The following is a 72,089-nucleotide window of genomic DNA, read 5'->3' on the forward strand; positions in this document are numbered from 1 at the left end:
TAACGCATTGTTCCATTTTCTTCCTCAATTATTTTATTGTTTATACATTTTATTTTTTTCTTTTAGTGTTTACCATAGCTATTATAAAATATACACTTTATTTAATCAAGGCTAATATAAATTGGTCATTTATCCACTTTTCAAAAGCAAGAACCCTGGAAATATTTTAACTTTTGTATCCCTCTTCTGCCCAGTCTTTCATTATCACCATGTATTTTAATGCTATATATGATTACTACTCCATAATAAATAATAATTGTTTTTATTGTCAGTATTATAACAGATATACCCACATGGATACCCTTTTCCCCAATCTGGATCCACTTTGCATCTCTAATTTTATTTCCAGGAGTCATCTACTTTCTGCTTGAAATATACTTTAGGTAGGGGTGTGTGTGTGTGTGTGTGTGTGTGTGTGTGTGTGTGTGTGTAGCTCATCATGAAAATTGCATAGTTATTATTTCTCTAAAATATTTATGTTAACTTCATTTAAAATAATTTATTTTCAGAATAAATAATTCCTTTGGCTTTCATATTTGTGTTGAAAATTCAGTACACTTATTCTTTAGAATATTATACTTTTCCTTTATTTGCTTTAAAATTTTATCTTGTTTATGTTACACTTCTTGAATTTATGGCTTGATATATTTTCTAAGTTTTGGAAAAATATATTTTATTATTTAGTCTATCATCTACCTTGTGCTCACTGTCCTATTCTTCTGGGATTCTATTTTTATAAACTAGTATGTATTATACCTTTTACTCTCTTCCTATAGCTTTCCTATTTTTTTTTTAATTTTCATTATTTTTACTGGCATTCTTCAGTCAGCATAGTTTCTTCTTTTATGCCATTCAATTCACTAATTCTCTTCAACTGTTTTTAATCTGCTGTGAAGCCCATCTGTTGAGGCAATTTCAGTCTTTTTTTTTTTTTTTTGGTATTAGAATGTTCAACTGTTTATTTTTTATCTGGTTCTTTGCAATAATCTTGTATTTATTTAATATCTGATTTTAAAATTTCTGTAATATTTGACTCAGTTTTTTATAATGAAGAACTTTTATCTTTAAAGCAAAGAGGCTATTTGTATCCAGTATAAAAGCAGGCCTTCACAAGGTAATTCTTAACCTTTGAAAATTGGGAACATTTTTATTTTTATTTTTTAATTGTTTTTATTAATTTTAGAGACAGAAGGGAGAGGAGAGAGGGAGAGAGAAACATCAGTGAGAGAGAAACATTGATCTGCTGCCTCCTGCCCATTCCCCACTGGGGACCAAGCCTGAAACCCGGCCATGTGCCCTGACCAGGAATTGAGCTGGCAAACTCTCCTTGGTGCATGGGATGAAGCTCAACTAACTGAACCACACTGGCTGGACTGGAACCTTTTTAAATGAGAGGAACATAGCAACTTTACTGGATATTGTAGAGTTACAGAAGCATAAAATAGTCACATTCTTGTAGGCCAGCCTCTTATTTGATAGATAAAGCAAACTCAAAGAGAGGATGATTTGCCCACATTTACAGTGCTAGAAAGTGGCTTTGATTACTCTCTGCGGCAGGGGGCCAGATATGGCGGGGATCTCCCTTTTCCGTGTCCAGCACGGAAAGAGAGATGAACCAGTTCTGAGTGGAGGCGGCTGGGGATTGAGAAATGAAAGAAAGAAAGAAAGAAAGAAAGAAAGAAAGAAAGAAAGGAAGGAAGGAAGGAAGGAAGGAAGGAAGGAAGGAAGGAAGGAAGGAAGGAAGGAAGGAAGGAAGGAAGGAAGGAAGGAAGAGAGAGAGAGAAAGAAAGAAAAGAAAAGAGAGAGAGAGAGAGAGAAGAGGAGAGGAGAGGAGAGGAGAGGAGAGGAGAGGAGAGGAGAGGAGAGGAGAGGAGAGAGAGAGAGAAAGAAGAAAAGAAAAGAAAAGAAAAAAGAAAAGAAAAGAAAAGAGAAGAGAAAAGAAAAGAAAAGAAAAGAAAAGAAAAGAAAAGAAAAGAAAAGAAAAGAAAAGAAAAGAAAAGAAAAGAAAAGAAAAGAAAGATGCAGAAATAGAAACAAAGCTGGGACCGGGTGGGACCACTGTCCTCTCTGATGGAGGGACAGGGACCCAGAGCCCATGCAGCATGTTTATTTATATTCCCAAATACCAGGAAGTATCACCAAAAGTTAGGATCAAAGGAGATTATTTGCATTCTTGAGTAGGCCCAAGCATTCCTGGTGCTTGACTGGATTCACATATCAAAGTCACACTCCCCAACACCTGGGCTGAAATGAAGGCCAAGCTGATAACACTCTTGCCTTTTTGGCAAAGCATGTTCCCAGGGCGCAGCTCTGCCTGTGGCCCTGAGTTCAGCTGACAATAATTAAAGAAATGCCCATGTGCCTTCCCAGGCGCTGTCTACACTCTCTTGTCTAGGATTCTCAATTCATTGTTCAACTGGCCGATATATAGAATATGCATGAGGAAATCACAGGCTTCTACTTCATGGATGGCCCCTCGCCATGACTGTCACCTTATAGATTAGGCCTTTCACAATCGGGCCCTAGGCCTCCAATGGTAGTTTAGTAATAGAATGGGGAGTGTCAGAAAGATTTTTAACAGCTTTATCAGACCCTCTTTTAGATTCATTTATTTTGACTAAGCAGTTACTTACTAAAGTGGTTTATACCCTAAAGTTACTTTTCAGATCAGTGCCAAGTTTCAAGTGCCATAGACCACAAGAAAAATTAGTTTTTCATGTGATTCCCCAAATATGAACTCAATAATACTTTTATCAGCCACGTTTCTAATCCATTAGCGATATTGACTTTGCCATGAAATGAGAGTAATTCAATTTCAGATTATATTATAAAAGTGGAATTATTATAGCTTTTTCCTGCTTGTTTTACAGTAGTTAAGGCTGTGTCAGGGTTTTCATGCTGAAGCTTTATATTTCAAAGTTTTATCATCAGACATTAAAAAGGAAGGAAAAAAAGAAAAGCCAAATGGCTTTTGAGATGACATTGGCATCTGTGAAAAATCCAGGTCAGACTTTTTATTCAGAGATCCATGTATGTGGACAAATCCCTCTGCTTAATAACTTTTATTATTAGATTGGCTCTGAGTACCATTGATACATTTTCCAAATGCCAAGTGAAATATAGTAGCAACCATACTTAGGTAAAAACTGCTGTTTAAATTTTAACCCTGCTATTCTGGCTTCTGCACTCACTTACTTGCTTAAACAATAGGGTAGTTACCTCAGCTCCAGATTGAGACCTGGAAACTCACAAAGGTAATTTTCCTGTGCCTGTGGACCAGAACCACAGGAGATTGATTCACACTGACTCAGTGGCTCCAGGAGTTGACTACCTTTAGAGATTATTAACCCTGCTCAGTCCTGCTTTTGTACAATTTGCTTTCGCAAGATAAGTCTGCATTCCAATGTCTAGAATTTAGAATTTAGCATTTAGAACAAAGGAAAATTCTTGTGGTTTAGACCTTTAAAAGGACTGCCTACACCTGGGACTGCGCGGTTGTGAGGGTGGCCACCTGAGTGTGGTGCCCTCGCGGCCATCCTGGCCAGTTCAATAAATCCTTGCCTGCTTTTTTAAATCAATTAGCAGCCTCCGGTGGTCTTATTTTTGACTCCAGGGTTCGACCCCACAACACCAAGGAGGGGTCCGTTCTGGGGTTTGTTCACTCTTGGCATCCGGGACAGAGCTCTATATGGCACTACAAACAGAAGGCAGAAGACGCGGTGATACAAGTCTCCCAGGCCCTAGCTTCCTCTCTGACTATGAGCAGGTTACTTAATGTGGTTGAGATTCATGTTATATAAAATAAAAAATGGGGGGAAATTTATTCTATCTTCCTGAAAGCAGAAGACTGGGCCTCTTAAAATCATGTCCAATGCTCCTAATATTTGAGTTTAAGTTAAAATGAGGAGGCAGCTGATATATGGGATCTTTAGGAGCAGGAGAGAGATCGCTGCTTCCATCTTATATTTGATATACATTACAAAAAAGATCATTCCCCAAAATACCCAATATAAGGCAGGTATCTGACGTAGGCCCCATTTAAATAAGTGAGAATTTAGCTTGAAAAAGGTGAAGACATCATATATATATATATATATATATATATATATATATATATATATATATATATATATATATTTACGGGAAGAGCAGTCCAGGTAAAGGAGGAAACTTGAGAACTCGCTATAAGGTGTGAGCATGGTTACTGTCTGGAGGACAGTAAGGAAGCCTGTAGGAGTGGAATAGAGGGAACCATGCAGGGATATTCAACTTTGATTTACAACATTAATCAAAGTTATAATGGTTGACACGATCAAATGGACTTTAATGTACTTCTGCTTTTATTTAGTAGAATTAAGGTCCATTGGTGGAGTTTAAAAAGAGAATCTAAGTAGTCTTGTGTTTAAATAAACTCATTATTTATTTAATTTGTAGTAGACAATAGAAAGTAGTCAAGGGTGGGGACAGGATAATGCGTTATGTGGCTATCAAAACAATTCAAATGAGAGATGATGATAGCTAGAACCACAGTGGCTGCAGAGAAGCTAGAGGGAAATGAACAGATACTGTACACAACTAGTTAGGTTTTCTTTTTCTTTCTTTTTTTACAGATCAGATGTAGAATATAAACTAAGGAGAATAATTAAGAATGACTCCAGGTTTTAATTGACCTGAGCAACTGGATGAAGTTCCTGACAAAATTGGATAAAACTGTTAGGTGCAAGACAGAAGTGAGCTCAGGAGTTCATTGGAAAGCATATTGCTAAGTGACATTTAGAATGGAAAATAGCTGTGTGGTTTAAAAAAAAAAACACAAAAATGTGGTATATATGGCTAAAATATGGATACTATTACACTTCTCGGGCAATTCTATTAATCATGTTCCCTAATAGCAGCACAGCTATTTCATGGCTCAACCATTTTATAATCACTAACCATGTAAAAGGTGCCATGAAAAATAAGTAGGAATTGAAAATGTTTGATCAATTAATGGATTGACAAAGCATATAAGGCAAGAACTGATATATTCCATTATATGCATTTGCCATTATACACAATATAAAGAATGGTCTAGGCATGACCCATGAGGATACATTTTTAATGGTAGAATTTATAATGTCATAAGAGATACACTAAAGGCACATATCTCCTCCATCTATAATTAAGATAATCAGCAAACTTCTGAAACAAGAGTTGTGAAATGACAGGTTTACTATATATACCAGGAAGAATGTAAAGGTTTATTTATTTTATTTTATTTTATTTATTTTTTTAGAATTGTTTTTAGATTCTTTTTTTAGCCTACCGTCTGGTAAATACTATTATTTTTGTCAATTTCCGGAATGGGAAACTGTGGACCAAGGAAATTAAGTAAATCCCCAGTTCACACAACTACCAATTGGTAGAGCTATAATTTGTATGTGAATTTGAACCTGTGGTCTTGGCCACCAGGAAATAATACCTTTAACTGGAGACCTCCAAAATATAATGGGAGCTTTGAAACTTCAGATTTTGGTAAACTGCCCTGTTGTAATCATACCCCATTCACTGCTGTTGAGAAATAGCTCTCTTAGCTGAAATATCTTTTCTCCCTTTCAGAACACTTAAATTATGGCCAATTACAATCCCACTTCTGGAATAAAGCTTTCCTCTTTGACCTCCTCTAACACTTACTGTGTGAAGTAAACCATTTAGCTCTAAATTACCTACTGTTCTACCCTGCATGTTACTGGTTTTTAAATTATTTCTTTCATATACTGACACTAACTCAGACTTTAATAAATTGACTATTGAAAAATAACTCTGGGATAAGCTAAAATTAAGAATAATAGTTATTTAAAATATTAAATAACTACAGAATATTCTCAAGGTCCCCTCCACAGGTAGGCCAGCTCATAATTTAAATAAAAAGAATTCAAATGCTGAAAGAGCTGGGCTTAATATTCCATGGTAGAAAGCAATCGCATATAATTTGTATGAGATTACTATATGGGTCTTTTTCTAATTTGAATTTACATGATCTCAATCCCAGAATTTATGGGACATCAAAAATCTCAACAGATTTCAATATCCATTTGAATTTAGTTTTTCAGACGACATGATTTACTGTAATTGCAATCTTTCCAAATTAAACAGATAGAATGAGCAAACTTGCCAGGAAGAAAGCCTGAAATGGTTAAGAATGAAACTGTATTAACCCTGAATGTATTATTCCATTCTCAGATTCATGAATGGAATAATACATTCATTCATAAAACATAAAAAACATTTTTAAAATTTTTAATATCACTCTAAGCCCTCAGTCTCTATCTTCTCACATCCTCTTTTATAGATAAATAATGGACTATAAGTATGCAGCAGTATTTAGAGCTAAATTTCCCATGCAACTGAATTTTCTATTTTATTAACATGTTTTCCTAAGTGCCAATATTCTAACATTTTAATAATTTTTATGAAATGTATCATATATTTATTTGTGTATAAGGTAAAATGAACATAATTTTATATACCACTTTAGTTTAAAATCAAAGAAAATGCTATGACACTATGTATAGCTTGCAGTTGTTCAATATGAATTGACAATTACCCAATCATAGCATTCATAGCTGAAAGACCTGGGCTTCATATTCCATCTGGTACTTCTTTGAGTCATGCAACTCTCATGATATTCTTTGGTTTGATGTTCAAAGTAAAAAAATGTACTCCAAGAGTTTTAATGGAGTCTCATTATCTATAGATAAGTAGTTACTATATAGATAAACAAACAAACAAACAAAAAACAACACTCTGAATCTTTTCAGTTATGCAGTTATGGTACTTAGCTCACAGGTTGAAATCCCAAGATCATAGAATATAGGAGAGGAAGATTTAATGTTATGGTGGGAGAAGAAGCTGTAAATAATTGATGTGTCCAGGGTTAGATGTGCATGGACTGAGGCTTGGAGATGGACTTGTGTAGCCAAAGGGCTCCTGAAGGTCTCTGTGAACATAGGGGTTGGGGAACCTGACAGTAGACAGAGAAGAACATCATATTCAAATATTCTTAGTTTTCAGGGATGCAGAAGGTTTTTCCTGTGCATAGTTCCTTGTGTGCTCAAGTTCAGCCTCTGCACTGTGTTTCCCATTATGTTGGGGCTCCAGAAATAGTTATTTAGGCTGTGGTTTTGCCCAAATCATAAAGTGGCAGCTCAAATTCACAGCTGCAACATACAGATGCCTGCACCATATGCTACCATTCTAACGATCTTCTCAATATAAGCTGGGATGCCATTTCTTAAGGAAGAGAGGGGCTAAATTATTAGGCAAATTGATCGGAATTAATATTAGCATGATTAAGTCTGAACTTAATCTGCTTTCAACATTCTCATTTTGGTTCTTTTCAAAATCCAATTAATTTATACAGCTGATTAGCATTTGTGAGTTCTGATTTTACAGCCTGCAAATTTCTCTCACCATTGCCTTCTCTTTCATTTTCATGACTTTAATCCAAATATTACAAAGAGGTTTGACAAAGTGTTTGAACATTAGCCAATCTCAAGTCTGAAAATGGTATGTACAGCTATCATTAGTTAGGTTTACTGAAGCCAAACAACATCTTTAAAACACAGACAGGTAGGAGGAACCATAAAAGCTAACACAGGTGCCAAACCCGATGACATAAAGTGTGTAAAAATAGCATGTTTACCACATCTGAATGCTCCCTTCTTTATTTTCTGATAACAAGCAAATAAAAAAAACAACATTACAACATAATTATATTTCTCCCTGGAGAGAATAAAGAAAGTAAGTCTTTCCATTTATTAGGAACTTGACTTTATTTTTTTGAAAACACTTATAATATTAAATGATATATATTTTTATTTAACAATTCCAAACACATGCCAATCTCGTAGTATTGACAAGAACAAATGAAAGAATAAATGACAATGCCATGCACTTTCTGTAAAACTACTATGTGATCATACCATTCTTTCCAAAAGGTAAATAAAATGGTTGCCAATTTAAAGTTGATTCCCGGGCAAACTGAAGAGCTTCTAAACTTTTTAAGTGTAGGGAATTCAGTTCTCAGCTTTGAGTTTTGGGGATCTTGAGCTTAGGCTTTCTTTACTGGATGAGGCATGAGGAAAAAGAGATATGTCCCAAATTTGTCAAAGTGGAAACATTAGGGAAGACTCCAAAGAATACTTCCCTTTTCTGAGAAATATTGATTCTCTTAACCCTTGTACTCAGTGGAAGGAAGGAATAGTTTTTGCTGAGAATTTCTGTCAGCGGCAAAATGGCACCAGGTGTCAGAATAGACCTCAGTTCAGCAACCTTGGTATTTGAGTTCTGGCTAAGAACGAATTCAGATCCAAGACTCAAACTATAAGAGGAAGTTTAATTAGAGAGCCACAGAGGTAGAAGAAGTGAGCCGTAGAAAACATGGGCTCAGGAAACAAGCTACAGAGGCAAAAGAAAAGCCCTTGGAGCTTAGGAGAAAGAAAGAGGCAAGGAAAACACCCCTGGGGGCAAGAGAGTGGAAAAAGATAGTGGGTGCTCCTTAGAGAGAGCTGCCTGAGAAGAGGGTGGGGAAAGTGTGCTCAAGAGAGAGCCTCACTGGGTCCTCCATCCTGAGAGTTTTTATCTCCTCTCTTAAGGCAGGAATCTTAAAGGAGGTCCCAGGGGAGGATCTCAATAGAATATTCATCATCTTTTCCAAGTCTGATTGGTCTGTACAGATTGGTTGGTACTAGAGGCAGGTGGGAGTGGGGGTGGGGAGGATGGTCAATAGTCATTGCATCTGGTCCTGTTGTCAGCCATAGTGTCACTTCATCTGGTTTTGCTGCTTTTTGGTTCTGGAGCTGAAACAAAACTGAGGCCTAGATGTTATCTCTAGGGCTTACTACTTAAGGGTGTGGTTGTGCAAAGACTTGTTTGGGAGTTTTATGAGGCTGTTCTCAGGCTTTCTTTTCCTACTCTAAGGGGGTCTACCACAGGATTAACAACATGCCAGGAAAGGAAAGATCAGGGGAGGACATGGAACGGAATGATCAGCAATACGGTAGGGGAGGTAAGGTCATTCTGGCGATGAGGTCCTTGTTTTCCTAGGTACCTCGGGCTCTCTGAACTGGCAACATTTCACACCTGGACTTTTGTTCATAATGTGCTTATGCCTGTCTAACTGCATACTACATTTCTACTCACAAACATGTCTTCACATGTGTTTTTAGTCGAAATCCTTGCTACTTTGTTGCCTAAGAAACTTTGTTATTTCAGGATTTGTCCTTGACACAAAATACAAATGTATGCAATTCAAGGAAAAAAAAATAGCACTTTATAAATAGTGTCACAGGGCTATAGAAGATATTAACCTGTTATTCAATTTGTTTTTATGTTATCAGCTCATATAGCCCCTAACCATTGAATGATGGAAGGTCCAGATCACAATTGCTTAGACCAAGGCTGGACATCTGATTCAGAAAACATTGTCTCAATTTTACCTTTACCCAAAACTGGCACACACACACACACACACACACACACACACACACACAAAATAAATAAATAAATAAATAAATAATAATAAATATATATATATATATATATATATATATATATATATATATATATATATATGTATGTATGTATTATCTAGCCAATTTGGCTCAGTGGATAGAGCATGGGCCTGAGGACTGAAGGGTCCCAGGTTCGATTCTGGTCAAGGGCACATGCCCATTTGCAGGCTCAATCCCCAGTGGGGGGTGTGCGGGAGGCAGCCGATCAATTCTTCTAATCATTGATGTTTCTATCTCCCTCTCCCTTCCTCTCTGAAATCAATAAAAAATATATTAAATTTTTTTACTTATGTTTTCTTTTTCACTTCAGTATACATTAATTGAGAACATATTCCATATCAGACAATGCTTGAGAGATTTGAGAAACATCAATAAACAAAACAGAGATCCTGGTTCTCTTGGAGCATAAACTGAGCAGACTATGTAACCCGTTTGCTTAATATCTGCCTTGGGTTTGTATCACACCTAAAATAAAGTCTAAGTCCCTTAGCATGGAATATAGATCTGAGGCGATCTGACCTTTGCCTATTGTTTCCTCACCAAATTCAGTGGCACTGCCCTTGGTGTTCCTGAGATGAGCTCAGCCTTTCCTGTTTCCTTTGGACCTAACTTTCTTGTGCCTGAAACATGGCTGGCTCACATCTTTGAAGGGCTAATTATCCTGGTCTTACAGGTCTCAGCTTAAATGTCACCACTTCAAAGATTACATTTTTCATCACACCCCTAAAAACCAACCAAACTAAAAACAGAAGAACACCACCCACTGCCAAGTCTTCAGACCATGCTATTACGTCTTTCCTTAATCAGCCCAAATTAGCATGCTTGTTGAATTATTTGCTTGTTTATCTTATCTCTTCTCTTTTTATGATTGTAAGCTCTATAAGAGCAAGTGTATACTTTCCTATTCACTGTCTCATTTCCAGCCATTAAATTAGTGTTTGAAATTTATTAAGCAGGCATAAAATGTATTGTAGAATGAACAAATAAATAAATAAGTGAATTCATATGAATTTGAGCTTTTCTTAATGTAAAAAAGTCAAACTAATTTTGCAAAAGAATTACCCATCCAATATTAATGCACTGCTAAAAGTGAAACATGATGAGAATATACCTAATTTCTCTAATTGAAAGACTGATAAAGAAGTGAAAAACAAGAAAAAAACTCATTTCTGAGTAATTTGAGGTCATGTAATCCTTTTATTTTTTTGCTTATAAATTGCATGATTATTAGAATTATGCCTACACATAAATAGACTTTTCTTGCACCCTGGGTATTTTGAGAAATATTTAATTCAGGACTATAAATCACAAAGGAAAATGATTTATGTAAATTTAGAATTCATTAGCATGTATTAAATTATTTTTCCTACAATAGAAATGAATAGAAAAAGTCAAATAGATCAGGTTGGTGAAAAAAATTAAAAAGAAGAAAGAAAAGCAATTTGCTAATAATCACTTTGCTATGTTGATAAATAATGAAAAATGGATAAGTTCCAGGCTGTAGGAGTCTTTTACCTTCATTGTAATTCAAATTGAGTACAAGGGATCATTCTTTTCCTGTTTACAATAAATAGTTGACTTTATGGCTCAGTTTATAGGTATTTTGCACATGACAATGCATTTGATCATGAAAACAACTTTCATTAACTACTTGTAAAAGCTCTACTGCCATTGTTACTGGACTGAAGGTGTCCACTTGCCTACATGCATCAAAGCCCAATAGCAGCCGAGATAGTCTTGCTTTATTAGTTGAAGAAAGTTTGTTAATTATGGCAACTAAAGGAGTTAGGGTTGCCTGGCTGGTGTGGTTCAGTGGTTGAGCATTGACCTATGAACCAGGAGATCACATTTTAAAAATATATATATTATTGTTGATTTCAGAGAGAAAGGGAGAGGAAGAGGGAGATAGAAACATTGATGAGAGAGAATCACTGATCCGCTGCTTCATGCCTACCCCCCACTGGAGATAGAGCCAGCAACCTGGGCATATAATCTGACCTGGAATTGAACCTTAACCTCCTGGTTCAGAGGTCAATGCCTATCCACAAAGCCACACAGGCTGGGTGAGGTCACGGTTTGATTCCCAGTCAGGGCACATGCCTGGTTTATAGGCTCGATTCCGAGTAGAGGGTGTGCATGAGACAGCTGATCAGTGATTCTCTTATCATTGATGTTTCTATCTCTTTCTCCCTCTCTCTTCCTCTCTCAGAAATCACTAAATACATATTTTTTTTAAAAGTAGAAGAAAAAAATAACAGAGGAACATAGTTAAAAGAGTAAAATTGCAACAATTATGCACCCATCAATAAACACTTTAAATGTAAATGGCTTAAATTCACCAATCAAGACATAAGGTAGTTGAATGGATAAGAAAGCGAGACTCATATATATGCTGTGTACAAAAGACCCACCTTAGAACAAAAGATACATAGAGACTAAAAGTTAAAGGATGGAAAAAAATATTTTATGCAAATGAAAATGAAAAATAAGAAGCTGGGATAGCAATACTTATATCTGACCAAATAGACTTGAAAACAAAGAATATATAATAGGACACAAAAAAAGGATACTACATAATGATGAAGGGAGCAATCCAACAAGAAAATATATCACATTTGTAAACATTTATGCACCAAACATAGGAGCACCTAAATTTGGAAAGCATATGTTGATGGACATAAAGGGAGAGAGTGAAAGTAATACATTAATATTAGAAAATATTAACATGTAATTTAAATCAAAGGATAGCTCTTCTAGACAGAAAATCTGCAAGGAAATAGCAGCCTGAAATGATACACTAGATTAGATGGATTTAATTGATATCTTTGAAGAATTTTACCCCTAAGCAGCAGAATATGCATTCTTTTCATGTGCACATGGAACATTTTCCCAGGATATACCATATGTTAGGACACACAAAAAAATCTCAATAAATTTAAGAAGATTGAAATCATATCAAACATCCTTTCTAACCATAATAATATGAAATTAGAAATTAATCACAAGAAAAAAACTTAAAGACAAAGAAGGCATGGAGGCTTAATGACATGTTATAAACAATGACTGGGCTGAAAATGAGATCAAGGAAGAAAGTAAAAAAAAACAAAACAAAACAAAAAACTGAAACAAATGAAAATAAGAACACAAGAACCCAAAATCTATGGGACACAGCAAAAGCAGTCCTAAGAGGGAAATTCATAGCCTTATAGGCCTACCTCAACAAAGAAGAAAAATCCCCAATAAACAATCTAACTTTACATTTAAAAGGGACTGGAAAAAGAACAACAAATGAAGCCCAACATGAGCAGAAGGCTGGAAATAATAAACATGAGAGCAGAAATAAATGAAATTGAGTGTTTGAAAAAATACAAAAGATCAATGAAACCAAGAGCTTTTCCTTTGAAAAGATAAATAAGAATCACAAACTTTTAACCAGGCTCATCAAGAAGAAAAGAGAGAGGACCCAAATAAATAAAATCAGAAATGAAAGAATAAAAATCATAACTGACAGCAAGAAATGCAAAGGATTATTTAAAAAAATCTGAACAACTATATGCTAACAAATTGGGTAATCTGGAAGAAATTGATAAATTTCTAGAAAACATATAATTTTCCAAAACTAAATCAGGAAGAATTAGAGAATCTGGATAGACAAATTACAACTAGTGAAATTAAAGCACTAATTAAAAAAACTCTCAACAAACAAAAGTCCTGAACAAGATGGACTCACAGGTGGATTGTACCAAACATTCAGAGAAGAACTAACACCTTTTCTTCTCAAACTAATCCAAAAAAATTAAGAGTAGGGAGGAGTCCTAAGCTTATTTTATGAGGCCACCATTCCAAAAACAGTAAAGACCCTTCAAAGAAAGAAAATTATAGGCCAATAACCTCAGTGAACATAGATGCTAAAATCCTCAACAAAATATTAGCAAACTGGGATCCAGCAATACATTAAAAAGATTAATCACCATGATCAAGTTGGATTTATTTTGTAGATGCAAGTTTAGTACAATATCCGCAAATCAATAAACATAATACACCCATAAACAAAATGAAGGATTAAAATCACATGACATATTGATAAGATGCAGAAAACCTTTTGATAAAATCCAACATTCATTTAGATAAAAACTCTCAGTAAAGTGGGAATAGAAGGAACATACCTCAACTTAATAAAGGCCATATATGACAAACTCACAGCTAATATACTCAGTGGGTAAAGACTAAAAGAATTGCTGTTAAGATTGGAACGAGATAGGGATGTCAGCTTTCACCACTCTTTTTCAACATAGTATTAGAAATCATAGCTACAGCAATCAGACAAGAAGAAGAAATAAAAGGCATCCAAATTGGAAAGAAATAAATAAAACTGTCCTTATTTGCAGATGACATGTCACTGTATATAGAAAGCCCTAAAGATTCTACCAAAAAAGTACTAGAACTGATACATAAATTCAGTAAAGTATCAGGATAAAAAATAAATACCCAGAAATCATTTGTTTTATATAGACCAATAATGAACTATCAGAAAGGGAAACTAAGAAAACAATCCCATTCACAATTGCATAAAAAAATTTAAAAAACACATAGTAATAAAATTAACCAAGAATATAAAAGACCTGTACTCAGAAAATTATATGACACTGAAGAAAGAAGTTGAAAATAGAAACAAATAAGTGGAAGTGATGATAACAGGAACGGTGAGCTGAGGTTTTTTCCCCCTGGAGTCATGTGATGCCAAAGAATGAGTTCCGTGACCAGAAGATTTAAGCAAAAGTGTGGAAAATTTATTACAAGCAGATTCAGACTCCCCAATGGGGACGGGGCCCAAATAACAGGTTTCCCCCATTAGCCTTGTAGTCCAGGAGTATATATTTGCTACAAGTCTGCTCTGTGTCTACCGGTGTCACCACCTGATTGATTTCCTAATTGTTTTTGCCCAGCAACGGACCTGAACTTTCTCTGTTTCTATGTGCAAGTACACCTTGTTGCTGCAGGCCTTCCCTTGTTTTCCCATGCCTACAACTCTGTGTCCAAAAAACATTTTATTATTTCTGCTTGGTTGGTTTCTGTGATAAGGTTTTCTCAAACTGCTGTGTCTGCCCCTGCCTATGTGCCACCTGCCTTTGTTTTCTACTGGACCCCTGCCCTATCTGCCTGCGTTTCAAGTTAACCCTCTCAGAAGGATATACTGTGTTCTTAAATAGAGATAATTAACATCATTGAAATGTCCCTACTACCCAAAGCAATCAATAAATTCAATGCAATTCCTATCAAGATACCAATGGCACCCTAGCCAGTGTGGCTTAGTTAGTTAGACCATGGGCCTGTGCACTGAAGGGTCATGGGTTTCATTCCAGGTCAGGGCACATGACCTGGTTGTGGGTTCATTTCCCAGTTGGGTTCCCATGAAGGGACTCTCAAGATTGTGAATTTCTATATCATACATGTCTGTATAAAACAGATTCTGGACATACGGAGATGAAGCAGAAACAGTGCCAAGGAAAGACACTTTGCAAAGGTACCAAGGAAGGAATCTAAGGCAAATTTGACCTATTTGACAAATTGCTCTAACCAGGCTTTGAACATAAAAAAACATTACTTATCTTTTCAGTGGGTTCTCAATGTAAGCAGAAATCACAGTTACTTAATTGACACAATCATTGTAACTTTGCAGCTTTTACTACTTTTGGTCTTATAAATTCTATAATGAGATTCTGGTCCTTTTTTGTTAGTACAGCAAAGTTAGCCAATTCATTTATCTACTCGCAGAGAAAATGTATTATTCTCAAAATATTCCTTAACACTTTTAGTGTTTTAAATATTTACTTAAATAATATTTATTTAAATAATGTCCTCCTCCTTTTTAAGTATAATTGTGTAGATGACCTTTTCACACATATAGTTAGATGCTTTGTGTTAGCAAAAATTCCTCTCCAGATGATGCTATTCAGAGCAACCAGAAAGCAAAGCTGTGCAAATGCCATGTCACTCACAGTGCTCCTTCCTATCAATGAGGGTATGGAGGGGAAACGGACACGTGTTATAACAATAGAATTTTGCATAAGTATAAAAGGGAATGTGTATATGGTCATAAATCTGAACAAAATTTGAAGTTACATATGAAAGGGAGATTGAAAGACAAAATCTATCAAGGCAAATCATGTTATGTAAACCTTTTTCCATAGCTCACCTGTTAACACGATAGCATATTTTAAAAGATATGAAAGGTTGTATTGTAAGAATTAAAATAATAAGGCAGAGAAAAAAAAGTTTAAAAATATATGTCTGGTTTGTTCCTAGCTTGTGTATCCACAAATTGTAGCTAGCTGGAAAATAATTATGAATGCATTTACATTGATCTTGATTCCAAGAGGAATAATGCAGCATTGAGTTACTGAGCAGCAATAAAGAGTAGTTAGGATAAACTAGAGTCTAGATTACCTGGGCATTTCAATATCATTCTATTTGATTTAGCATTGCGTGCATTTCCCTTTGGGAGCAAAAGGAGATTGTCTGTATCTTAGTCCTTATTTATTATCTGTTGTAAGGAAGGAAGATTGAATAGATTTTTGCTAGATCTGACTGAATCGGCAACCTGGGGGAAGGAGTCGTTGAAATTGACTGGGAAGAGGAAAAGTGATTCTTGTTTGAAAAAAACAAATTGGAGAGTGTGAACCATGTCAAAGGTTTGTTCCGAAAGTGTTCGCTTGTCAAAACTGAGAAGTAGAAATTGTAAGAACAGAAAACGGGCCTTTCCTCTTCCTTGCCGGGGCCTTCCCACAACCTAGGAGAAGCCCCTGGTAATTAAACCCCGAGATTGTTGCCTCCTCTGATTCAAACAGTCCCTCTGGTCAAACTACTCTCAAGGCTGGGACAAGCTACTCTCAAGGCTGCATGCTTCCAACCCCCTCCTTTCTGCTGTTTTAACAGCTTCAGGATAATTTGCTCCTACCCTCATCCCCTTCAGACAAATCTCTTTTGAACTCTTCATAACTTTTGTGCTAAGTGTGCTTTACAGGCTCGGGAAAAATAGTGATTAAGACACCTCTTTAGGACATCTGCCAGGCTGTTTCCTGGAAAACAAACAAACTGTAACTTTTCAAGACAACTCCCCAGTATTTGATCAAATTCAACACAATCTCCCTCCCTTTCTTGTAGCTTAGCAACAACACTGTTTGCTCTTTAAAAATGCAAGCCATGCCCAGCTAGTGTAGCTCAGTGATGTAGATTTGACTTATGAGCCAGGAGGTCACTGTTTTATTCCTGGTCAGGGCACATGCCTGGGTTTCCGGCTCGATCCCCTGTAATGGGCATGCAGGAGACAGCTGAACAGTGATTCTCTCTCATCATTAATGTTTCTATCTCTCTCTGCTCTCCCTTCCTCTCTCTAAAGTAAATATATATATATATATATATATATATATATATATATATATATATTTTTTTTTTTTTTTTTTTTTTTTTTAATGCAAGCCACTCTTTCTTTCCTGCTCTGTATTGACTAGCAATCCTTGGGCCTTTCCTCCCTTGGCAAGCAAAATGAATTTTCTTTCTTCATCTATGTCTTCTCTCAGTTGTGAATTCTTTCATAGCCTGTGTCACCAGCTGAACCCTAACAGAAATGTTATATGTTGTTGTTTGCCTCTGGCTCTATTTCTTTCATTCCTCTCTGAAGGTTTTCTCATTAATGTTCATGAGAAGAGGTCTTGAAATTTTGGTTTGGAAAGAAATGTAAAATATGACTGTTTTATATGTGGTCACTTATTAAACAGTACCTCAGAATCTAATCACATTGAAGATGAATTATAAATGCAGTAATGTGGAGCAGTGGGCTCAACCCTAAAGAAACTGAGATTAAGAAAATTTCAGTGAAGAGATAAATATTTTTTCTTTTCATTAAATTTACTGGGGTGACATTAGTAAATAAGATTATATAGGTTTCACTCTGGCCTGTGTGGGTCATGGTTAGAGCTTTGCCCGCCCTCCCCCGGATAAGAGGGTTATGGGATCAATTCACAATCAAGGACATGTACCTGGGTTATCAGTTGCAAGAGGCAACCATTAGGCAACCAATAGAATGTCTCTCTCACATCAATGTTTCTCTTTCTCTTTCTCCCCCTCCCACCCTTCCACTCTCTGAAAAGCAATGGAAAAAATATCCTCTGGTGAAGATTAAAAAACAAACAAAAAATAGATTATATAGGTTTTAAATGTACATTTCTATTATACATGATCTGTATATTGCATTGTATGCCTACCCCCCAAAATTAAATCATCTTTTGTCACTATATATTTGGCCCCTTTTATCCTTTACTACCCCCGTCCCCTTACTTCTGGCAACCAGCATACTGGTTTTCTGTGTCTATGAGTTTCAGTTTTATATTCCACATATGAATAAAATCATATGGTTCTTAGCTTTTACTGAATGACTTATTTCACTTATCATGATATTCTCAAGGTCTATCCATGCTGTCATAAATGGCAGTATTTCATCTTTTCTTATGAGTGAGAAGTATTCCATAGTATATATGTACTATATTTTCTTTATCTAATCCTTGGTCAAAGAACACTTTGGTTGTTTCATCTTGACCACTGTGAATAGTGCTGCAGTAATCATAGAGGTTCATATATCTTTGTGAATAAATGTTTTTGATACTCAGAAAAAGGATTGCTCATTCATATGGTAACTCTTTTCTTAATTTTTTGAGAAACCTCCATACTGTTTTTCATTGTGGCTGTATCAGTTTACATTCCCACCAGCAGTGAATGAGGGTTCCTTTTTTTCTACAACCTCTCCAATATTTATCACATGCTTGTTAAAAATAGCCATTTTAACAGGTATAAGGTGGTATCTCTTTGTAGTTTTGATTTGCATTTACCTAATAGCTATTGAAGATGAGCATCTTTTTATATATCTGTTGGCCATTTGTATATGTTGGAAGAAGTTTTTGTTCAGGTCCTCTGCACATTTTTTAAATGAATTGTTTGTTTATTTGTTGTTGAGTTGCATGAGTTTATTATATATACTAGAGGCCCGTTGCATGAAGATTCATGCAATAGGCCTTCCTTCCCCTGGCTGCCAGCACCAGTTTTCCTCCAGCACCCGGGACCCAGGCCTTTGCTCTGGCTGCCTTCTGTCTTTGCTCTGGCTGGAGCCTTCAGTCTTCGCTCCAGGGGCGCTGCTCCTGTAGCTCCCTCTGCCCCGCCCCCCCCATGCTCTCCACCTCATAGCAGGCATCCTGCCCCGGCCACTCTGTGCCTACATGTGTGCTGCCCAGAGGCCCGGAGTGGCTGGGGGGAAGGGGCAACCACAATCTTTGTTGGGCTAATTTGCATACTTACTCCTGATTGGCTGGTGGGCATTGCGAAGTGGCGGTCAATTTGCATGTTTCTCTTTTATTAATGTAGATTTTGGTTATCAGCTCTTTGTCAGAGCTGTTGGTTGCAAATATCTTCCCCTATTCAGTTGGTTGCCTTTTTGTTTTGTTGGGGATTTCTTTTGCTATGCAGAAAGAAGCTTTTTTATCTGATCTAGTTCCATTTATTTATTTTTGCATTTAATTCCCTTGCCTTTAAGGCAAAATTTATTAAATATTCTCAAAGACCAAGGTCCATAAGATTAATACTGTAAACCTAAGAAACATTAAAGAACCTATAAATAACGTTTTGAGTTCATTTGAGCCAAAATGTTGACAATTGCCAGGAAGCAAAATCTCAATGGATTGAGATAATGTCCAGAGAATGGCAGTTTTGCACCTTGTTTTATACATTACAATCTAAAGAGAAGACGTAAGTGGGTTACATGAAATCCACTGGTGATAGATTAGAGAGGTGGGAGAAAGCAAAGCAGGAAAACCTCTGGTTTTGGATGAAAAGCAAAATGATAGACACATACATCTTTTACAGAGGTGGATACAGGATAGTTAACAGCCAACAGATAACATAACAATAGCAATGAGAGGATTTATGATCTCCACCCCGGTGCATTTATTGTGCCCTAAGGGGTTTGAACAAAGGAAGTTATCCAACATCCAAAAGTATGTTATGGTAGATACAAAAGATAATAGACAGGTTCAGTTATGGTAAAGATTGACTTTTGTGAGGGAAGATTCTAGCCGAGGACATTTAAGTTAAAAAGTTTTAATTTTAGACGATCCTTTGTGGCTACTTTAGGTCTCTGAGTTTGCAAAGCCACCACGCAGGCCTTCTATAAGCTTGACAGGTAAGCATGTGGCCCCTTTTTTTTCAACTGTATCTATGTTTCTTCTATGTAATTTATTGTTTCAGGGCTTATATTTAGGTCTTTGATAAATTTTGAGTTAATTTTTGTATATGGGGACAAATAGCAATCTAGTTTAATTCTTTTGCACGTGACTTTCCAATTTCCCCAACATCATTTGTTGAAAAGGCTTTCTTTTCCTCATTATGTGTTTTTGGCCACTTTATCAAAATGTATTTGCTCATATACATGTGAGCTTATTTCTGGGTTCTCAATTCTGTTCCATTGGTCTGTTTGTTTTTCTGCCAATGTCATGCTGTTTTGATTATAGTTGCTTTGTATTTTAATTGAAATCAGGCAGTGTGATACCTCCAGCTTCATTCTTTTTTCTCAGGATTGCTTTGGGGATTTGGGGTCTTTTATGGTTTCATACATATCTGATGCTTTTTTGTTCTTTTTTATTTTATTTTTTTATATGTCATTGGGATTTTGATGGGGGTTGCATTAAATGTGTATATTGCTTTGGGTAATATGGACATTTTAACGATGTAAATTCTTCCAATACAAGAACATGGAATATCTTTCCATTTAATTGTGTCATTTTCAGTCTCTTTTAATAATGTTTTGTAGTTTTCATTATATAGGTTCTTCACATCCTCATTAAGTTTATTACTAGGTGTATTCAGTAAGATAGAAGGCTAAAGCAAGTGCAAAGAATTATACTCTAGTTAATAAAGTTGTTTCCCAAGGACTATATGTTAATAATTCTGATACTGCTGCTCATGTGACTGAGATAGAATGATTAAGTAAATGGATGGTAGAAGGAAAGAGCTGATTTCACATTTTTGGAGTTGAAGTTTAAAGATAAGCTGAGGGAAGAAACTAGAATGATTCATTGAAATATATTAGATCTAGATGCATCAGTATGAACTGATGTTTAGTTTATTACAGATACAGATTGTTACATATAGGAATATTTACAGATATATGTGTATGCACATATAGTTTTTGTTTGAGAAAGCTTGTAATAAATGGCATTCCTGTAGCAATGAGCATGCTCAGTGTCCAGATATGGTCCACTAATAAGAACCAGGACTCCTTGGAGAAATGACTGATTCCAGGACTGGGGCAGGAAATATACAAGATCATGGCAGCACATAAGGAAGTGTTCTAAAAATCAAAACCCCACTTAAGGAAGGTATGTCAAAGGTAAATAGCAACCAAATGAAAGAGCTCCTGATGGTCAAAATATTAAAAATTTTATTGATAAAATAAAATAGTGTTGAATTACAACCCAAAATATAAAATAAATATTCCTGAGTTCATACTTATAAAAATAAGTGATTGAATCCTATATAATAAAGAGCTAATATGCTAATTAGACTGAGCAGCAGAATGACCATCCAAACGACCTTCCAGACAACCATCTGAATGAAACCAGGGCTGCGAGGGCCGGCCGAGGCTGCAAGGGGCTGTGAGGGCCAGTTGAGGCTGCGAGGGGATGCGAGGGCTGAACCCCTTGCACGATTTTCGTGCATTGGGCCTCTAGTTTATAAATAAATGAGCAAGAAAAGACAAATCTCCTATGCAGAAGAATTCTAAATAATCCAGATACATATGCCACACTTCAAGGAGGGGAACATAACTCCCACATCTTAGGGATAGGCTGCAAATATAGTGATTCCCTTAGAAAATGTACTACGGGGAATGGGGAAATAAAGATTAACTTTGCATTGTAGAGATCTCAGCCAGGCAGCCAAGGCCACTGTTATAAATCACACTGATAGTGCTGTATACTTTTAATGAAGTGACACTTTGCCTCTGTGATCTTCCTCCCTAAAACCTAAAACACTAGTTTTTTGTTTTGTTTTGTTTTTTTTCCATGAGAAAAACATCAGACATACTCCAATAATGGGGCATCCTACAAGACACCTGACAAGTTGTCCTCTAAAGCTTGAAAGTCATCAAAATCAGGGAAAGCTTGGGAAACTTTCACAGCCAAGAGGAGCCTAAGGCCATGGTTGGCAAACTGCGGCTTGTGAGCCACATGCGGGTCTTTGGCCCCTTGAGTGTGGCTCTTCCACAAAATACCACGGCCTGGGTGAGTCTATTTTGAAGAAGTGGCATTAGAAGAAGTTTAAGTTTAAAAAATTTGGCTCTCAAAAGAAATTTCAATCGTTGTACTGTTGATATTTGGCTCTGTTGACTAATGAGTTTGCTGACCACTGGTCTAAGGAGACATGACAACTGAATGTGATGTAGTATGCTAGAGGGGTTGCTATCACAGAAAAAGTACATTGGGTAAAAGCAAAGGAAATCTAAATGAACAATATATATTATTTATTTAACAGTAATATATCAATATTTATTCATTAGTTGCAACAAATATACCTATCTAAGGAATTAATGATAGGAAAAATTGGGTGTGGGGTGTATGAGAACTCCCCTCTCAAATTTTCTATAAATATAAAAGTGTTCTAAAAAATAAGTCTATTAATAAAATGAGGAAAAAACAACAAAAAAAGGAATGAAGCACTACCGATACATGCTACAATCTAGATGAACCTTGAAAGCATGCTAAATGAAATAAACCAGTCACAGAAAGCCACTTATGACATGACTCAGTTTGTTATGAAATATCCAGATTAGGCACATCCACAGGGACAAGAAAGAGATTAGTGATTGCCAAGGTTTGGGGTTGGGAAGAATGCTGACTGATTGTGAACATGAGTTGTTGCTTATGGATATGGGGTCTTTGTGGGAGATTTTAATGTCTTAGAATTAGATAATGATGATCAATGCACAACTTTGTGAATAGACAAGAAAGATAATCACTGTGATTTATACCTTGCAAGATCTGCTTTAAAAAAATCACTGTAAAGGTTTGTGTTTCTACAACAGGTTTGATGCTGATTCCAGCATTATACTAGACACTTGCTACTGGTAAAATCTTGGTACTGGTAAAATCAAATAATAAGTAACTGAAAAATATGAGCCAGAACAAAATTATTTCTGAAATTAACCCTTATCAGATAACGAAATAGATGAAAACATGTGTATATGTTATGAGTGTCTGTGTCTGTGTATGAAATGGTGTAATTATATTCTATATTATATTGATGAGAAAACTGAGGCCTGAAAAAGTAAAAGAACTTGTCCATGTTCATGAAACTTATAATTAAGACATTATTCAAGACCACATGCCTTTTGAGTAATTAATAATTTCTGCTTGACCATGGTACTGAGCACTCCTGATTTTACTTCCTGTCCTTTGCATGAACTTTTGGCAAAACTCTCCCCTTGCTTGTGTGTATAGTCCATAATGTGGTACAAGTTTGTTACTTGCTAATTTGCCTCCTGTTCCAAAACTCTGCTGATTTCACCTTAAAAATCAAAGGAATGGTCTTCTTTAAAGTGAATGTGTCTCCTTTGAACATTGTATTATTAATTCATTCACTTAGCATATCACTATCAAGTGAAATAGTAATAAAAAATAGAATCTGATTGATTATGTATGAAACAAGAACTGACAATGACTTATCACATGGCATTTGGCAAAGTATAGAGATTCAACAACCAAATTTACCTACTTTATAACTTTGCATGGTATATATGTAACCTGATGTATTTTAATAGAGGTGAATAATGCAAATTATTCTACATTCTGGATTTGTTATTTAAAAATATTTTTCTTATTCATCTGAAAAATAATAATAATCATACTCCAGTAATATATACTTAAAATTTGAATGCATATTGATCAGTTTATAAAGATACCATAATATAGTGTGTGTTTGAGTGAATATGATAAGAAAATAACTCAGAAAATAATTCATTACTGAAAAGTACAGAGATTTTACTAGAAACTGAATGTAACATATTCGGTTAAGTGATTCAGCAAATTAAAAGGAGTGAAAAATATTCAGCATAGAGGAAGCAAATTACCTTAATGTAATGTCTTTAAACCATTAAAATAGATTACATTGTATAAACCAAGTTAAATTTTAAATCAACCATAAAATAACAAAAATTATGTCCTAAAAACGATATGGTAAAATCAATATTGCTCATTTGGAGTGGAAGTATTTTTCTTCCTATTACAAAATATTTTTTATTCTCATTCCTTATAAAATAGACAAACGTTTGTGAGGAAAAAGCCTTCATGTAAAAAGGGTTCACTATGCATTATCTGCCAGGATATTGCTCTAATGATTCGAGAAAGAAAAGCTAAGTTATATCTATTTAACTGTGAGATATATTCTAGTAAGTTGCATTCAGTATGACTAAAGAATATAATAAAAAGCCTCTAGACTTTTTAAAATTACCATATTAAAATATAAGAAATAATTATGCAACATACTCTTTTAAAATGTCCTATGTGAATGCCAACTTTTCTTATAGGATACATTTAAGTGCAAATGTATACAGAGCCTAAATACATTTTCTTTGACTTTGTTCTTAAAAAATAAAAATATTGATTTCAGAGAGGAAGGGAGAGAGAGAGAAACATCAATGAGAGAGAATCATTGATCTGTTGCCTCCTGCACGCCCCCACTGGGGATGGATCCTGCAACCCCAGCCTATGCCCTGATGGGGACTCAGTCTTGACCTCCTGGTTCATAGGTTGCCACTCAACCACTGAGCCATGCCAGGTGGGCTTTGACTTTGTTCTTAGTGTTGTGGTAAAGAGCCCAGTCTCCAGGATCAAAGGAGACAAATCACTCCATCACTTACTAATTTTATGATGAGGGGAAGTTTACTCAGAGGTTAACGAGTTGATGTTTATAAAATTATTAACATAGGATCCAGTTAATAATTGTTAATAAGATCCAGTTAGTCTTATTAACAATTATTAACTGGATGGATACAAATGCCATCCAGTTCTCCTATGCACAATGTTTGTTCATTTAATTTTTTTACATCTTATAAAATCAATTCCATCAGTTTTATTTCTGGGCAAGCTGTTTTCATATCTTGGTTAAGAAAATATTCCCTACCCCTCAAATTATAAAGATATTGAGTTCTCCTTTCTTTCTAGTGCTTCTGTAATATCGCAATCCCTTTATTGTTAACTGATAAATATGGTATGTGAGATGAAACTAATTTTACTTTTCCACATGTATAATCAGTTCTTAAATGAAAGCAATATTGCTCATTTTGGAGTAGAAGTATTTTCTTTGAACTGGCCAGTAAACCATTAAGGTATCAGGACAAAAAAAATCAAGTAAAACTATAAATTTCAAGAGTTTAATTACTGATGAATTACTCAAATATGGCACTCTTAATTCTGGACTCTTCCCAACCAATTTAGCAAGCAGGTTAATGGAGAAAAATACCTCTATGTCAATGACTACTCAAAATGTATACATGCAAACCAGACCACTAGGGCAAAAGGAAAAAAATAAAGTGTGCCTAAGCTATTTCCACTTGGAAACAATTGTAGCAGGCTAGATAGTTCATTATCACTTCAACAGAGGCTTACTAGTAGCTCTTGTTCCATATTCACCTAGTAAAATCCAATTTTAACTTTGTATCAGTATAAGCAAAAAAAAATTTAATTAATGGAAAAAATAAGTGAATGGTTCAATTTGAGGAAATAGTTTTTAAAAAATAGTTTGAGGTTTCTGAATCTATAGACTCAGACTCAGGGAATATCAGACTCATAATGTGAGAGGTCACAGAAACTATCATCTAAATGTATCCTAGCTTACACCATGAGTAAAACCCAACTGTAAATTGTTATTTATGCCATAGTAATTGTGCTTCATTGTGTCCATTTCTAACTAAGCTTTTAAGTAGATTATGTAGCCAGGTAAAATTGAGGTTAACTAGATCACCACTTATTTATTAAAATAGTAAATGCAGTAGTGAAAATGTGGAGGGATGACTGTGATGAGTTAACCTTGGGTAGTGGTTTGCTTACAATCTTTGTGTTTAAGTACTGTCTTTGCAAATCAGCATCTATAAGTCTATGAGCTGGTCAACTTCCATAAGTTTCACTGGAAGTGGGGATGATGATGATGATGTTGCACATATCCATAACTCTTTGTTATGAAGATTAAATAATACTTGAAAGCTGCTTATCACAGTGACAAAATTAAAGGAATAAATTTAGCCCTCCATGGGACTCAGAGCAAGCATTAATAATTGAATAAGACACTCATTGTTGCAGACTGCACTAGTTAATAAGAATTGGCCCACAGAATGAACACACCAGCAATTCTTTTACTAGACTGTGATAATTGAAAATAAGTCTGCAAACATCTTCCAAACTTTATGAAAATATGAAATGGTTTGTGATGGCATGACAGGAGACCATTCAATTTATTTCTACGCAATGATAGCTGCAAGAACTGATTGCAAATGATAAGAGGCATGGAGTGACAGGGACATTGGTTTGACTCCCCCTATAGCAAGACTTTGACAGTCTACACATCACATATTAACTGGATAAAATACCAACTCTCTGACCATGAAACCTTAGGAAACACAAGGAGAAAGGGAAGATTCATGCCCTTATATATTAGTATATCCATGATCTATTCCTTGGTTTTATGTTGTTAATGTTATAATAGTGACTAAAACTCTATTCAAGGTATACATTTGCTTGTTCTATAAAATTGACAATTTATCACAGTTTTAAAGTGCATTTATATTTAAGTACTTTTAATACTTTGTCTTTGGTATGTACTAGCCTCTAAAAAAGTGGCATTGCCTTAATCAGTTTGGCTCAGTGGACAGAGCATCAGCCTGCGGACTGAAGAGGACCAGGTTTGATTCTGTTCAAGGGCTCATACCTGGATTGCAGGCTTAATCCCCAGCCCTTGTTGGGGCGAATGTGTGAGGAAACCAATCAATGTGTCTCTCTCACATCAATATTTCTCTATATATATATCTCCCCCTCCTTTCCACTCTCTCTAAAAAGTAATGGAGAAATACCCTCTGGTGAGGATTTTTTAAAAAGTAGTATAAATTATAACATCTGAGAACAATCATCATTCAGAACCACCTGAAATCTGGCTGAATGGAAGTGCTACAACTAGAAAAGTAAAGAAAATACATCAAGACTGGTAGGAGGGGCAGAGGTGAGGAACAGGCTGGTTTGACACTCAAGTGTGGTGCTTTTTATGCAATTATGAGGGATATCTCTGTTGCAGAGGCCTCCAGTGAGAAGCAAGGGATCTAGCCCAACACCAGCCCCCAACCTAGGGTTCCAGAGCTGGGAAGAGAAGTTCCCAAAACTTTGGGCTGTAAAAACCAGCCGGAATTGTGGCTGAGTGACTTGAGACTGCTGGAGCCCAGCAGTTCCTCTTAAAGGGCCAGCTCACAAATTTACATGGTCTGGATTCCTCTGAGCTCCCGTGCCAGGCATCGGCTTTGGGGGATCCAGGGACATACATGTAGGAACTGGACTGTCTGGGATTGGAGCAGGAACTCAGGGGCAGCTTTCTCCCAGATGGGGGTGCTCACAGGTGTCATTGTTCCTGTGCTGGAATCTCACCAGTTGCAGAGCTGACCAGCTGATGTGGCTCAGTTGGTTGGAGCCTCACCCTATACACCAAAAGGTTGTGGGTTCGATCCCCAGTCAGGGTGCATAAGGGAGGCAACTGATCAGTGTTTCTTCTCTCTCTCTCTCTCTGTTTCTCTCACTCTCTCTCCCCCCCTGCCCCTCTCTCTCTAAAAATCAATAAAAACATAACCTGGAGTGAGGATTAAAAAAAGAATAAGTATGATCTATTTATAATGGAGTGTCATGGAACACTTCTTGCTTATAAAAAATGCATAATATTTTATATACATAACTAGTGACCTGGTGCATGAAATTCGTGCACATTAAAAGGGGATTAATTAGAGGAAATAATTTAATATTGCTATTTGCCCTTTCTCTATAATGGAAGTGTCAGAGATGAAAGAAAATTAGTAAAATGTTTATGAAAACCTTCCTCCTGTCAGAGTCTGGGCACACCATGGGACCCAGAGTCAAGTCCCCTCCCACCCACATGCACCTCAAAATCGCGTGAGACTCAGACCCGGCCGCCCCCCCCCCCCCCCATTGGGCTAGATACAGACCCGGCCAGTCCCACCCTTGTCAAGCCCTACTGGGCAGGGGGTGTAGCCTCAGGTCCCCTGGCCTGGTGCCAGGATGGGGGGCGTGGCCTGAGGTCCACCAGCAAAGACCGGGGTGGGGGGCAGGCCTTGAGGTCCTCCATCAAGTCCTGCCAGGTGGGTGAAACGGCCTGGGATCCCCTGTCAAGCCCCGCTGGGTGGGGGGCATGGCCTGAGGTCCCCTGTCAAGCCCAGCCAGGTGGCGGGGCACAGCCTCAGGTCCCCTGGCCTGGTGCTGGGGCAGGAGGTGTAGCCTGAGGTCCCCTGTCAAGCCCAGCCAGGTGGCGGGGCACAGCCTCAGGTCCCCAGGCCTGGCGCTGGGGGGGGGGGGGGGAGCAGCCTGAGGTCCCCTAGCCCAGCACCAGGACGGAAAGCACACCTTGAGGTCCCCATCAAGCCCCACCGGGTGGGGGGGCGTGGGCTCAGATCCCCTGGCCTGGCACCGGGGCTGGGGTGCAGCCTGAGGTCCCCCAGCCTGACGCCAGGGCGGGGGGTACGGCCTGAGGTCCCCTGTCAAGCCCCACAGGGGCAAGAAGGGCATAGCCTCAGGTCCCTGCTGATTGCTCGTTAAGGCTCCTTATGGGAACTAGGCCTCAGCTGTGGGTGCAGCCATCTTTGTGATGGAGTGATGGTCAATTAGCATATTTCCTCTTTATTATCTAGGATAGGGAGGATATAATCTTCATTATTAATAAGCACAGAGAATGTACTCTCTACAAACAATGACTAGTAAAACAGACTACTTATCAAGTAAGGACTATTAACAGAATAGAAGAGAAGCCCTCTCAACAACAAGAAAGGGAGCAAGAAGACTATAGATTGGTAGTTGCAAATTGATGAGATAAATGAAAAGTCAAACTAGAATTGCATATTTAGGTAAACTTCCATTCAAATGCAAAGGTGAGTTTTGCTTTGTTTTTACCTTTCACAATAAACTATAATGAATGATTTTACCACAGACCACACAATCTCACTAATGAAAATTCAAAAGACATAACTACTGTAAGACAAAAACTACTATGAAGGAATTCTGGGATAGAAGGAAGAAATATGAGCAAAGGAACTGGTAAACTTATAGATATATCTGAATAAATATAGGTTATAAAATGCCAGAAATTAATTTATAATTGGGAAAGTTAAAAAGTAGGAGTAACACACTAAATAATAATAAATGCTGCAAGCATTTTAGCATTTTATAAGGACAACAATTAATATATAAATACTAGTATGTGCATTTATAAACATCTAAGCAAAAAAATGTCAAATTTAAAATAGGCAATTTATAACACCTAATACCAATAAAATAATTGAGGCTAACTTTTCTAAAGGGATGGTTTTTGTCTTCATTATTATTTACCAAATGTTGTGAAGAGATAGTGAAAACATAAATCAATGGAGAAATAATGGTATATTCATTGATAGGAAAACCTGAGATTATATATAATGTTCTAGAGATCATAATAATCTGGCCACTCAGTGTGTGTGTGTGTGTGTGTGTGTGTGTGTGTGTATGTATCTGTTAGTATGCAATGTGTATATATACACATATATATATATGTATATATATATGTGTGTGTATGTGTGTGTGTTTTGTACATGTATGTATGTATGTATGTATATATTGTCTTTTAATAAAACATTTAAGATGATACACTTCCAAGTACCATTTTAGCATCATCCTACAGTAATACTTTCAATTTTGTTAAATTTTAAATATTGTTAAAGTTAAACATGTTTATTCATACCTATGAATAATTTAGTTATAGTTTGAGTTTCCAAGCATTTTGTTTATTTATTTTTTGCCTTGAAAAATGGTTTTAAAATTTATTGTTTTTTCTAAGTAAATTGATTATAGTCAGTGAATGTAGATTATATTTATTATTTTAAATCTGGGAGTTTTATTTTGCAGCATAGTATTCAGTCAATATAAGACAAATTTCAGATGTTTCTATTATGTACATTCCATATTAAATCAAATTTATTGTCATATTCAAAGTTTTATACATATTTATTTTAATCTGATTGATCTGTAAATTTAGGGAAAATATGTAATAAAATATCTAACTTTGATATTAGATCATTTATATTATTATTTTGTATACATAAATAATACATATGTACATACATATTTTATATATATAGAAAAACCATATTATGCATAAAAATTTATAATCTTTTTATATCTGTATGATGGTTTGTTTCTTTTATTTTCCTGATATGTGCTTTCTACTGTAAATTATATATTGCTTTCTTATTATTTTTACTATAAGTTTTTTATTTATCTTTCAAATTTTCTGTCACTTTTATTTTTGGTATATCACTTTTAAGACCATAAAACTCTATTTAATTAATTCAAATTTTAAATTTTGCTGTGGGCCTGGTAAATTTAATTTTATAATGCATTGTTAATATATTTTTAAGGTATAACTATGATCTTATTTTGTATTTTATGTAAACTAAGTGCCTTTTCTTCCTTTTATTTCACATATATTGTAAACTTAAAAAATATTTTTCAACATTTTTCTAGCTATATTGGGATATAATTGACATATACACCAAGGTGACGTGATATTATTCAACTATACTAGGTAAACAAAGAAGGAAATTCTGTTATGTGTCAACATTTTTTTTTACCCTTTATAGTTTTAAAGCTATAAAGTATATACTTTTTATTACATTTAATTTATTTAAAAACATATCCTATATAATAATAAAAGAATATGCAAATTGTCCATTACTCCGTAATGTCACGACCAATCGCAGGAGGCTGACTGCGTGTGTGCGGTGGAGCGTTGCTCCGGAGATGGGGTGGAAGTGAGGAGATGCCCAGAGGAGTCAGGACCATCCCGTGGCAGGGAGGGCAGGGGTGAGAGCCCGTAGTGCCCCCCTCACCAGTCCTTCGCCACCCACCACTTGCACTCAGAGTGCCCTGCCGCACACCTGCCAGGGGAAGGAGCACAGTGCAGCAGGAGGGAGGCTTCCATGCTCTCCTCCGAAGCCATGATGGGGTGGAGTCGCTGTGTTGCTCTGGAGATGGGGCAGACGTGGGGAGGCACCTAGAGAAGGTGGGACCAGCCCAAGGTGACTTGAGGGACTGAGGGTGGGGCTTGAAGTGGCCAGAGAAGGCCAGAGGGGTCGGGGGCTGGGCCAGGCATGCTGGAGCTCTGCATGGAGAGGTTCTGGTGTCAAGGCAGGGTGAGGCTGTGTGATTTCGTGCGCTGGGCTCCTAGTGTAACTATAAGTCTTTCTAACACAGTATGAAGTTCTTAGTGAGTTTTAGTTATCAGTTGCACAACATTCTCAGCCCTTCATCCTTATAATTATTTTCTCGAGTATTAAGTCAACACTACAGATTTATGATTATTTATGTATATATACGTGTGTATGTGTGTGTGTGTGTTCATGTAAGTATATATTTCAAAAAATATTTTGAAGGCACTGAATTGATTCTAACCACATAGTTTCCTGTCCCTGTACTCACCTCTTATTCATCTTGGTTTATGTTTCTTACTGATGGTGTGTCTATTTCAGTAGTTCTTTTAGGAAGGATTGGGTCTCAACAGGTATTCTGCCCTTAATGTTTCTTACCCATGTTATTTTACTCATTTGTATTCCTTCCTGGGTTTCTCTAGTTGTATATTTTGTTTATTCTAAGATAAAATTTTCCTATTTTAAAATTTCTTAGCTCGAGGTGAGTTTTACACTTGATGCAATCTTACCATGGGGTCATAATTTAATAGTCAGTTTGTAACTTAGTGGTAAGTTAAAATAATTAATGTTCTGGTTTAGGTTTTACAAAAGAATGTATTAATATTTATTGAGGGGTTCCTCTATCCCCGATATTATTTTTAAAGCTTTAAATAAAACATCTCTTTAAAATGGTCTCAAATTAAATGAGCGATGTTGGGATTCAAAACCAGTCTGATTCGAGCAAACTCTTTTAACAAATGTAAAAAAAAAAAAAAAAAAAAAAAAAATTGAGTTTGTGATACTGTTTCCAAACCCATAGAATACCTTATTCCTCAGTGTCCCAAACTCACTGATTATAAGCATCACCAGGAATAAATAATACCAATTCCAACACCTTTGAGGGTTACTGAATCAGAACCTCCAAGAGCAGGGCATATATGCTGCGTTTATCTAATGTTTCCAGGTGATTTGTATCTTTAGGCAAGTTAAAAGAAAACACTACTGTGTCCCAGTTATTTCGGGCTGGTTCCTTTTTAGTGTAACTCCCACCAACAAGCAATTCTCAACATGCAAGCTATGCTAGACCATAGCTATTTCCCTTGGGAGGAGATAAGAATTTTTAATGTCAGTTTATTGTCTCTCGGAGAGCTAAGCTACAGCCTACTGTGAAAGTTTGTCCCTCATCACCAGGAAGGGGTGTCTCCATTTCTACATCTTTGGGATGATCAGAACATCTCAAAGCTTATCTGTCACTTTGGTCTCTGGTGAGGACTATTGACTTACTAACATGGATCAAAAAAATGCTGCCACTTGAGTTTTTAGTCTTTGAAATTGGCTGTTATTTGTCTGTAAAAGTGTCATGCACCTGTAAAACTATTTGATAAACATTGGTCTTCAAATATTTTCTTTTCTCTCCTTCTCTTTTCCTCTCTCCCTTGGTGTGTGTGTGTGTGTGTGTGTGTGTGTGTGTGTTAAGATTCTGTGTCTCAGAACATAAAAGTGAATTTTGTATTTTATAAATTAGTGTCAGCCTAGCAATAATATTGTTGGAAAATTTTCAGGTCATTGCGTTTTATTCCTTATGCTGGAATTTTTCTGATTTTAATGTATTTCTAAATGAATACATGATAGCTTCCACATTGAATTCCATTCAGTGTATTGGGCTACATGTCATTACTCTGAAAGTCTTTATCAGATGGAACTCAGCTGAACTTTTAGGCTCCAATCAATTTAAATGAAATGAAATTTAGAGTTTGATCTGACCTTGATGTCAAACAAGATTCTCTCAATTTGGCTGGGAAATTGTGCTTTTGAGAGCCAAATTCATTTTCAAGCTTTATTTCTTTTCCCTCTTTCAACTCTATTTCCCTGAAGTCAAAATGAATCAAGCCTAGCAGTGTCTTTATTATTTTAATTGGATAATTTCAACTGACAGATAGTGTTTTAAAATTCTAGTTCTAATCTACTTTACATGAAAAATTGAAAACTTCTTGGAAAAATGACCAAAATAGAACTATTATTTGTTGAGAACAGGTAATCAGGATTTGGAAATGGTACTATAGTTTTTGGTAGGTTTAGAAAAAAATAAAAAGATTTAAAAACTCACCTAGCAATTATGAATCAAGGACACAAATTTTTCCTGCTGCCTCAAGATCTCAGCTAACCTCTCTATATAATTAAGTTTGTAGTCAATATGATTTCCCTTTAATAGTCTTTAGGAAGCAAAGATTAGAAAAAACGGGCCTTTAAATATAAAAGTGATTTAAAATAGGCGCCTTTCCCTTCAGACAATGAACATAACTGTTATATCAAATCAGGCTAATTACATTCTAAGTCAGAGAGGAATTTTGAGGTCATGAGTTCCAGTTCTTTATCAGGAGAGCTGATGATCTGAAATATGGTAATGAAGATTCAACATTGTTATATCTTTAGTTTGCCTACATCATTTTTCTCACTTAAAAATCTCAAATTATAATTTTATATAACTGTCTCCATAAAAGCATTAATATTAAATTTCCCCTACCTTTTAAAAATATGCAAATTGGTTTGGGCCACTTATTTGACTAAGCTATCATGAAAGTTTTAATAAACTTTCTATATCTCACTAATTTTTAGTTTTTTTTCTAGATTCATAACTATTTATTTACATTTACTACATTTTTATTTACATATTTCACTTGGAAAGTCTAGATAACATCAATAAAGACTTGCAGCGAGAAATCTGGGTCTTTGTATGGTCATTGACACACGCAAAAAAAACCCTAGTCAAGACAGTAAAGTGGATCCTGTCTTCAGTTTAGCACACATGCCTTACTTATTATTGTTTGGTTTTTTAAATGTTTTACTATTATGTATTTGAATAAGTACCTTTATCCATGATAACTTTGTTAAATGTATTTGATTTTTAAAAGATTTCTCTGGCTATAACTCACTATTTCTTCTGAATTTGATTCTACGACCATTATTTCACAAAATATTAAGCCTCATTATTTGATATCATCTTTCGTGTTCACTGTCAAATCATAGTTTCTACTGTCATCTATCTATATCTGGGGATTATTTCCATGGATTTACTGATCCTCACTCATGATTCTCACTCAAGTGGCCAGCTATGTGTGGGACCTTTTATATTCCCCGGGGGTTATCCCCTGCCCACATAGCTATCTGTAATCTCTGTCACTCTTGTTAATTGACAGAACAGTTCTCACTGGCATTTTATGCTTCAGAAGTTACAAGAGGCATATACTTAATTTTAGTCCATCTCTGCCTCATTGCATCCACTCAATGTGCCCTCGTTTTATGGACCCAGGTGGCCACTTCAAGTGAGCACACCAGGATATCCACTGGCCAATTCCAATCATCTTCCAGTCCTGGAAGCAGTATTTCATGGGCATGTCCTACTTTAATGCAATCCTTAAATTTTCATCGGGCTGTGCCCCATATTAGCATCTTTTCGATAGGCTTGTTTTCCATTGCCCTTCTGCCTGACCATATGGCTGGACCATCAGCCAATACCCATGTGTCAGTAAAATTCCAAATATAGAGACAAACTGCATGCAATTCAGCCCATCAAACTTTTTGGTTTTTCTCTTCACACTAACAAAGCAATTCATGGGAGAGTTTCTACTGTTATCTATATCTAAGTGTCAACATCAGTCACTAAATCTTATTTCCCAGGTTTTCTGGAAAAATGATTACGTGCATATTTAACAGATTTGATATTTATGTAAAGGAGGACATGATGGCAGACTTGAAAGTATTCTTCTCAGGCTTATGCTTTCCTAGCCTCTGGGCAACAAGTACAGAGCCTTTTTGTTCTTTCATGTTTTAGTTTTCATAACATTTTAATATATTTTTGCGTCATTCTCACTTTAAGCCTGTGAGGGGAACAGAGAATGGACCATTATATACATTTAGAGAAGATCATCAATGTGCTTTAATGAATTCAGCCAACAAATGAAAATTATAATTAACATTGCAGTTCATTGTTGTTGTTGTTTTAAGTTTATAATATGGCCATTTCTAAAGTCCTGCTTAAAAAACACGTTCTATTGTATGCTCTTGCCTCCTTTTTCAAATATTAATTGAGCATAGTGGTTTGGGTCGATTTCTGGGTTCTCTATTCTATTCCATTGGTCTATATGTCTGTTCTTATGCCAGTACAGTGGCTTTGTAATACAGCTTGATATCTAGTATTGAGATCCCTCCTACTTTGTTCTTCTTTTTCAGGATTGCTGCAGCTATTAGGAGTCTGTTTTTATCACAGATGAATTTTTGGAGAGTTCATTCTAGGTTTGTGAAATATGACATTGGTATTTTAATGGGGAGTGCATTAAATCTATAGATTGCTTTGGGTAGTATGGACATTTTAATGATGTTGATTCTATCAGTCCATGAATACAGTATGTTCTTCCATCTGTTTATGTCTTCCTCTATCTCTTTTTTCAGTGTCCTGTAGTTTCCCGAGCATAGGTATTTTACCTCCTTAAGTTAAGCATACAATGAATTCAAGACAGTCTCTTCAATAAATGGTGTTGGGAAAATTGGACAGATACATACAAAAAAAAATGAAACTAGACCACCAACTTATAGCATGCACAAAAATAAACTCAAAATGGATAAAGGACTTAAATATAAGATGGGAAACCATAAATATCTTAGAGGAATCCACAGGCAGAAAAATCTCAGACATATGTGGAAGCAATATCTTCACCCATACAGCTCCTAGGGCCGTGGTCGGCAAACTGCAGCTCACGAGCCACATGCGGCTCTTTGACCCCTTGAGTGTGGCTCTTCCACAAAATACCACGGCCTGGGAGAGTCTATTTTGAAGAAGTGGCATTAGAAGAAGTTTAAGTTTAAAAAATGTGGTTCTCAAAAGAAATTTCAATCGTTGTACTGTTGATATTTGGCTCTGTTGACTAATGAGTTTGCTGACCACTGTCTAGGGCAATGGAAACTAAAGAGAAAATAAACAAATGAGACTACATCAAAATAAAAAGCTTCTGCACAGCAAAAGAAGCTATCAATAAAACAACAAGAAAGCCCACTGCATGGGAGAACGTATTTGCCAATGTTATCTCTGATAAGGGTTTAATCTCCATCATTTACAGGGAACTCATACAACTTAACAAAAGGAAGCTAAACAACCTAATGAAAAAATGAGCAATGGACCTAAATAGATACTTTTCTAAAGAAGACATAAGTAAGGCCAAGAGACATATGAAAACATGCTCAAAGTCATTAATCATCTGAGAGATGCAAATCAAAATGAAAATGCGGTACCATCTCACACCTGTCAGAATGGCTATCATCAACAAATCAACAAACAACAAGAGCTGGCAAGGATGGGGAGAAAAAGGAACCCTAGTGCACTGCTGGGGGGAATATACACAATGGAATACTACTCTGCTATAAAAAGGAAGGAACTCCTACCATTTGCAATAGTATGGATGGACCTGGAGAACATTATGCTAAGTGAAATAAGGCACTCAAAGAAAGATAAATATCACATGATCTCACTCATTTGTGGAATATAATGAACAACATAAACTGATGAACAAAAACATCCAGAGACATAGAAGCATCAATCAGACCGTCAAACCTCAGAGGGAAGGTAGGGGTAAGGAGGAGAGATCAACCAAAGGACTTGTATGCATGCATATAAGCATAACCAATGGACACAGACACCAGGGGGGTGAGGGCATGAGTGGGGAAATGAAGGGATAATGGGGGGATAAGGACACATATGTAATACCTTAGTCAGTAAAGAAAAAAATAATAAATAAATAAATAAATAAATAAATAAATAAACCAGGTTCCAGAGTTTTCCTGAGCCTTCACCCTACTCTGTCTGAATTTTCACAGTGGCCTATTTCCTGATAGTCAACAATGTGCTACCTGGATGGAGACCATAAAGGAGAGAGAAAATCCCAACATGGACCCTTGTGCTGCTTGGCGCAGCCACAAAAACACCACAAGACACAAAAAGATACATCTAATAAAACAATAAAACACCTAAGTCAAAGGTAAGTTTCTAAAAAGGTTTAAAGATAGATCACCAACCAAGGAGCAAAATTTATGCTGACAGCAGATTGTTCATCAGCAAATGGAAGTTAAAAAAAATGTAAAATAATATCTTCAAAGATATAAGCAAAATTTCAACTTAAGATTCTATGTGAAAACTTTATATCATGACAAATGATATATTTCTTTAATTTACTAAATAATTTCTAAATTATTTATGTCAAGAAAAAGGAAAATTATTCCCAAAAAAGGTATAAGGTTCAAAGGGAAATATTAACAAATTAACTAATAAATAGTGATGTAACTCTAATCCAATTTTTGTGGGAAATAATAATGATAACAAAGTTTAAATTATGAACTAAAGAGAAAACACTTAATTACTGTTTGACTAGAACATGCAATATAGGAGGAGGTTAATAAAAAAATTCTTCTGAGATCCATATATTACTTGGGAGAAGAATTAAATACTGCTTAACCATAAACTTGCTGCTAATACTAGTAAATGGTAAAATTTTATAGTAAGCGTGAACAAAATGGAAATAGAAGTATAAATAAAAGTGTGGTGATTGGAGAGCAGGGGTATGGATGTGGAAGAGGGCATAGAGGCAGCAATGCTGATGGAAACACTAAACTGATAAAAAATAAAAGGAGACATCAAAAGAAAAAATAACAATAGGGACAAATAAAATCCATTATGTTAAATCATTATTTATAAGAAATTAAAGTGCACTTAGGTAAGAGAAATCACTTTTCAGATTCTATGTAAAAAGTTCAGCTATACTTTTACAGGAAGAACATAAAATTAATGAATAAAAATGATAAAAATAATTATATTAAGATGATATAATTTTAAACTTGTATGTCCTGATAAAGATCTTCATATTAATAAATCAGAGTACAAATTATGTAGAAATTGATCCAATTATTATTATCATTTTATATCATGTCTTTTTATTATTTATAAATCAAAAATACTAAACATTAGTAAAATTATATATGAAAAATCAAAGTAATAAGGTTTATATAATTCAATGGCATATAGAAAATTCTGAAGTGAACAATTAGAAAATGCCTTCTTCCCAGGTTTGCGGAGTTGATTTATAATCATTGATTTTTGTACATTACTAAAAACCAAGTACAACATTTAATTACAATTATGTTTATTACATAACCCATGTCTCTGATGCCAAGGTGATGTATTACATTATACAGGACTAACATTATGATAACAAAAAGCCCAGCACCATGACAAGCCCTGATAATTTTCAACCAATATCCATTCTCTCCTTCTATTTTAAATAAGATATCACAGAAATTTGGAAAAGGAAATAGATGCCCTGTCAAATATGTGTAGTCAAGTGGTTAATTTCTTGTCAAGAAAATTCTAAATAGATATAAGGTGTGCAAACACTATATCATTTCCCTTAAAAAGAATGGCTTCCTTTCTTTTTCTACTGCTTCCTGGGGAGCCAGCCAATAACTGATCATTCAACATAAGAAAACATGCAAGGTAATGGGAGTGCAGCACAGCACACACAAAAAGACGGGTGCTTGAATCATGAATGCAGCAAAATTCTTTACTGGCCCTGAACTTCCTGTTTACCTGTACATGTAAGGTGGTAAGAAGACAACCTCTGCCTCATTGAAACATCTGAGTTGCAGATTATATATTCTCGTTATAGGTTAATTCTTTTCTCAGATATAATGGATTAAGTTAATTTCTCTTCGTTTGTAGATTGTCTTTGCACTTTTAGGTTTTATTTTTATAAACATGTATTTATAATTTGAAAGTAGATGTACAGGTCAGTATTGTTTACAATTTTGTGTCTTTTTTCTGTTATTAGCAAACTTACTAGAACTTTTTAAATTGAATTTATTGGGGTGACATTGTTGCATAAAAACATCCAAGTTTCAAGTGTACAACTAAACAAAACATCATCCGCACAATGCATCATATGCCATCACCCCCAGCAAAGTCTCTTTCTACCCTCATTTTCTCCCCCTGAGCCCACCTCCACCTAAGCCTCACCCCTCTTTCCCTCTGGTTATCACCACACTGTTGTCTGTGTCTATTCTTGTGAATCTCTCCTTATTCAATCCTGTGCTGTTGCTTTTAAAATCCAAAACAAAATGTTTGGTATATAATCCTATTAGGTTTCATTTCAAGAATTTTACATACTCTTTTGTTAATCTTTTGACTCTATTTTATCATCTGAAATATCTCAGATTCCTCCTGCCAGCATGCCATCTGTGATGACATATGGTGGTTTAACTATGGTAGTATGATTTGAAAGGGGTCACTGCATTACTGTCCGCCTGAATCCTACCTTACATAGATAACCTGAGGCCCCTTTCCAGATGCTGAGGCAATTTTTTTTTAAATGTTCCCTTGATGCAACTAAAGCTATTTTTTTAAAAAGAAAGTGAATTTAATGAACATAAATGCCAAGCATTTTAAGTGCATTATCTCTACTAAATCTCAACAATATATGTAAGTAATACATTTCTAATATAATGATGGAGACACTGAAGCAGAAGTGGTTTATGTAATTTCTTGGGGTTACATAGACAGTAATTGAGAAGAATGAGTCTTCAACTTATTCTCAAAACTCATGCTCTCTCCACTGCTACAATTTTCTTTAAATATAATGACACAGCAGTACTCAATAATTTCAATACTTTTTTTATGTACTGATCCTGGATTGGACTTCATAAGAAATATTTCAATCTTTCCTACTTCATTGTTTTTCAGAAAAGACTTTGCTGCAATTAATAAGAAACCATATATCTGGAGATTGGTAGTTGTTTAAGTCAGTTTCACAAAGAAATCCAATACCTATGTAATTTCCTTAATCTTTCTCTCATGAACAAAAAGGAAATAAAATCACTCTATAAAACTCCAGGCATTTTATCTGCGCTCCAAAGAATGAGAAGGAGAATGCCAAACAACAGAAAATATGTAATTGTTTGCAATGCTTCATCACACTCTAACCTTTTCATTATTTTTCCTATATCTGCAGTTTCCAATTTTTCTTTACCTTTGTTTTTCACTGATATTTCTGCTTTTACTTTTTTATTTGTAGTAGCTCTTTATATTTTCAGATGCTATTCCTATGTCAGATTTAAAAATGTAAATGAATTATCTGGAACAGTTTTTATCATGTTAATATCATTTACTAAAAGTGCTTAATTTTTACACCACCAAACCATTGAATGACGGCACTTAATGGTAATACCATCAAATATTTCTTTTTTTTTTTTTGCCTTACAAGTTTCACTTTGAGTTTTTATTTAAGAAGACTTTCTCTACCCTTGCCTTTCCCAGATTCTAAAAATCTACCTGCATTTCTTGTTCATTGCCTCTTCTCCCTTCCACAAAATATAACACTGAAATATGTGATTCCATCCTCAAATCTTTTCTTCTGAATTTGATTCCACTGTGTCCATTTTATAAGGAGTCTTGTGATTACATTGGACTAACCTGGATAATACAGGATAATCTCACCATTTTCAAATTTCTTAATTAATCAAACCTACATTGTCACAATGTAAGGAATCATATTTTCAGGTTCAAGATATTCAGATATATACATATTTGGAGGACTGTTATTCAGCCTACCACATATTTAAAGTAAAAATTATACAAAGTTATAAAATAAAATACTTCATCATAAGAAAACTTAAACTGATAATTTAATATTATAGAGTAGACTTCAAAAGAAGAAACATCACTGTAAAAAAGAAAGATATGTTTAATGATAGAATAATCAATTTATAAAAAACTACATAGTTCAGATGGATATGCACCAATTATAGACCATTTCCAAATACATAGAATAGGTGCTGTTATGCCCAGATTTCGTGATCCCCAAAGTCTACCAGGGAGCCGAGTCCGATGCAAAAGCAAAGAGCCTTTATTTGAGCTAGCTCAAGCTCAGTCCCACAGGCACACACACGGGGCGCAGCGGCGAGGTGGGGAGAGAGAGCAAGCTTCAACAAGACAAAGGTCTTATGGGGGTCTGGGGCAGGGGAAGGGGTGGGCTCCTGAGTTGGCTGACCTCAATTGGTCAGCTCCAGATCAGGGTTTTATTTCAGGGTTTTCCAGCAGGGTCTTCCAGCAGGTCCTTGCAGCGCAAGCCAAAAGGAGAGGGAATGATTAACCCATTCCCGGGTCTGAGCTCTGCTCTGCCACCTCCTGACGGGTGAAGGAGCATGCTACGGTATAGCCTAATTTGGGTCTAGCTTCTTTCTTGTGGTCTTTCCCGGATGGGAGGTTATTCTGGGAACAGGATGAAGGGCTTAGCACAAAAATGGAGTCTCTGCCCTTTCACTGACCAGATAGAAATTGGAAAGAAAGAAAGTCACAATTATATTTTCAGATTTTGATATTTTTCAATACTTGGTATTATAATTAACAAATAAGAATTAAGGTAATTAAACATTTGGTTAATTTATATTTGTAATTATTAACATTTTTAAATGAATTATAATTAGGTTAAATTAATCAGGAAAAGTAGACTTGAACAGAAATAACCACCAACCCAACCTATTTAATATTTATAGACTATTACCCCCCTCCCAAAAAAAAAGAAGATCAGGTAGGAAAGTTATTAAGAAATTTCAGGCTTGCCCTAGCTGGTTTGGCTCAGTGGCTAGAAAGTCAGCCTGCGGACTGAAGGGTCCCAGGTTCGATTCTGGTCAAGGGCACATGCCTGGGTTGCAGGCTTGATCCCCTGTTGGGGGGCGTGCAGGAGGCAGCCAATCAATGATTCTCTCTCATCATTGATGTTTCTATCTCTCTCTCTCTCTCTCCCTCCCTCTCTAAAATCAATTAAAAATATATATTTTTTTAAAAAGACATTTCAGGCTTGACAAATTAAAATTCTATATAACTGAAATAAAGCAAAACATAATATTTTTATGAAATGAATCTAAATCAGTAATTAGAGGGAAATATGTAGCTTAAAATGGTTTTCTTGGGATAAAACTAAAAAATATAAACAATCTATAGCATTTCTACTTTATGAAGCTAGGAAAAGGAAGTTAAATTTAAATCAAAGTAAGTATAATTAAGGAGATTATAAAGATAACAAAAATCAATTAAAGCAGAAACAATAAAGAAAATAAATAAATAAAAGCTGTTTCTTTAAATATATCATCTTAAATATTAAAATTTATAAACCCTATCCAGATAGACCAGAAAGAGAGAGAGAGAAAGAAAGAGAGAGAGAGAGAGAAAGAGAGAGAGAGAGAGAAGACAGAAATCACCAATACAAGGAATGAAAATAATCACTACCAGCTTTATGATGATCAAAAATTTGAAGAATATAGACAATTTATTTGAAAAACACAATTTTATAGCTTCCTCAAGAAGAAATTGGATCACCAGTTCAATTCCCAGTCAGGACACCTGCCCAAGTTGCAGGCTGGATACTGGATGGGGGGTGTGCAGGGGGCAGCTGATTGATGATGTTTTTCTCTCACCAATGTTTTTATCTCTATATCCTTCTCCCTTCCTCTCTCTCTGTTCCTAATAAAAAATTAATATTTAATAAAAATATTTTTAAAAGAAGAAATTGATAAACTGAATAGCCTAATATCTATTGAAGCAAATATATTTGAAGTTAAAAAAAGAAAAACATCAGAATTAAGCAATTTCAGAGGTAAATTCTACCAGTCTTAAATGTTTGGTTTTTTAAATAATAATTTTATACTAATTGTAACTTAACAGAAACTATAGAGGAAACATAGGGGTAAATCTTCATGATTTTAGATTTGGCAATGCATTTTCAACATGACCCCAAATGCCTAAGTAACAACAACAACAACAAAAAACAACCCCAAACCTTACCCAATTTATAGATTATGTAAATTTCAAGGGCATTTTCACATTACATGGCAAACTCAAAGCCAAGGATAAAAAAATAAAAATAGCTCAACCATGTTTGGTTATAGGATAGATTAAATTGGGCTGATGTCTGACTTAGTAATTTGGATTTCTGAGGAATTTACATTATTAATGTGTTCAGGGTGTTTGATACCCCAGGAGGGCTCTCACAAATTAGGCAGAAGCCTAACTTTACTTTTGCTTTTGGCCTGTAAAGTTTTCTAATAAAATAATTAAGAGTAAAAGCTGGAGCCAACCCCTTTTAAAACTTCCTGATCCTGCCAGCACTTGTGTGACCAAGTTACTGTGTGTTAAAGCAATTATGGAAACTGTCCTCAGAGATAACACCCAGCTCTTAACAGGTTTGCTATGAGAGGTTAGAGAGGACAAAATAATTGCTAGTTGCTGGCACTAAGTGAGAATGAGATTCAGTTCTTTTCAGAATTTCCATCTCTATCTACAAAATCAGGGAAACAACAACTGCTGTAACTGTTGTGATGGTAAGGATGACATAAGCTACATAAAAGCCTGTTACCAGGCCTTAACGGATTTATAAACAGGAGCTCTCACTTTCCCGTGCCTACCATATTTATGTAGTCTAATAAATGAATCAGTAATGCAACAAATTGGGAGTGGCAAATATCCTTAGATTTTAGTGTTTGAGGAAAAACACAAGACAGATAATACCTGAGTACATATGCCGGTACTTGTAACTTCAGCTGAATTTTTTTTGTACATTTATTCCAAGTACACATGGTTGATTTTCAAGATCCATGTTATTGAGTTTGTGCAGGGATCAGTAGAGCAAGAACAGTGTCCTGATTATGCATCTTTTTTCTTGATGGGCTCCCTCAGAGATGTTTCAATCTTCTGCCACGGTGCTTTGCCTGCAGATTTGTCTTCAGCTCAACATTGCTCTTGCTTTCCATTTTCAGTAGTCATAGCCTAACTGCCAGTAATGATAGCTGAATTACTTACTCAGTCTCTTAGGCACATATGTCATCTTCTTACAGCAATATGTGCTTCTCTCCTTCCTGATGCCAACTCCACCAGCTTCAGCCACTCCAGAGTTCCACAGACTCCCTTTGTCTGTGTTAAACATACACCAAGTTCTCTTAAGCTTAGCTGGATATAGAGGGGTAGTATTCTTCGGTTTTTAATTATCTACTGATTTTGTGTGTCCTAAACCTTTTAGTTTATAACTGAAATGGTAGAAATACTGTATGATATTGAGATAGTTGATTAAACTCTCTGTGCCTCAATTTCCTCATATGTAAAAATGGGAATAATCATAGCAATTTCTTTTTAGGGTTGTTTTAAGTAATAAATGAGTTTACACTTACAGCATTTAAAAGGATGCCTAGAGTATAGCAAGCACTATGGAAGTGTAAGGAGTTATTATTAAGACCCACCTTAGTGTGCTTCCTAAGATGTCCACTTCTGCAATTGCAGCCACCTCCATACAGGGTGTGTGTGTGTGTATGTGTGTGTACACGCACGTGTGTGCATGAGCGTGTGTGCATGTGTGCACGTGTGTGTGCATGCGTGTGTGTGTGTGTGTTTTAAATCCACTAGATACAAATAGAAAAGATCCTCTTCTCAATTACTTGTTTATTTGGGAATGGGCTCATCAACCCTGCCCAAATGAAGAAAGACATTGAAGGCTATTCAAAAATCAATACAAATGTCAACACATTGGATAAATGGCCAACCTGCCTTGTGATAAGCACAATGAACAAATCGATGAAACCCATTAGAAGGTACTTAAGAATAATAAATTATAAAGAGTTAAAGAATTCGTCAGCAATCGTTTGGCTCTGGGACCTTCATTGAAGGTTTCAGAATTGGAAAACCACTAGATATTCCCTATAGCCTAAGTAAAGGCATAATCTATGGATCTTTTTTTTTTTTTTTTTTTTTTTTAAAGATGAACACTTCTTTATCTGAGCAAAGCATGTTGGTCAATTTGCATGTAAGTATTCCTGACTGTAAATTCTCCTCTCTGCCAGTGCGGTGTTCCTCCAACCCACTTCCTGTTTATAGGTCAATGAGAAAACACCGGGTAAGAAGACCTAAGCCATTATTACCACACATGTATGAGAAACACAGAAAATTGTCCTGACCTAATGGTTCAGGAAAAATAAGTTATTTTGGACTATGTCTTTCCTCCTAGCTATTTTTCCATAGCCACGTTAGTGTGCTTATAGATCTATCTGAGTCTGAGGTCAATGGAAGGTCAGCTACAACTTTAGATAATTGGAAAGGACCTAAATAGTCATTCGTATTTAACTTGTTAAAACCTGGAGGGAAAGTTGCATTTCAACAAAGGTTAAGACTTAAGTCACAGAAATAAAATCTACAATGTTACAAGATGAGGCATTAATCAGTGAGTCAAGGAGGAATCCAAGGCCCTAGAAGGCCTGGCCCCTTTCCCTGAATTCACATGTTCTATTTGGGTAGATTTTTTTTCTTGTCTCAATCAAGGTAGAGTCATGCTGGGTTTGGATGAAAAATGCCAATCTGCGCAGCCTTCTGGAACTTTGTAACCATTTAAATAAACTTTTGGTGCCCTGGAGCACAGACAGTTCCAAATTTCTCAGTTAATGAGTTGCTTGGTGGTTTCTGTAAGATTTCCTCCTCAAAAGGAATGCCTTCTCCAGTTTGAAAGCCTGCGAGGAATTGCTAGAGCAAAGCCTGAGAATATATACTTTTTAGACTGTAAAGGGGTCACTGTCATAACATGCGTGAGAAAAGTCGATTTGTTCAGTTCAGCAACTAGGTGTTCCCTCATGGTATTTCCAAATTTACCACTCTTTAGAAAGAAATTAACATAGCCCTGAGATAAAGATCCTCCATTTTCATTCATTTCATTGTAGAGGCTGACTTTTCTGACAGTCCCAAAAATTATGTCATTCAGAGTCATCTATAAAAGTGGTCAGATTTTGCTTACTGATATGTGTTTATGACCCACAGGAGGTAGGTGTATGATGGAGACATTGCTCCTCAGGTTTTGTGGGTGTGAGGGTCCTGCAAATCCTTGCTGATCTATCACTGGAAATAACAATGGAGGGTGGGAGGAGAGAGAGAGTGGGTGATACAGGGAAGACTAGGAAAAATGCCCCTTGATTAAGTTATTAGTAGTATTATTCATAAACCTAGGGGTCTTTCCCGCCCTCCCTCCCTTCCACACTCTCTAAGGTTTTGCTAACCTAGGGGTTTTAATACATTTGTTCAGAAAACGTTCTGAATCTTATATTCAGCCTTAAGTAATAATGTAATTTTAAAATGTTTATAAATAAACTCTCCAAATCCATAATCATAGGAAATTATTTCTTAGAGACAGTTTTTCTATAAAACAATTTTTCAGGTTTACCCACTCTTTTCGCCAAAAATGAATGATATCAGATAATCCTAATATATATAAAGATCTAGGTGGAGACCGAACGGGCTACTGGTCACCATGAAGTGCATGGAGCACCTCTCGGTCCCTCCTCTCTCCCAGCCCCCGAGCCGCTCACCATGAGGGGGGGCTGGTGGTGGTCCGGGACTGGGGACTGTTGAGCGGCAGTGGCAGGCTGCTTTGCGGGTGGCCAGGAGCTTAGCAGAGCAGTCACCCAGGCGGCAGCGAGTTTCGCAGAGCAGTCGCTGGGCAGCGGAGTTTTGTGGAGCAGTTGCGGAGTCGGGGAGCCTCTGGGAGCAGTGGCGGGGAAGGGGGAGTTTTGCGAAGCATCCAGTGGCGAGCTTTATGGGGCGGCAGCAAGCTTCACGGAGCAGTTGAGGGGACAGGAGCCACGCTGAGGGTCCCGGGTTGGGGAGCTTCATGTAGTGTTGCAGGGAGACAGAGGCCATGCGATGGAGGCCAGACTAGGCCTAGGGACCCTAACTGTGCACTGGGCCTCTAGTCTCTTTATAAGATTAATGATTCACTATTGCCAGTTAGAGAAAAATTTAGTGACCAAGGAAAATTTTTTTCTGCAACAGCTAGAAATTTATAGATATTTCTGTAGATTCAGGTTTACAAGTAAGTTTCATCTTACATGCTCTCAGTAATGGGTAGTAGCTGAGCTGTTCATTGAGAAGGATGCTGAGGTCAAGAACAGGCACAGCAGAAAAGAATGACAAGTATTCCAGGGGCACAAGAAGGGGAATTTTATCATATGTTCTAGGTGATCTGTTCTAGCACTGCACTGTCCAAAAAAGTACCTGTGGGTATTACATATAAAATATGGTTGGCTCAAATTGAGATGAGCTATATGAATAAAATATTCACTGGATTTCAAAGACTTAGTACTAAAAACATGTAAAATAAATCTTTAATAGTTTATATGTTGATTATAGGTTGAATTGGTTTTTAAAAATGTGACACAAGAAAAACAAATTATATATATGGCTCACATTATATTTCTATTGGGCAAGGCTGGTCTAGAAAATCAACTCAAGTTGTGGTCTTGCTGATCATATAAAAAATCATGTAAGACCATTATCCTTTCATTTTTATATGAATCCACTCTGTAACACAAATACTTTGTATGTGTTTTTTTGTTTGTTTGTTTTTTATGTGGGGTTCTGAGTACAGAGGATAAAAAATAATAATAGCTATTATTTATGATCACAAAGTATACACTATAATCCCATTTATAGATTAGAAAACTGAGGCTTAATGTGTTTAAGTAACTCACCAAAGTTGACAGTCTGATAAGCAGCAAACCAGGGATTTAAATCCTGGTAATTTAACATAACTACTGTGCTTTTCTCCCTGTTTTAGGCTTATAAAATGTGTAATGCCTTCTGGACTATAACTGACTCTTATTAAACATCTTGCAGTGGCCCAACTCAAATAAATCATGATTCCCATCTTGTGGTATCTGATTTCTAAAGGACTTTAGGACATCATGTAAATGACTTCTTCTCAAAGAACTGCAAGAAATAAATTTATTTCGTTTACAAGCCATCTAGGCTATGCTTCTTTGTTATAGTTGCCTAAACTGATTAAGACAATCACCAATAATTCTGGTTGAACATGGATCTCTCTGTGTGTACCACTATCTACACTAATAAAAGAGAAACATGCAAATTGACCATCATTCTGTTACACCCACAGCCAATCAGGAGCGAGTATGCAAATTAGCCCAACAAAGATGGCTGCAACCATGGAGCTGGAGTGAGCAAAAGCCTTGGGTTGCTCCCAGTGATGGAGGAAGCCAAGCTTCTTGCCCGCCCTGGCCGGCCCTGGCCTCCACTCAAGGCTACAAAGTTTCAATTATAGAAGATAAATAAATCCCAGATACCTGCTTCTAGCTGGCCCTGGCCTCTGCTCAAGGAGGCGCTGAAAAAAAAAAAAGAAAAGAAAAAAAGGAGGGGCTGGGAGCCTGGATCACCAGGGGGCAAGGCCAGCCTGCAAACAGCCCTCAGCCCCTCAACCAGGCTGGCCAGATCCCCCAGTGGGGACCCCCACCCTGAAGGGGGTGTGGCTAGCCTGCAAACAGCCATCAGCCCCTCACACAGTCTGGCCAGGACCTCCAGTAGGGACCCCCACCCTGAAGGGGGTGTGGCCAGCCTGAAAACAGCCCTCAGCCCCTCACCCCATCAGTGGGTGTCACTTGGAGGTGATCAGGACAGCGTGGGGGGGCAGTTTGGAGTGAGCAGGTCAGCAGGGGGCAGTTGGGGGCGAGCAGGCCAATGGGGAGGTAAGGTGGGGGTTAGCAGGCCAGCAGGGGGGCAGTTGGGGGTGAGCATACTGGCACAAGGGGCAGTTGGGGGTGATCAGGCTGGCGGGGTGGGGGAGGCATTTGGGGATGAGCAGGCCGGTGGTGGGGGCAGTTGGGGGTGAGCAGGCTGGCAGGCAGAGAGGTTAGGGGCAATCAGGCAGGCAGGCAGGCAGGCAGGTGAGCGGTTAGGAGCCAGCAGTCCCAGATTGCGAGAGGGATGTCTGACTGCCGGTTTAGGCCTGATCCTTCAAGGGGTCCCAGATTGGAGAGGGTGCAGGCCAGGCTGAGGGACACCACCCTCCCTATGCATGAATTCCATGCACCTGACCTCTAGTAGAAGAATAAGTGGCTCAGTGGTTGGAGCCTCTGCCCTTGTATCAAAGGGTCATGGGTTCCATTCCCAGTCAAGGGCACCTATTTGGGTTGCAGGTTTGATCCTGGCTGCCCACCCTCACCAGGGCTTGACACCTGGGGAAGGCAACCAATCAATGTGTCTCTCTTACATAGATCATTATCTCATCTCTATCTCTATCTCTATCTCTATCTCTATCTCTATCTCTATCTCTATCTCTATCTCTATCTTTCCCTACCTCCTTCCCTCCCTTCCACACTCTCTAAAAAATCAACGGAAAAAATATCCTCTGGTGAGGATTAATAACAACAACAACAACAAATATATATAATAAGTATATATCTATATATATACAAAAGCTTAAGTGATTGGCCGACCAGTAGCTAGGATGTGCACTGACCACCAGGAGGTAGATGCTCAACGCAGGAGCTGCCGAGCTGCAGTGATTTGGCAGCTGCAGTTCTTGGGTGACGCACCCAAAACCAGAGAGGAGGGAGCCTGATTCCGGGGTGCGTCACCTAAAAACCACCCTTTCGCAACCCAGGACCCCTCGGGGGATGTTGGAGAGCTGGTTTCTGCCTGATCCCCACAGGACAGGCCAAGGGACCCCACCAGAGCATGAATCCATGCACCGGGCCTCTAGTATAGTAATAATTATACATGTATATATCTATAAGTGTCTTAGACACAGTTAATATAGCATGTGCTTAAACTTTCTTAGGATAAACTATAATATGTAATTTATGCTATTGCCTAAGGAATGAAAATTTTTTTATTTTAAATTTTCCCCTAAAACTTTGAGAGATATTTCCCTCAAAGCCTATATCACTGATCATAACTTCTTGATAAGTGAGTTAAAACTTATAAGCATCAATTATTAATTTCATTTGCATATAAATAAACTCTCAGGATTATTGAACAATATTAACATTCACATAACTGGGGGAGGGGACACCTACATTTGACTAAAGCCAATAGGATCAGAGATTAGGTGACAGAATAGGCTAACTGAGTTTCTCTTAATGTGATAAATCATTCCTGATTTTTTTCATGTTTCTCTCTCTCTCTCATTCTCTCATACACACACACACACACACAAACACACACCTGCTAATAGTTCAGTTTGGATAGCCTTCTTATCCTTGCCTTGGGTTTATTATGAGATGATACACATGTAGAGTGGAACTCACGATTCAATCTTTTTAAAATAATAATATGTATATGTCAAAGCTACAGTGGTTTAAATCCTAAAGTAAATTGTGTTACATTCACTCCATTCACTTTGACATAATTATGTGTAAGTCAACCAAAGGTAGTCTTTTCAAGTTGCTTACTTACTGCATATTTACTCACTACAACAAAATATTGTCCAATATAAAATGTGTCAATCTCAACCTTCCTCTTCACTCACATATTAATTTGAGGTGGGGGAGGAAAGTATCTTAATTTCTAGGTGTATCTCAATGATGGTCATGTAGACACCATGCTCACTATCTCCTGGAAAGTGGCCTAGGCCATCACTGTGGAGTAGATGCTCTTCTGAGCAATATCTGACTCGCCTTCTAGGACATGCAAAGAGTTGGTTAGATAATACTGCAGTAGAAGGAAATGTCACAGAGCTATGCAGTTTAGGGATTTTATACTTGGCAAACTTGAATATGTTGGTCTTAGATTAGTATGCCTTGTACTGGTAAGGTGCTATGGCTGTCATTGGGAATTAGACTCTGAAGTCATATACGTAAGCGTTCTAAAATGTCTGGAATATATTAATATTTCTCCTCCAAAAATCTCCTGTTATTGTTGACTCTCTTTTCCCCTCTCTTTACATTTTGTCATCTCTGCTCTCTTTTTCTCACTTTTTTCCCCAACATATCTCATCACATTCTTTGAACCTCCTGGCCCTCTTTAAAATATCTAATTTTTCTTATATCTTCCTTTATCTTTCCTTTGTCATTGGGTTAGACCTGAGATATTGTAAAACAGAATAAAACAGATAGGAAGGCCTAGAAAATCTATAATCCCAATAGTTTATATAAAATGAAATTATTTAAATCCCCTGTGTGTTAAAAAATGTGGAGATGGTTCTATTCCTTATTAATATCTATTTTCCTCAATCTTCATTCCTAGATATTTTTGTTTATTTCTGAATTTACAGATATTTCTATATGACTACCCAAATTTCAGAGTCCTCAGTAAGAACATTGTTTGAGAGTTTTACTGTGGAAAAATTAATCTCACTCCCTAGGGAACTAAACTGTATTTTGAATCAGTCTGACAATTAATGGAGTTTACCAAACTGGAGTTAACAGCTTTCCACATTGTATACTTTGGAAAATACAAGGAAAGAGTCCTCCACAGAAAAATAAAAAGTTCCACATCTTTTCATAATCTGAATAATTACACCATCAGTGATTCCTAATTTTTATTAAATATTGCCTTCTGTAGACCCCAATTTTGATAATAAAAAATAATTATTTATCAATTGGTGTGAATTCATTGTTTTTTACAGGACCAAGAAAACAAAAACAACACCTAAAATGAGTGAAAGCACTGCTGTATAGCTGGGGAAGAAAGAAATGGATCTAATTTGGGAATCAGAAAGGAGTTCCATATCATTAAACACAATATTCTTAATTTTATAGACAAGGCAAAAAAGAATGAGTGAGGAGATGATTTTTTCTACTCATATACACTGAGTGGCCAGATTATTATGATCTCTGAACGCATAATAATCTGGCCACTCAGTGTATATCCTATATAATAAAAGGCTAATATGCAAATTGTCCCCTCAACCAGGAGTTCAACCAGCAGGCAGGCCAGCCAACCACCCATGTCCCCCTAGCCAGGCTGGCTGGACCCCACCCATGCACGCATTCATGCACCGGGCCTCTATTATATCTCTAATACACACACACACACACACACACACACACACACACACACACACACACTGAGTGGCCAGATTATTATGGGTTCAGAGATCATAATAATCTGGACACTCAATGTATATACCCTTCTACATACCTAGATAGATGGTTGTCAACTCCATCTTTACATATCAGGACATTTTGAAAGGTATGTCAAATTATAATTAATTAAGAAGAATGCATTATTTTATATTTTTTGCAGTAATTTCTGGTGATCAGGTGCTTCTGTCCCCTCTAAAAGGACTGATTTATGCCTAAATGTGGCTAACATCACCTATTTTTTTTGCTTTTAGATGTTATCTTCAAAACATCATTATCTCATGTTCAACTCCTTGATAAATATAAGACACTTACTGCCCATTTCCTACAATCCTGCCACCTTATGCCCTAAGCACCTGAAGAATTGTGTCTGTTTTCTTCAACTTTAATCTCTGCTGGAGTGAGACAGTGGAAGGACAGGGAGACAATAGTTACATAGTAGCCTACACTTCAAAAGAGCCCTGATCATAAGAGAAGGTAAGAGCAGTGCTAGTTAACTCTCTTTTCTTACATAAAATTAGCTTAAAATTAAGTAATTAACTCTGCAATTACTAAGATACCAGATGGCCTCTAAAACTAGGGACACTCTTAACACGAATGGATGCAATTTAAATTCCATTTCACTCAAGTCTTTATTGAGTTTATGCTAGAGATTAGATACTGTAATGGGAACCAAGTCTACAAAGATTTTAAAAAAAATCCAGCCAAGCCAGTGTTGTTCAGTGGTTGAGCATAAACCTATGAATCAGGAGGTCATGGAATTTGATTGCCAGTCAGGACACGCCTGGGTTGTGGGCTCGAACTTCAGTAAGGGGAGTGCAGAAGGCAGCCAATCAATGATTCTCTCTCATCATTGATGTTTCTCTCTCTCTCTCTCTCTCTCTCTCTCTCTCTCTCTCTCTCCCATCCTCTCTGAAATCAATGAAAAAAATAAAAAGGAATAATAAAAAGAAATCCAGTGCCTTCTCTCAAAGACTCCATGTCCTGAATATGCAAAATATTAGATATACTCTCCAACACATTTTTTCTAAATTGTGATCACTCAATAAACACTACAAAGGATGGTCTTTCCTGCTGGTGATTTTCTGCATTCAAAATACAAGGACCAGTATTCTGGTTCTTCATGTGAAATTTTTTAGGCATCAGGAAAGACTACCATTCTATAAGATGCCACAGATCCAGAGATGAACAGGGTGATATATGGGCTGCCAGATACAAGGAAAGAAGGCAGAGACAGAGAGAGAGCTTTGTGAGCTTAGACCTTTGGAATAGGTTGGACATACTCTAGTCTAAATCATTTTTAAGTGAGAAAATTTTAGGTAGAAGAGAGCTAAAAGTTTTTGATTGTATAATGTTCGGATTGATGGAGATTCACACAGTAAATATTTTTTTGCCTATTTCATATATATCTCCCTTATATATCCAAGCTTATTATGAAATCCTTGAATGGATAACTTCCTTCTCATTTTTAAAGTGCATCAGCCTTAACCTTGCTCTGGGGAGTATAATTAACGCTCAATAAAAGTTGACCAACTATATGTAATAAGCAGTAAATATATTAATCATTATTCAAGTTTATAAGCTTTTAGCGATATTTTTATTGTTATTAAATGTAACCCCACTACTAATGGCTCCTCTTGCCATTATGGGTTCTAATTGTTTTGTTTTTAACTTGGGTTCAGGGGACTTTACATTACATACAGAACTTAACATATTTCTTTAATTTTGAGAGAAATAAATCTGTTTGGATATGTGATCAAATTTCCAAAGAAATAAATAACCCAAAATATAATACAATTCAATTTTCTAGTAAATTATAATTTGGGAAAAAATATGTTAAAAATTAGAACCTTAGGATTTTATTATAACACTGCAACTAATTAGCTGTAATTTTTGCTTATCTTTTGTTAAATGATAGCATCTGTCTTCCTTATTTAAATCTTTAAACTTTACTTCATATTCCAATTACTTCTTTGTTTTAGTGTAATTAGAATGATCAGAACCTTAGTCATATATTTCCTGGCTTACCTTTTGCAAATTCAAGTTAATAAGAATATCCTAACTTTCAAACATGCACTATATTCTGCTAGATCTCTTTTGGCCTCTAATAAGTGACTGCTTTGAATTCAGTTTTTTAAAGATAATTTTTTAAAATTAAAGAGTATACTTATACATTAATATTATTTTTACAGAGCTCTCAGAAATAATAACAAAAACAAAAAGTAAATTCCACTTGTCATTGTAATTAATGAAAATAAGTAAAATAAAATGTAATTGACATTAATGAAATAAATTTTATTAATTAAAATGTAATATCTAAACTAAAAAATAATAAAATACAATAAGCTCAATGTCACATGAATCAAGTTATGCATGATATTTTTATCATGTAATATTATTTGTAATATTCCATTCTTGTTTCATTATAGTTACATAAGTAGCTATGGTGACAGGTATAGCCATAGAAATTATTGAAAATATACCAAACACAGAATGTTTAATATATTGAATTAATTTATTTCAATTTTATAAAAGAAATAGGACAAAATAAATTGCTAAATTTTATGTAAATATTTATTTTTCTCAAGGTATAATATATTTTAAAACATATTTCTAAGAGTAAGAAAAAGACTACAGGATATATTGAATGTGTTTTAATATTTAGTACACTGATTAACTCCCTGTGTAGTAGGTAGAAGAATGGTCTCCCAAAGATATCCATGTCCTAATTTCTGAAACTGTGTTTTCTTACATGGCAAAAAACAAACAAACAAACAAACAAAAAACACCTGATAAATTTATTAGAAAATTAAACTTGCTAATAAATTGACCTTAAAATTGAAAAAAAAATGTTTAGAATTATTCATATAAACTCACTATAATGAAAGGATGGCTAACAGTGAAAAAAAGAGGTAGAAGAGAGACTCAGAGAAATGACTGTGTGAGAACTTGCTCCATTGTTGTTGGCTTTGAAGACAGGGCTTTGTTTGTTATTTTTCTCATGGTTTGAATGGGCGATGTGCTTGCGGAAGGGAGACTACAGAGATAAAGTACCATCTTTATTAAGTCATACTGAGGATGGCTGCTTTTTTTATGTTAACATTGATCACTTGTAGCCAGTATGACCTAGCTGAGGTAGTGTTTGGCAGGTCTCTCCATTGTGAAGTTACACTCCCCCCCTTCCCATACCATCCTATCTAATAAAAGAGTAATATGCAAATAAACCATCACTCCACTACACTCACAAGCCATGCCCACCAGCCAATCCTGAGTGAGTATGCAAATTAACCCAACCAAGATGGCTACGGCCATGGAGAGAGCAAGAGGGAGGCTTGGGTTTCCCCGGCAGTGGAGGAAACCAAGCTTTCCACACACCCTGGCCAGCCCAGGCCTCCACTTAAGGCTATAAAGTTTCAATTATAGAAGATAAATAAATCCCAACAAAATTGCGGCAGCCACGGAGCTGGAGAGAGCAGGAGGCTAGGGTTGCCCCCGGCAATGGAGGAAGCCAAGCTTCTGCCGCCCTGGCCTGCTTTGGCCTCCACTTAAGGCTACAAAGTTTCAATTATAGAAGATAAAGTAATCCCAACAGAAATGGCTGTGGCCATGGAGCTAGCAGAAGGCTTGGCTCCACTCCAGGCTACAAAGTTTCAATTGTAGAAGATAAATAAATCCCAGATACCAGGACCTCCACTTGGGTCACCGGGGGGCATGGCAGGCCTGCAAACCACCACAGGCCACTCGCCCAGGCCGCCTCACACCCCAAGGGAACACCCACCCTGATCCGGGACACCCTTCAGGGCAAACCAGCTGGCCCCCACCCATGCACCAGGCCTCTACCCCAGTGGTCAGCAAACTGTGACTCATGAGCCACATGCGGCTCTTTGGCCTTTTGAGTTTGTGGCTCATGAGCCGCGGTTTGCCGACCACTGCTCTAAGGTATCACCCAAATCATTGTCTTAAAGCGGTGATCGGCAAACCGCAGCTCGCAAGCCACAAACTCAAGGGGCCAAAGAGCCGCATGTGGTTCACGAGCCGCAGTTTGCCATGTGGACACAAGATGGCTACCACAAGATGACCAGCAGGGGAGGGCAGTTGGGAGGGACTAGGCCTACAAGGGATGGCAGTTGGGGGCAATCAAACCTACAGGGGAGGGCAGTTAGGGGTGACCAGGCCGGCAGAGGAGGGAAGTTGGGGGTGACCAGGCCTGCAGGGAAGGACAGTTGGGGGGACCCAGGCCTGCAGGGGAGAGCAGTTGGGGGGGACCAGGCCTGCAGGGGAGGGCAATTAGGGGAAAATAGGCTGGCAGTGGAGCAGTTAAGCATCAATCAGGCTGGCAGGGGCGTGGTTAGGGGGTGATCAGGCTGGCAGGCAGAAGTGGTTAGGGGCAATCAGGAAGACAGGCAGGCGAGCAGTTGGAAGCCAGCAGTCATGGATTGTGAGAGGGATGTCCGACTGCCCGTTTAGGCCCGATCCAACCTGAATCGGGCCTAAATGGGCAGTCGGACATCCCTCGAGGGGTCCCAGATTGGAGAGGGTGCAGGCTGGGCTGAGGGCTACCCCCTCCCTGTGCACAAATTTCATGCACCGGGCCTCTAGTCCTATTTAATAAAAGCCTAATATTTAAATTGTCCCCTCGGTCCATCTTTCGACCAGGAGTTCAACCAGGAGACAATATGGGAATTCAACCGTTCACTATGACATGGGGCTTTGGCCTCTGGCAGGCTACCTGGGGGCAGGGGTGACGGGGACGGAGGTGCAGGGTGTCCGCTGAGCTTGCTCTCACTCCCCCTGTTACCCTCCCCTGGGATGCCAGGGCTTGTGTGTCAGGGAAGTCCCTGTACTCAGGTGCTGGGTGCCTGCGAGGAGCCTGCCCCGCACCTGCGTGGCCTCTTCTGGGTGAGCCAGGCCTTAGCCACCGGGACTGCAGGGGCTGGTCAGGCTCCCCATGGGTTTGTGCAGGAGACAGTCTGCAAGGCCAGCCTGGACAGAGCACGCTGCCCTCCAGGCTCCCGTGAGGTGCCACTGGGTGGCCCAGAGGCCAATGCTGCTCCCCGGCCCACGGCGTCTGGCCGGACTCACCGCATCTCTGCATGGGGACTTGGGCACCGTGACTCAGGCAGAGGGGGGCACGTGGGAGCCCGGGGACCCAGGTGTGGCCTAGGGCTCAGAGGTCAGCTGGGACCTGACCTTCTATACCAGATGCTCGTGCTTCTATCACAGGCCAGGCCTAGGGACTGCACCCGTGAAGAAATTTTGTGCACCAGGCCTCTAGTTCTTTTTAGAAGGAAGTCACCATATGCAGTCTTTCCTTAAGAGATGGGAGATATGTTCCACTTCCTTAAAAGTGAAATATGTACATAAATTGTTTGCAATACTACATAGGAAATTTGTCTATTCTTTGCTGTTTTCTTCTTTAATAATTTATTTATGTCAGTACAACCTCGTGAATAATTATTTTACATTTTTGGTTTTAATGCAACATTCTTTTATTTTGATGCTTAAATTATTCTAGCTTTCAAGCTTTTTCAGTTGATTCTTTTTATTTACCTTATCAATGTTGTTTTTTGTTTTTGTTTTCTTTTTTCAATATACAAAATAAATCTATTCAATATACAAATAAATCTATTGCCCATTTTTTATTGGATTATAGATTCCAATAATTAGTTATTTACATGAAATAAACATTAATATTTCAAGAAAAATGATTTTAAATATAATAATGTTACATGCAATAAACATTAATATTTCAATAAAATATTTTAAATATAATAATATTACCAAAACTGTATTACCATAGTATAATATCACAAAAGTTGTAGGAAATATTAAAAATCTGCAAGTAATGGTTTACTTCTATTGTATTCTAAAATATTATTTTTCTCTGGCTCTATTTTTGTTCATCAGTTTATATTGTTCATTAGAGGAATGGTGAACAAAATTCTTGCACTGAAAGGGGGTGTCCCTCAGCCCAGCCTGCACCCTCTCCAACCTGGGACCCCTCGGAGATGAATCCAGCCTAAACTGGCAGTCGGACATCCCTCTCACAATTCATCACTGCTGGCTCCCAACCACTCACCTGCCTGCCAGCCTGTTCACCCCCTAACCACTCCCTTGCCAGCATGATCAATGCCTAACATCTCCCCTGCTGGCCCGAATACCCGCAACTCCCCCACTCTGCCAGACTGGTCACCTCAAACTACCCTCCCTGCTGGCCTGGTCACCCCTAACTGCCCTCCTCTGTCAGCCTGGTCTCCCCCAACTGCACTCCCCTGCTGGCCATCTTTTGGTGACCATCTTTGACCACATGGGGGTGGCCCTCTTGTGCAATGGTATGAGGGTCAATTTGCATATTACCTCTATTATATAGGATTATATTCCACAAACGAGTGAGATCATGTGATATTTATCTTTCTACTACTGGCTTATTTCACTTAGTACAGTGATCGGCAAACTGCAGCTCACCGCTCTGTTGACTAATGAGATTGCCGAGCACTGACTTAGCATAATGCTCTCCAGGGGCATCCATGCTGTTGCAAATGATAAGAGTTTCTTCTTTTTTATAGCAGCATTGTATTCCATTGTGTAGATGTACCACAATTTTCTAATCCACTCATCTGCTGATGGGCACTTAAGCTGTTTCCAAATCTTAGCTATTGTAAATTGTGCTGCTAAGAATATAGGGGTGCATATATCCTTTCTGATTGGTGTTTCTGATTTCTTGGAATATATTCCTAGAAGTGAGATTATTGGGTCAAATTGGAGTTCCATTTTTAATTTTTTGAGGAAACTTCATACTGTTCTCCACAGTGGATTCACCAGTCTGCATTCCCACCAGCCGTGCACGAGGGTTCCTTTTTCTCAGCATCCTCGCCAGCACTTGTCGTTTGTTGATTTGTTGATGATAGCCATTCTGACAGATGTGAGATGGTGCCTCATTATTATTTTGATTTGCATCTCTCATATGATTAGTAACTTTGAGCATGTTTTCATATGTCTCTTGGCCTTCTGTATGTCCTCTTTTGAGTAGTCTCTATTTAGGTCCTTTGCCATTTTTTAATTGGATTGTTTATCTTCATTTGTTAAATTGTACGAGTTCCCTGTAAATTTTGGAGATTAAACCCTTATTGGAGATAACATTGGCAAATATGTTCTCCCATGCAGTGGGCTTTCTTGTTGTTTTGTTAATGGTTTCTTTTGCTGTGCAGAAGCTTTTTATTTTGATGTAGTCCCATTTGTTTATTTTCTCCTTAGTTTCCGTTGCCCTAGGAGCTGTATTGGTAAAGATATTGCTATGACATATGTCTGCTATTTTGCTGCCTATGGATTCTAAGATTTTTATGGTTTCCAGTCTTATGTTTAAGTACTTTATCCATTTTGAGTTTATTTTTGTGTATGGTGTAAGTTGATGGTCTAATTTCATTTTTTTGCAGGTATCTGTCCAATATTTTACCCCTCTTTTACCTCCTGGCACTACAAGGAATTATAGGCTTATCTTGTATATTCTCTAACCTGATCCTAGAGTTAGCCATTTCTCCAAAGAGCTATGGTTCTTTTTATTCCTCATTAGAAAACAAGATCTATCCCTGGGTGCTGTAGCTCAGTTAATTGGAGTGTCATCCTATATTCCAAAAGGTGGCGGTTTTGATTCTCGATCAGGACACATACGCTGGTTGTGTTGTGGGTTTGATCCCTGGTTGAAGAGTGTGTAGAAGGCAGCGAATCATTGTTTCTCACATTGATGTTTCTCTCTTCCTCTCTATAAGATCAATAATAAAATAATTAGAACTGTCATTTTAAAAAAACAAGATCTAGACACTGTGTGTGCTTATTGTTCTTGAAGTGTCACTGATTCTTGACCCTTTATAAGTGACAGAGTAAAGAAATAAATTTGTGTATAACAAACTGTTTTATATATTCAAATTATTTCATATAATTTTCATATAGTTTGAATGTTGCTATGGAGTGTCTGAGGCAGTTGAAACCCTATCACTTATGTGTTACATTGGTTTTATTTTCCCCCCATATGACTGCTTAATACAACCTCACCCTTTCAGATAAATATCTTAATCACAGTAATATAATTTTTATATTATTTTTATCTAAGATCCCTCTGAATTCATATTTCCTTTCTTTTTTATTGCAAGGAATTTTAATGTGATCATTATTATGTAAGGTATGCTTCACACCCCATTGACCACAAAGTATTAAACTTTAGTTATTAGCCTAAGGTACTGAAATATTTAGCATATTTCATTTTTAGAAAATCCTTTAATTGTGTTACTATTTTATTAATTTCACATCTCTGAATTTTGTCCTCATTTTCATGATTGTTCATACATATTTATGGTGGTTTTTAACCACTCTCTGTGCCAAAGTGTTAACCTTTTGCCATGATTACCTAGTGAAAATGTCTATCCTTTTCATTCAGCAATGACTTAGTGAAAGTTTGAGCAATACAGGTTCCTCAATTATTTGCATAATTTCAATAAAGTGGCTCCTATATTAGGAGGCTTGTGGTTCCATGCCTCTGCCCGATAAAACTGAAAGCTTGCAAGCTCTGGGGATGAGGTCAAGGTGCTCCTATTTCACCTCCTAGCATACTGACATAATCCCATCTGTCACTCATAATTCTATCACAGAGTACCTACCCTTATTTAGAGCAATCTATTTATGCTATAGTTAAAATCATTGCTCTGCCAATAAATGCATTTAGGGTGTTGTCCTAAGCAGTAAATAGCTCACCTAGAATAACTCCAATGGAGGTCTTACTTCAGCACAATATCTGGAATCCTAAAAAGGTCAACAATCTGGGGACTATCATGTTTCAGAATATTTCAGAGATTACTTTTTGGTTTGTGTAATGCTACGTAGGCTGATACCTTTCACTTACTTGGCTAAGGAACATTTTGAAAAACTACCATTAAGGTAGCACTTTAAAATTACACAGAGTGAATATTTGGATATGTAGCACAATGTAATAAATATCCAACTATATCTTAGAAAATTAGGCAATAACTTTTATTCAAGAAAACCAGAATAAATCCTCATTTTGAAATATTTTCTTCTTAGTGAAGAATATGGACATTCAGAAATATAAAAATAAGGTGAGTGAAATAAGAGAGAAATGAAAAGCAAAGCATTTTGTAAAGGCAAACAGAATTACTAATATTCTTGGAGTAAAGAACCCATATAAAAAGAAATAATGACTTATGAAACACTTTCTTATTTCTTTTTAAGAAGTCTGAACATCTTTTTATGAGCAAAAATGTCAGTTCTATTTTGGTCTCCTAGAGACAGAACTAATCCTGAGATAACTATGGATCCTCTGTTTAAATCCAACACTACTCTTCAATAATTCTGAAAACTGCATATTATAGCATCACTTTTACAAAATTATTTTTTGCTTGTTTACTTTGTTCTTTAGGTTCCACAAATAAATGAAATTGTATGGTATTTGTCTTTGTTGGTCTGACTTATTTCATGTAGCATAATACCATCTAAGCCCATCAATGTTATCACAAATGGTAAGATTTATTTTTGTATGGCTGAGAAATATTCCATTGTATATGTATACCACATCTTTATCTATTAGTCTTTTGGTTGAAATATTTAATCCATTTTAATTTAAAGTAATTATTAATAGGTATATAGTCATTGCCATTTTATTAATGACTAGAGGCCCAGTGCATGATTGAATCATGCACGTGTAGGGTCCCCTACACGCTTTTGCTTTTGATCGCGGGGGAGCTGGGTGCCTGTCTGCTGGTGCACCAGGCCTTTCAGAAGCCTCTGGCTCAGAGGAGGCTTCCAAAAGGCCTGGTGCTGAAGCAGACAGGCACCCAGCTCCCCTGCTTTTGATGGTCCGTGGCAGGACGTGAGCTCGCTGCCCCAGAGGCCCCTTCTGTGCCGCAGCACAGCCATGGCGCAGACACTAAGCTCGCACCGTCCCCGCCCCCCCCCTCCCCCTGATTGGGCTAGATCCAGACCCGGCCAAGTATCCCACCCTTGTCAAGCCCCACCGGGCAGGGGGCGTAGCCTCAGGTCCCCCTGGCCTGGTGCCAGGACGGGGGGCATGGCCTGAGGTCCCCTAGACCAGACTGGGGTGGGGGGAATGCCTTGAGGTCCCCCATCAAGCCCCACCAGGTGGGGTACATGGCCTGAGGTCCCCTGTAAAGCTCTGCCAGATAGGGGGGCGTGCAGCCTCAGGTCCCCCAGCCTCGTACCAGGTGGGGGGCGCAGTCTTAGGTCCCCTGTCAAGCCCCACTGTGTGGGGGGTACAGCCTGAAGTCCCTACCTTGTGGGGGGCATGGCCTGAGGTCCCCAGGCCTGATGCTGGGGTGGGGGGAGCAGCTTGAGGTACTCTAGCCCAGCACCAGGATGGGAAGCGCACCTTGAGGTTCCCCGTCAAGCCCCGAAGGGTGGGGGGCATAGCCTCAGGTCCCTTGGCCTGGTGCCAGGGCGGAGGTCATGGTCTGAGGTCCCCCAGCATGGCGCTGGGGCAGGGGGCGAGGCTTGAGGTCCCCATCAAGCCCTGCCAGGTGGGGTGTGGCCTGAGGCCCCCCAGCCTGACACCAAGGCGGGGGACATGGCCTGAGGTCCCCTGTCAAGCCCCATAGGGGTCGGGGAGGGCTTAGCCTCAGGTCCCTGCTGTTTGCTCATTAAGGCTCCTTATAGGAACTTGGCCTCAGCAGTGGGTGCAGCCATCTTTGTGACAGAGTGATGGTCAATTTGCATATTACCCTTTTATTAGATAGGATTTTTAAAAATATATATTTTATTGATTTTTTACAGAGAGGAGGGGAGAAGGATAGAGAGTTAGAAACATCGATGGGAGAGAAACATTGATCAGCTGCCTCCTGCACACCTCCTAATGGGGATGTGCCTGCAACCAAGGTACATGCCCTTGACCAGAATCAAACCTGGGACCCTTCAGTCCGCAGGCAAAGGCTCTATCCACTGAGCCAAACTGGTTGGGGCATTAGATAGGATTTATTTCAGGAGAGGGCGGGGGTTCTTGTTCCTTTCTTATCCTCTTGCTCTCTTCTGTAGCATGCTGATGACTATCTGTAGTATTGTGTTTGAATTCCTTTCTCATTAATTCTTGTATATCTCTTGTAGATTTTTGGTTTGTGGTTATCATGTGTTTCATATATGTCAAACTATATCAAGCTAAAGCAGGAATTTTTTGGAGAACATAGGCAGGCTTAGGGATTATTTAGAATTGAGGTCCATGAAAAAGTGAGGGGCTGCAGACTGGGAGAAGGTACATTTCCATACACAAGGAAGCCAGGTGCAGTTACATCTCCATAAGACAAGGGAGGCAGCAACAGGTTTATTTCTATAAGACAAGGGAACTGGAAGTAGCCAAGAAAGGTCACATTTACAAAATAAAGAGAAGGAAGCCCTTCATTCAGAAGGAGGAGAAGGAAGCCCAAAGGGAATAGGAAAACAATAAGGAAGGAGGTGGGGAGAATCTCACATGTCTCATGTGAGTTTCAACCTTTGAGCCCAGAAGTTACTGTAGTAACCAACTCTAAGGGAATAGTGACCAATCAGAGGGGATATCAGGCACCAGGATCTGTAGTCTAAATAAGCCATAGGGAAAGGGAACCAAGTGGGACTCTTCCCCCTCCCCACATGGGAGTCCGTTCTGTGTTACTCTTTCCCTCTCCCCACATGGGAGTCTGTACTTGTTCTTCAATAAATCTCCACCTTTGCTATACCACTTTCTGTCTGTGGATTCATTCTTCGATTCTGGCAGACAAAGAATCCGGGTTCCAGTCCAAAAATTCAGTATCAAAGCTATACTGTTACCATAGACAGTAAGTCAGAGCTTGGACAGTGGGCAGCAGGGTGAACACAGGTATGCTGACCACTTTGGAAGGACAAGCTGTTTGGGGGCTGCACAGAGGATGGAGGTGTGCCAAGATCCAGGTGTGCCGCGCAGACTCCAACTGGCCCTCCTGAATGTGCAGGAGCCCTGTCTAGCTTGGGGATGTGGGCTAAGGGCTTCCCTTTATGGTGCTATTTGGCTGATGCTCCGGTAGAGTCTGAAGTTGACTACCAGGCGTTTTGGTTTTGGGGCCTCTTGAGAGTGGCTCCAGTACAGGTCAAGGTCATCAACTGCCTTTATCTGCCCTGGGGCCACCTGGTAGGAGCTACAAAATGACCTGTGGTTGGTAGCTACCTGTCGTGGGCTTGAAGATGCCTGGACGTGATTATACTGTGAACTGAGTCCGTCTGCCTCCATTACTGGGCTTGGGGCTGCTTAGCATATGGTACAGGCCATGCTGTGGCAAGCTTCTTCTTGTCATGGGTTTGTGTACCTTTGAGAGATTTTAGGAAAGTCCACAGTGAGGACTCAGGCTGGCTGCTTGTGAAAAAGAATTTTTGGACTGGAACACACAGTGTTCCCCTGGGCAGACTTGGCTCTGGGTTCTTTGTCAGTGGGAATAGAAGAATGAATCCAGGGACAGAAGGTGGTATAGCAAAGGTGGAAATTTATTGAAGAGCAAGTACAGACTCCCATGTGGGGAGGGGGAGAGTCCCACTGAGTCCCTGTTTCCATGGCTTATAAAGGCTGCAGATCTTTGTGCCTTGATAGCCCCTCTGATTGGCCACTATTTCCTTGGACTGATTACTATAGTAACTTCTGAGCTCAAAGGTGGAAGCTCACATGGAACATGTGAGGTTTTCCTCCTTTCCTTCCTTTTATTTTGTAAATATAGACCTTTTGCTGTTTCCAGCTCCCTCATTCTATGGAAATGTACCTGTTGCAGCTTTTCAGCTCCCCTATTCTATGGGAATATACCTTCTGCTGCTCTGCAGCCCTGTGCTTCTTTCATGGTCATCTTAATTTCTAAAATGTCCTAAATCGGTTCCTTTCACCCCTAAGAATTCCTGTTTCACTTGCATGGATTAGCTTCTGAAAGAGGTTTGGGCTAGGTGCAGGAATTGGATGGGGCAGGGTCTCAAAGAATCACTAGGGTATGGAAAGAGCAGTGTTAGCCAGATTAATGGAGATTCAGATTTGGTATCCCTCTGTGCCCCTCTATGTGGGGGGAGCACTCAACAATGGAACAATGGCACCTGCACTTCAGTCCCAGAAAAAGCTCCCTCTCCAGTCCTTGCCCTGAAGCCAGACAATTCAGCTCCTCCCTTTATATCCCTGGGCTTTTTGAGATGCTATCTCTGTTCCATAGTTTAGGGCAGTGGTCGGCAAACTCATTAGTCAACAGAGCCAAATATCAACAGTACTATTGAAATTTCTTTTGAGAGCCAAATTTTTTAAACTTAAACTTCTTCTAATGTCACTTCTTCAAAATAGACTCGCCCAGGCCATGGTATTTTGTGGAAGAGCCACACTCAAGGGGCCAAAGAGCCGCATGTGGCTCGTGAGCCACAGTTTGCCGACCACTGGTTTAGGGTAAGTGAATCTATGCTAAGGCCCTAAGAAGACTTCTGGGTCTACAGCAGCTCCCCATCTCAACCAGACTGAACCAATGCTGATTTTCACAGACAGCTGGGGGGGGGGGGGGACTCCTCTTCTGAGCACTGGTGCTCTTGGCTAGGGATCCTGATGTGGGCTGGGACCCCTCATTCTTCAATGGGGACCTCTGCAGCTGACATATGTCTCCTGATTCTTCACCACCACACATAGATGTGGGACCAGTCCATTCCATATCTCCATCTCTCCTACCAGTCGTGACATGGTTTCTTCTTTATATTCTTAGTTATAGACTCTGTTCAGCTAGTCTTCAGGCAGTTCTCAATTATGATTGTTCTATAATTTAATTGTAATTTTGATGTTGTCATGGGAAGAGGCAAACACAGTATTCTCCCGTTCTACTATCTTAACTAGAAGTTTCCTATAGTCTGTTGCTCTTGACATTGGTGACCATTATTCCTCCTCAGGCAATTATGTCATAGAGCCTTCATGGAAGTAATTTTCAGTAATACTGGAAAAATGAACCTCTTCTAAAACCATTCATTCTAATATAGAACACTGAGCATTCAACATGTGCCAGTCATCTGTTCTGAGAATCTATATATATAAAAGCCTAATATGCAAAGTGTCCCCTCAGGAGTTCGACTGGGAGTTTGATCACTCACTAGGATGTGCGCTGATACCAGGGGGCAGTGCAGAATGAAGGAAGGCCCCGGCTGGCAGCTGGCAGCCGGGGAAGGAAGACCTTGATCAGCCCTGATCGCCGACCAGGCATAGAGATCCTACCCATACATGGATTTCATGCACCAGGCTTCTAATATTTTATAACCACCTATCCTGTGTTCCTGACTTTCTACACTGCTTGAGGGTATCCAACAATTTCTCATTATTTTAAGTTTTAGGGCAGCATTTATTAAAAAATAGTAATACCTCTGGGAGAATTAATCTATTAAACACTGCCAGTCATTTAAACAGTTCCCTGACCCTATTTTGAAAACAGATGTAGATAAAAGGTTAGAGAAGAAAGTATGAATGTCTGAATCTAACCTTAGTCATTCATAACCATTCTGCCTTCTTGAATCTTAGAGGAAAGTCAGGGTGGTTTTAATGTATGCTTGCTTAGAAATGCCAGTCTGTTCCCTCCTCTTCACGGCCCATCCCAACTATAGGTCAATTAGATTCAACAGTTCATAGGTGTTCACAGAAATGCTTTCAACATAAAACCTCAGTTGTCTTTGGGACTCTTCACTTATTTTGGTGTTCTTTAAATTTGAAATATTCTTCTAACAAACAAACCACAATTATAAATGAAGAAAAAAAAGAAGGCATAATTATTAGGATGTTAAGAATTATAAAAATACTGTCAATAACGAAACCGAAAGATTCTTTCAGCACCAGATAGAATCCCAATACATTTAACCCAAATCAGAAAAAAATCATATTTTCTTGATTCAAGTAGATGACAGTGAGAGAGAGATATCATGACACTAAGTATATGAGGAAGATAAAAAAGAAAATATAATTTATAATCTGTAGTTTTGGCATATTTAAATCATTACCCCTCCCCCCATTTCTTGTAGTTATTCACTTAGATTGAAGCTCATGTACACATACCCTGTCATATTTGGCCAGTGAAAGTACCAAGAGTATAGGTAATTTCAGTCTCAATCTGGGGGGGGGGGGGGGGGGGGAACTGGCAGCCAATGCTTTTTCTCAATTTATATTTACAAATACATTAATTCATTTATAAAGACTTTGAAATTATTACAAATAAATAAAGTACAAAATATAGGACACAGAGTATGTGACCTTTACACTGTATAAGCCTGATTCTTAAGTACATAACTACTACTTGATAATGTCTAAATGTGAAGGGTAATTGTTATATAGGAATTTAAGATATATGAATTTTTCATAGCTAAACCAGGATTAAACACATTCATTCATTCACTCATTCACTCAGCAAATGTTTATTGAGTGCCTACTTTGTGCCAGGCACAGTCCTATAAACTGGGGTGGGGCAATAAGTAAAACAAACTAAAAGCCCTACCCTAGGGAATCTATCTCAGATAATCTCTATATATAAAAGGCTAAGTGACTGGCTAAGCAACTGGCCAACCGGCCGGTAGGTATGACGCACACTGACCACCAGGGGGCAGATGCTTAATGCAGGAGCTGGTAAGCGACAGCAGCTTTGCAGAGTGCTCTCATGGGATGTCAGACTGCCGGTTTCCACCTGATCCCTGCAGGCCAGCCCGAGGAACCACACCTGCCAGAGGGACCCCACTCACTCTGAAGATGCCCTTTGTGCACTGGTGCTTCCCCAGGTGTGGCCAGCTGGGGAAGGACCATGGGAGGTTGGCTCCAGAGCATGTCCAGCCCATCTCACCCAGTCCCGCCCTTCTGGCCACCTTCTAATTAATTTCCTTTCAATGTGCACAAATCTGTGCACCAGGCCTCTAGTAAACATATAAAACAACTCAATTATCTATTATATTAAAAGGCATGTGCATAAGAGAAAAAGAAAAAAATCAAGCAATCAAGCAGAGAAAGGTAAATCTGTAGTTCAAAAGGAGGGGATGAGGTAGGAAGCATGAGAGGTAATAAAAAGCAACTTCACCTACTTCATTTATCTCAGAAATCCTTGTATTTGTTGGGTGAATCCAGTTGAGTATAGATTAGTTGTATTTACTGAAATTAGAACTAAGAAACTACAATTTTCATTTGTTGATGATGCTGATGATGATGTTAATACTAAACTTTCTTGAGCACTTATTATAGGACAAACACTGCTAAATTACTTTATATTAATCACTTCACATAATATTCACAAAACACTATGAGATACTTAATATTACTCTATCAACTTTAAAGATCGGAAAAAAATATGGTTAAGAGAGGCAAACTACTTCACCTAATTCCAAATAATGCCAGAGCTGAGATTTGTTTTTAATCCCCCAAATATGTCATTATTTATTAATATGTATTGTATACTCCATGTCTTTCTTGTTGGTTTTCATATTTATTTTTTTGGAAAGGGGTAGATTCTGAATTCATGTTTATTCATTTTTTAAGTTTATACTTTTAAAAAATAGAAAAGGAAAGGTTTTGGTTGGTTCCTGAATATTTAATTACTCCTTTTATTATTATGTAAATATTATATGTATATTATAGAAAGTTTAAGAAAAGTATATTAAATTCTGTAGACTTGAAATAATTTTGCATGTTTTCTTTGATGATTAGCTTTTTACACCTACCAATATATCATAAACATTTTGCCATATTATTAAATACTTTTCAAGAACATATTTATTTAATGAGTATAAAGTAATTACTCATATGAACCTATCATAATTCATTTAAACAATTCATTATAGTAAGAAATTGAGGTAGGTTTTCATTTTTTAAATATTTACTTAAAGCACAACCTTAATTACATTTTCACTGAACATAAATCATTTTCTTAAGATAATACCTAACTATGAAATAGCTACATAAGAAGAAATGAGAGAAGTATTACATTTCACTACGTCACCACCCGACTCCAGAAAATTTGAATTATCTCACATTTCCAAAGGCAGCATCTCAGCATGTTCATTTCTGAGCACTACAGTCAATGTTGTGGATACCTTAGTACATATATAATACTTGTTGTCATGTATTTATTTATTTATTTTTTTTTTTTTTCTAAAATAGCTTGCCTATATAAACATCTTTTATTTCTTGAGCACATGTGACTGGTCCAGAATTGTTTAAGTGCTTAACATATATTAATTAATTTTAATTCTTGAAATGATTTCATACAAATAAATTAAATATTTTTTAAAAGTTCTGTGATAGGCTGAATTATGGGTCTTCATTGATATAAATATCTTAATCCCGGGAACCCATAAATATGTTATCTTACATGACAAAAGGAACTTTGCAGATGTGATTAATTTAAGATCAGGAAAATATGGATCTTGAGATTGGGATATCATCCCAAATTTTCTGGGCGGGTTCAATGTAATGTTGAGGGTCCTTATAAAAAGGAGGCAGCAAGGTCAGATTAGAGATGACAATATGAAGAGAGAAGCAGAGGTTAAAGTGACATGGACCACCAGGCCAGGGATGCTGACAGTCTCTAAAGGTGATGAAGGCAGGAAACAAACTCTCCCCTAGAACTTCCAGAAGAAACATAGCCTTTTCTACGCTTTTTGGACTTCTGACCTCCATAACTGTATGATAATAAATCTGTGTTGTGTTATGTCACTAGATTTGTGGTAGTTTGTTACAGCCAAAATAGGAAACTAATACGGGTTTCAATACCCAAAATTGGGATGATGCTGTAGCACATAACTAAAAATGTGAAAATAGCACTGAAATCAGGTAATGGATAGAGGTTGGAAGAATATTGTGGAACATGACTGTAACTGCTGTGATAGCCTCAGACCAGATGGTTAGCAGAAATATGCAGGCTAATGACTCCGTTAGTGAGGATTCAGAAAAGGGAGGGCTAGCCCTGCTGTTGTGGCTCAGGGGTTAAGCTTCAACCTGTAAACCAGGAGGTCACAGTTCTATTCCCAGTCAGGGCATTTGACTGGGTTGCAGGCTGGATCCCCAATAAGGGGCATGCAGGAGGCAGCTGATCAATGTTTCTCTCTCATCATTAATGTTTTTATCTCTCTCTCCCTTTCCCCCACCCTTCCTCTCTGAAATCAATAAAAATGTATATATATATATATTTAAATGGAGGGCACAGTAGAGAAATTCTGTATTGTCCTAGTCTTTACAAACAGACTGTTGGTAGACATTAAAGGCACTGTTTGTGAGCATTCAACAGGGAGTAAGACTATGTTATTGGAAAATAGAGGAACAGAGATACTTGTTTTTTAAAGGAGAAACTTAGTTAAATTGTGTCCACAGTTAACTTGAAAGCACAACTTAAGGCATGAATTTGAGTACTTAGCTGAGGAGACTTCTAAGCAAAGTGTTGAGGAATACTAGTAGCCTGCTCTCTGCTTCCTGTGTATAGTAAAGTGGATAAACTGAGAGAACAACTATTAAGCAAAAAGGAACCTGGACTTGATGATTTTGGAAATTATCAGCTTATCAAAATTGCAAAGAATGCTAAAATTAAGAAATAGACTATCAGAAAAGCAGGGGCCAAGTTCGAATTCTATTGCCTTGGAAGGATCAAAGGCTTAGAGTTTTTAGGACACAAAGAACTCTTTGAAGATATCAGCCTTGGATCTCTTCAGCCATTTCATTGGATGACAAAAATGAAGATGGGATTATGTAGGAAGACCTCGTTAGGAGACTCTTGTTGCTGGGCCGACACTATACATAATATCTCAATCAATAATCAATCAATCAATCAATTATATAGCTAGTATGTTTGGGATACTTACTTTTTGTTTATTGCTGCATCATGCTCCTTGAAAAGCAGGGAAGAAGAATAAACTTGATGATTTGTCCAAGAAAATGAAAAATTATTTGAGGATTTAAATATTTTTTTAAATATAATAGAAAAATAGAGAAAATAAATGATGATTACATGAAACACTGTGTGGTCTAACATTAGAGTCAGAATTGAGCAAAGAGGTAAAAATGTGGAGAACTTGAGTGAGCAGGGAGGTATAATTTGAAAAGGACTTATAAGGATGTATGTTACTTTCATGTTGAGCAGAGTGGGAGATAAGCAATGAAGAAAAAACAACTTCAAGGTAAGAGGTATGCATTGGCTTAAATAAGAGAAAAAAACTTAGTTTGGGAACTGGGAGAAATTATGTTAGATGAGCAAAATATGATCAAAATATATTGAAGGTGAAGATTGATATTCCTCTTTTATTAGAGGAATCATTAAAAGGATCAACTTCATGGAGGCTTGAATCAATCACACTTGTGTTTGTTTTGAGATTAAAAGCTTATCTTTTATATTTCATAACCCACAGCAATGAGGAAAGAATATGTAAATTATTAAATTTATAAAATATAAACAACATGTATTTTTATAATCACAAACATTTAATTATTTTAAGTGATGCACATTTATATTTAAGTACATGTATATTTGGGCACATAAAACATTAATTGTGTAAAAATTCCAACTTTGTTTCTGAAAGAGTGCTAATAATTATGTTCACAATTCTTGTACAGAAAACTAACCATCAAGCCAATGCCTACCTCGAGGTGGAATGTGTCACAATTGTAAGATTTATTTGCTCTTGTTAAGGTCCAATTAATTTTGTTCATATGCTTTTCTGTTTTAAAAAAATTCTCTTATCAACTTTTGTGTTTTTCAGAAGATTTGTCTTTGCCCAATTAGTTTATAATTACTCTGACTTTTTTAAAGAAACAATTGTCTTAAATTCATAGATATTTTGAAGTATTTGAAACCCAACTTGCTAAAAAAGAGGCAGATATTAAGATCATGAAACTTTATTTTCCATTTGAAATAAAAAGATTGCTATTGTTCGAAAATACACTAATTAAGGTAGTTTCAGATTTTTAAGGAGTTGGAATGCGTATAATCTGATTTCATGGTCTTTGCTTTTCTGCCTTTAAGACCACATCTATGCAAAATAGAACATGTCAACCTTCATCTACTGCTTTTACCTAACATGGCTAGTCTACTACAACAACT

Source organism: Cnephaeus nilssonii (genome assembly GCF_951640355.1).
Source record: "Cnephaeus nilssonii genome assembly, chromosome: 15".
NCBI classification, from domain to species: Eukaryota; Metazoa; Chordata; class Mammalia; order Chiroptera; family Vespertilionidae; genus Cnephaeus; species Cnephaeus nilssonii.